This window comes from Phoca vitulina, unplaced genomic scaffold, assembly GCF_004348235.1.
Source record: "Phoca vitulina isolate PV1807 unplaced genomic scaffold, GSC_HSeal_1.0 scaffold1, whole genome shotgun sequence".
In the NCBI taxonomy this organism is placed as follows: Eukaryota; Metazoa; Chordata; class Mammalia; order Carnivora; family Phocidae; genus Phoca; species Phoca vitulina.
The window spans coordinates 77,118,820-77,190,908 of NW_022589704.1; the positions used below are offsets into that span (position 1 = coordinate 77,118,820).

A 72,089-nucleotide genomic window follows, 5' to 3' on the forward strand; every position below is an offset into this window, starting at 1 on the left:
ATGAGTTTATTAACATTTTTTCCCTAATAATCATTAGAGAATATACTTGTGTCCTATTAAAATTGTTTTATTTTAGCTGCTGTGAGAGGGTTGACAATTGAGCTGTGTATATAATGCAATGTGTTACCTTTGAAATAGCTGGCACCAAGAAAATATATGTGCATACTTAAATGCAGATAATACTGTGAGATGTCTTAGGATTTATCCAAATGTCAGGAATCTCAAAACAGCCTCATGCACTGGCAAGACAGCCTTGCTCTATTATATCTCAGCAGCAAATTCCTGTTTTATGTAATTGATCACATAACTTGAAATATTAAACAAGCAGTCTGGATAAGTAAGGTTACTTTGTATTTAATATTTTCTAAACACTGCTTGCATTATTAAACATGTTCATTTGATCTTGTTTGAATAGCGTTTGTAATGCTAAGAAGGAATTTTACACTCGGTGTTGGCACATGTGAAAAAAATCTTTGGATTATAAAACTAGTAGTAATCTAAAAATGTGCCTGCATTTGTTCCTGCTTTACTTTAAGACCCATAATTATAATTGTCACTGAAAGACTGGTGATCACTGTGTCATTTTAGTTCCTCTAGGAGAATTTACAACTTGCTTAATTGGCCACTGCATCTCCAATCTGAAAAGTCAGCAAATTATACTGGCAGAGTCACACATTGCTAAGAAATTAAAGGCATCAGTCTTTAGAAAGGGAGATCTAAAAGAGTACTGAAAAAAAGCTAGCTCTCTGTAGCCAGAAAAATGAATCCTACACCCAGGGATTGTCGAAGCAAAAAGGAACCTTGAAGAGCACCCAGTGTAGTGTTTCCTGGAGTGTTCTTCCCAACATGGGCTTCATGTGATGTCAGCAGGTGCTATGGGGAAAGAGCTCTGATACCAACAATGTTTGAGAGAACACTATGTAAACAAAGCTAAACTGGTTTTTCTACTGCAGAAGACTTCATATGCTAATGAGTATTTTATACCTCCATCAGGATAGTATACGTTGGTTCCCATAAATTTTGTCTACAGAACCATTTTTCACAGAGCATCCTGTGGATTTAGTGTTTCATGGAACACTTCTGGGGAAGGACTGATCCAGTCCAACCACCTCATTTTTCAAATGAGGGAACTTAGACCAAGAGAGGTGAACTGGCTTTCCAAAGTACATAAACCTTGGCCAAAGTCAGCATAAGATAGTGAATGGCAGCAAACTGGTTACTATATATTCTGGAAAGAGAAGCATGGGTTTCATAGGTAAAGCTTCTTTTAAGAGAGGAGTCTGCAGACTTTTTCAGTAAGGGCCAGAAAGTAGATATTTTAGGTTTTTGGGCCATATGGTCTTCACAAGACTACCCAACTCCGCTTTGGTACCAGGAAAGCAGCTACTCACAATACGTAAATGAATGGGAGTGTTCGGGTCAGACTTTGTTTATAGAAGCAGCCCCCATGTAGCCAGCCCACCAAAGTTGCCACCCTTGTTCTAGGACAAGGTTTTGGTTATCTGTGACTGTGCAGTAAAGTTCCCTCAAACTTAGCGACTTCCAACATGAGCACTTGGTGGTATTCAGCTGGTGGCTGACATGGTCCCTGAGCAGGGATGCCTAGAAGGCTGGGCTTAGCCAGCTCCTCTTTCTCTCCACGTGGTCTCAGGGCCTTTCCGTGGCATCTCTCCGACAGCGATACAGGCTTCTTACAGGGCAGCTCCCAGGGCTCCAAGAGCCAAGAAGTCCAATCTCTTAAGCTTAGATAATGGCCTTAGATAATGGTACAGCGTTCTGCTAGCAAAGGAGTCACAGGAGCTGCCTGGATTCAAGGAGAGAGGACATTAAACCCTCCATCTCAGGGGACAGAGTGTCAAAGAATTTGTGGCCATATTTAATCTGCCACAGACAGTTGTATTCTGGAAGAGGGAAGACTTTGCTTCATTGCCTGCTCTGGATTCACAGAAAAAAAAAGGGTGGGATGCAGACAGAAAAGGAGCCAATGAGACTAGGACCCACTTTTTTTTTTTTAATATGACCAGCCTGAATTTTTAATTGGAATATCCGTCTCTACATTGTATTGTGAGATTTCATTTTGCTTCTACTGGGTATTAGTACCCTTTTCCTTTTCAGAGAAATTGAAAAATAGTACATTTTAAGAAGACCAAAGTTCATATCGCCCCAGTACTGTGATAATAAGAGCCTCATAATACATGGTGAAAAAAGCAGACAGGCAGACAATTGAATATATAAAGGAAATATAATCCCTTAATCCTACTTAGTTACAAGCTGGCTTGTGTTACTATAAGATGACCCTGTGGCTCTTTGAGCTGTGTAATTTTTTTGAGCGTGTAAAATGACATTGATCGCTCTCTCTGCAAGAGGGGAACTCATCTCCTCACAGAGTCTTGCAAACCTCTAACATTACAGTAACCATTGGAGTTCTCTTCTGTCACCCTTTATTTTCCATTGCCGAATAGACTCAGACTTATTCTAGTAAACACAAGAACTCTGAAGTGAATGGTAGTGCCCGGTATCCTTGACCATATTGCTATCATAGTAGTAATTTTCCACTGCCCTTTTCCAGCCATTTTATGTAAATTATTTAGAATCGTGTGGATTCACCCATCTATTTAAAGTAACTGTCCCCAGTGGCGCTTTCATTATTACAGAGCCCCTGGGCATCCACAGTTTAATTCAGAATAGTGTTTTTGAAAAAGAGAATAATCAATTTGAGAGGTTTCCTTCATGAAACAAGGCTGCACGGGATCTAGTTTCTCTCCATCCAAAGGAGACTACTCTTATTGCGGGGATTTTGGCCACCCAACTTGGATACCCCACCAACTAAGCACTCCCACCAGTGCTATGATTTAAAGCATTGGATTAATTTGAACTTAACAAAAACACTGGGTGTCTCTTCTACAGACAATAACACTGGGAGATGTAATTTTTGAAGAATAGGAATGGACAGGATGGAGGGGTGTGGTGAGGAAATGTGCATGGGTTCATGATAAACGTCACAGATTGTTAAGAGAGGAACTACAAGGGATCAAAGTCATTGATATTCTTTGCTTTTATGTTTTGCCCCTGAAATTAGTGGCAAGAATTCTGATTGTCTTTTCTCGTTCGGCTTATTAAAGTTGGAAACTGCCTGAGATGAACTGCTAGAGCCCATAATATTGGTAGGCTTTCTTTTATCCCCCGTAAGACTTCCTAAATCTTTCAAGATTCTTTTAATTTAACATCCAGTTTCCCATCACTAGCTGACCAGTGAGTTAAGTACTCAGGACTTCAAAAGCTTTAATAATATCAAGAATGCACTTGCAATATGAAAGAAACATTGGTTGGTTATTTTATAATTAGCATTACATATTTGTCATTCAGCCATTTTACTGAATTGTATCTGCCATTTTTTTTTAAATGGTAGTGGATTCAGGATCTCTATATTCTAGGATCAAAGAAATAAAAGTGTACTTACCCCTATTATTTCTTTTTTCCTCTTAGAAATAGGAAAGATGCCCCACCTGAGGTTTTATCTATGCACAATAAATAAATATAAAGTGATGCACATCCCGTGGGAGAGTTTATCTGTATTTACTCTCATGCCTAGCTAGTATTCCTAATGCACCAACTTAAAAAAAAAGTTAAAATTAAATTGCAAAATTAATTTCTAAGTTTTATAAACTTTTTATTAGGAAATGTTCAATAGCAACATCCTAGATAAAACATATTACAAATTATATGTTAGGTTTCATAAGACCCTCCCCTCTATGCTAGAAAGGATGGATTTCATAGTCATAAAGAAAGACCTGTCCACTCTGTCTCAGTATCTCCCCGTCCAAAGGAATGTAAAAGAAATAAACAGAACCTGCTCCAATTCTCAATGTAGGAACTGAAAAGTGCTCTATCTTCTGTAAAAACTAGGGTGACTGACTGTCCCACTCCCCCCGCCGAATTTTCCAGATTTGGACACTGATAGTCCGAAGTACCCAAAAACACTCAGTCCCAGGCAGATCAGGATCAGCCTTGATTTGGGTGCCTTCTCTGGGAAACTTTGCTCTGTGAATGGACAACTAGACAGATCGTTAAGTACTTAAAATTTTCTTAAAAGCTATTGCAGATCTTCTTCCTTTCCATTGAATTCAGCATCAGTCTTTGCTTTCCCTGGTCCCTTTCGTCTAGTTCTCTGAACCACTGAGTGAGCTGGAGGCCTAGTTTTCACTGTTCTTATATTTATAATGCTTTAGTATTTCATTTTGCCCAACAAGCTTATCCAGAAAAGGCACCTGCTGTGCCTGGTTTTCCAAGAGTTTGTTTTGACTCCTCTGCTCATGATGTATTTACTTTAGCAGCCGCGCTATTTCTGCCCATCTCAGCTAAAGAAAATACCCCGTCCCAGTATGTCAGAGGTGTTTGCTGTGGCAGAGCTTGGCAAACAGCTTCATGTTCCCCTATCTTCGGCATTCGCCAAGGGCATGCTATCATTGAGTGAGTCCCTCTCTACTGCCTGTGACCGTCCCATTTCCCACACCCTCTGCCGCTGATTAGATAGCTGTCTGAATCCAAACCCCATGCTGGAGGTCTCACGTATTGCACAGTAAGGAACTAATTAGACTTGAACCTTTAAATTTTTGAAAAATTGGCAAAGCTGATTTGCATAATTCATGGGGCTGCTTCTCTTTGAATTTCATGTATAATTTCTTTTAAAAATGTATGCCCTTATACTCACATTCTAACACTCTGGTCTCATCAGCTGTGTTATTTCCTAAACAGTTGAAAAGAAAAATTGTCACAGATACACAGGCTGTGAAATTCTTAGTTGAAAATGAGACGCATATGTCAGTATTCATTCAGAAGCCGAAATTTGCTTTCCTCTGTGCTTCTGAAAGCATAAAAGCAGTTTCAAATCATCTTCCATCATACAGCTGTCTTTTTAGCAGGTGCAAAAGCATCGTTTCCTAGAAATGATTGAGGCTTGAGCAAATAGCCATGTGCTGATAGGTACAAATTCTGTCCATTGGCAAAGAGGAGTACTTTATTAAAATGACTTGTAATAAAGTGTATGTTTAATTGTATCTGCAGAATGACCGTGTAACATGTGGAACAGTGAAGTGGATATAAACATTATTCAAATAATACCCTTTAGTGGGGGCTGCCTACCTGCTTTTTCCCTTTCTGGGCTTAGTTGTCCTGACTGTGATAGTCTGGACCCTAGTCCAGGGGTCCTTGGAGGGTTCTTTCACTTGGGACATTATGAAAGCAAAAAAAAAGAGGTTTTGAGACTACACGTTGTTGAGAACCCACATTATAGAATGAGACCTATGTAAGTGAAGTATACAGTTAACATAAATGAAATTATATAAACCACAGACTCCAAATCACATACAGTTTAGAATTTGTGAACAGTTTTAGGGTGCAGTGGCTGACAGAGTGGGCCTTCGTTCCTGGGCTGCCCAGTGTCATCCTTCTTCCTGGGTCATCTTTCTGAGTCTGTGCACACTCTTTCGGGGGGGGGGGGGGGGGGACTGTTCTCGTCCCACTCAGGTTAGTGCTGCAGTGCTGTCAGAGAATGCAAGTTCATATCAGAGCACGAGGGACAGTTCTCAGATCCGACGTCTGTACCTGTTGATGGGTTACGTTAACGGGGGCTGGGGGCTTTTGATGGCCAGAGGTAGAAATTCCCTTGAGTTACTTTTTTTTTTTTTTTTAAGATTTTATTTATTTATTTGACAGAGAGAGAGAGACACAGCGAGAGAGGGAACACAAGCAGCGGGCGTGGGAGAGGGAGAAGCAGGCTTCCCGCGGAGCAGGGAGCCCGATGCAGGGCTCTATCCCAGGACCCTGGGATCATGACCTGAGCCGAAGGCAGCTGCTTAACCAACTGAGCCACCGAGGCGCCCTTCCCTTGAGTTACTTTTGTGGAAAGGGGAATTATCGTAAGGATATATGTTGACTGACACTGTAGGAACCAGCTCTTTTCCCATTCTCTCATGGGCCACATGGTCTCTTTCTCGCATTGAGTCTTCTCTTTATCTGTTCTCTTCCCTCTACAGATAGAATTCTTTGACTTACTTATAATTTCCCCTCCCTCATAAGTTCGACTTTCACCTGTGTCTCTGGGCCTCCTTCTAAATTCCGAACTTAAAGCTGCAGCTCTGAACATTCACTGGCTCAGTCTCTTTAATTGTTCTGAATTAAAGTCCCAGTGTGACTTGGAGTATTAAGGATTTTAATACTTGTGTCTCCCACTAGAAGAGGGGAGTTTCTTGAGCATAGCGACAATGTCTGTATTCTTTGCCATGGTATACTTACAATGCCTAGCACAAAATAGGCACTGAGTAAATATTTTATGAATAAATAAAATATGCAAAAAAAAATCTGAAATCTACTAATAAGAGGAAAGGTTTCTTTTTCTTTTTTTTTCCTGAGGGGGTAGGGGCAGAGGGAGAAAGAGAATCTTAAGCAGGCTCCACGCCCAGCGCAGAGCCCAACGCAGGGCTCAGTCTCACGACTCTGAGATCATGACCTGAGCTGAAATCAGGAGCCAGTTGCTCAATAGGTTTCTACATGAATTGGCTGAGTCTTCTCAAATACCAATCAGTTTGGACTGAAGTCACCTTATTCTATGCCTAGTTGCTGAACATTTCTCACTATTAAACATTTCTCACTGACTTTCAAACTGCTTTGCAAATTAAGGTCAAAATGTTCAGTAGAGATCAATGTGATGAAAACATTCAAATAGTAAATGTTGGGAAAGAGATGGTTTCCATGGTGACTTCTGCTTGAGGGAAGCCTCACACCAAGGAGAGTGAGTCAGCTAACCTATCACCAACTCATAGTTGTCCAGTTGCCATGAACCCACAATCCGGCCACACTAGCAGTGCTGATGGCAGTAACCCTGTATTTGATTCATTAGTGGAAGGTTCTTATTTTGGCAGAATGAGCTTAAAAGGAGGTAGGGAGTGGCAGTGATGGTGCGAGAGGGAAGGTTTCAATCCAGCTGTTTGGAGTTGGGAGTGTGCTTTCCCTTAGCTATGGGATGGCTTTTCTCTTTGCGAGGGGCCACTGTTTTCTGACGGTCCATCCTGTCTGTGTTCCCAGCCACACTGCAGTGACACTGAAGTGCCACTTTGCTCCTTTGGGGTGGAAAAACACTTCCTGATTATAGGCCAGATGTTGGACAAAATCCTTACTGACAGAAACACGGATACCAGACACTTGTTGTATGACACCCCTTCCTTCCACGATTAAATACTCCTGGTCCTTGTTTTAACTGTTTCACACAATGATCTTTTGGTAGCAGAAATCACCTTAATGTGGTTTTCTAGTATTAATCCTAAATCTTCTTTCCATATTATTTTATCATGAGACAGGTAACATTTTCACAGGCATTCTGAAAATTATCTTAGTAAATGTTATTCCCTTCAACATAGTTACTTTGGAAGATGAAATATTTGTTCCAATGATATGGTCATTGCCCAAAATGTTTTTAGAACTCCTCTTTCAATGCTATTAACTTGCTTCCCTTGTATTCTGAAGTAAGTGTAATTGAGCTGTATGGATAAATCTGTGGATAAATATGAATGTTTTTGCTATATTCTGCATATAATACTTGTACACTCACCTCATCTTTTTCTTCTAAATAATGAAAGATCTAAGCATTGAATGAGCACTCCCATTTTCGTGTCAATGTCCAAATTTGCACTTGGTTAACTGTGCAGCACCTCACTTGACTTTAATTTTAGAAACTGCCAGTCCAGCCCCTCAAAAGTGGTATTTGGTACTAGATATTAGAAATGCTATTATCTGCATTAAGTGGAATTTTAGGTTTCGTTGCCTAAAACCTGAAGTGTAAGTAAAATGGATTTTTTTCTTGTCATCTGCAGGAAATGTTTGATGTTATACTGGATGAAAACCAGCTGGAAGATGCATGCGAACATCTGGGAGAATACCTTGAAGCCTACTGGCGTGCTGCCCACACAACCGGCAGCACCCCCATGACCCCTCTGCTCGGGAGGAATTTGGGCTCAACTGCGCTCTCACCATATCCCACAGCAATTTCCGGATTACAGGTATTGTCACTTTCCACCCATGTTTTTACAGCCTTACGTTGAAGATTCTACAGAGAACTTGATTGGGATGAAACTGGATTATCCTTAATCTGAAGAGGGAAACATGGGCGGGCATTATATTAAAAAAAAAAAAATCCAAAATATTACCTCACCGTGGTCTACCCTAGGCAAAGTTACCCACATATGCCCTTGCCATAGAACTTTGCTCTCTGTTAATGTATAATGACTTTTACTTAGACAAATTAATCCCTCCTGTGTTGTGTCTAAACTCTACCAGGATACTTACTCCCTACTCAGTGCAACTGTCCATTATCTCTCCAGGTCACTTAAAGATTATCCATTGGTGGCAGTGTAAGACACCATGGCAAGCTAAGTAAGATGTTTTGGGGCAGATGGACCTTTTGACTGCCCTTAACTAATCCTGTCCCACAGGCTGCCAGGCCTGTCCCCTAGCTTGCTCAGTACAGAACGTGGACATGAGTCGAGCCCACTGTGTTGGGAAACAGTGACAGATCCTTGAGTTTTCTTGTGTGGGCGTCCATCTTGGTCAGTGGCTTTGGCAGGTGTCCTTTAGGGAGGCTGGGGACAAGTGCAGGAGGAAGAGGCTTTCTCTTCTGCTCTTCTAGTGCTTCACTCAGGGCTAGGTGTGATGAGCCAGAGACATTATGATACAAAGTGAATTTTGCCTTTCTAAATCAATTATTGTTTACCATCTATCAAGAGCCTGCTGGAATGTAGTCCAACCCACAGCTAGCTAAGGAACACATAGTCAATTGAGGCCTCTTGTATCATGACTAGTTTTATATTCATGGGTTATAATGATAATCGTAATTGTAGATCACGTAGAGTTAACTCTGAGAGAAAGGGCACTCTCTGAAACGCTATTCTAACTGTATTACTTTGCTGCAAAATTTCATCTTTGTAAACAAAAAACTGCCCTATAAACGAATAGCTTTGAGGCTGGAAATGAACATGGGAAATGTGCTTGTGTAATATATGGTATATTTGTATGCACCAGGACCATCTCTTGCCTGATTTCACTGCCTATGTGCTAATCCAAGTGTAGTATCTCCACTGACTAGTTTGGATTGGCTCTAAATTGTACATGGTGGGATGAGAAATGGATGCACGAAGCAATATGCTTCTCTAATGTAGGTAGAAGCGAAATGCACTTTGTTTATGAATAGACTCATCACCTCTAAGACATCCACCTAGGGGGGTTCTCCCAGTTTCACGTGAGTTAACATGATGCCCTTTATCCTGGGTATTTAATTGTTAGACTCCTGGCTGGGGTTAAAGGCACCGGCTGTGGCCGTTGAATGATTTTCCTGCTGTGTGAAGGTGAGTGTCCCTTAGAGGAGATGTATATGGGTCCTTGGTTTCATCAGGATCCTGTTTCTTAACTGAGGTGACCTACCTAAGTAGAGAGACATAGCTATGATACATGTTTTCCCATGATTTGAAGGAAAATGTTGAATAACAGTTTCTGAGCCATCAAATAAGTGTTTGACGGTATTAATTTCAATTAATGGTATTAAAGGAATTCAGTTTATATCTGAAGGTAATTTTTGCAGGACATTTCAGTTGAGGAAGCAAGAATTGTAAATATCAGTTAGCCAGCTCTAGAATTATTGCATACTCCATTGGAAAGAATATTGCTGAGAGCCTTAACATTTATGTATGATGAAGAAACAAACACATTATTTTATGGGCAGCACAAATCATAATTGCATGAAAATATTTTCAAAAGGTATAAGAAACATTCAGCTAGATAAAGGTGAAGTGTGTGACTTCAGGGGAAGAAAGATTTTATCAGTTCAAGAGAGAAATAAAATAGCAGATGCTATTCTGAACTTTAACTTATTTCCCAATAGTAAAATGATCCTCATTTTTGCAGTAGAAGTGGAGTTATTAGGTCTTCATAGATACATTAAGTTCCATTCAGCAGTTAACTTTCAAATTTCTATTTTTAATAGGAAGCATAATCGTGTAGCATCATGTAATTAAATTCACAAACTATCAGCATTTTCGTATCTTTGCATGTTGTGCCCCAAATAAAATAGACCAGATCTTTTGAGTAGACCATTTGTGCATCAAAATGCTTTATTAAGTCAGATATTTAGCATTTTATTGTACAGACCCTACTGTTTTACGTGCATTTACATCTTCTAGATGAATGAAACTGACATGATGTAACCAATGAACTATCTGATATTTTTAGAGTCAGCGTATGAGGCACAGCAACCACTCCACGGAGAACTCTCCAATTGAAAGACGAAGTCTGATGACCTCTGATGAAAATTATCACAATGAAAGGGCTCGGAAGAGTAGGAACCGCTTGTCTTCCAGTTCCCAGCATAGCCGAGATCATTACCCTCTTGTGGAAGAAGATTACCCTGACGCATACCAGGACACATACAAACCCCATAGGAACCGAGGATCGCCTGGGGGATATAGCCATGACTCCCGACATAGGCTTTGAGTCTGCAGAAGCAAACAAAAAATTCATCTGTTGACAATTTGCCATAGCACTGCTAGGATAAACCAATCATCTTAACTTGGCTAGTACAGCACAGTATTTACTGTGCTTATGGGCTGTTGTCATTTGATGCTAAATAAGGGGCAAAAAAAAAAAAAGTACATTATGCCCTTAAGTCTAGGTGGTTATTAGATGCCCAGTCATATAGATATTTTTAAGCTCAGCATTTACATAACAGTACCTTTTGTTTTCTTCATTAGATTTAGACACATCGATTTGTAATTTAGGGTATTTATCAAGGCACATATAAAATAATTTCCCATGCTGGAAATTCCAAATGACCAGTTCCAGTTGGAACCAATTTATAAACCAATTCCTGTTGGAATTTGGGCGAATCGACTAGAAAGTCTACTTGAGCATGTTGCAGTCAATTTAAAAATCTGAAAAAAAAAAAAACACAAAAAAACCAAAAACCTAATAATAAGAAAATCAAAATACCAAAAGAAGCCAAAACCAGGTATGGTATTTATTTGCTGGAATTTAAATTTACACTTAAAGTTGGAATGTATAAACATTTTAACATATGTTAATGTTGACAGAATGGCTTTTCAAACTTACCAAATGTATTGATAGTGCCAAAAAAACCCACCTCAAATTAATGCAGAAATTATACGCTCTCCTCAGATTTTAATATTTTTGTTTCTTTCCTGGCACAGCTGTTGTATTCAAAGTGTTTTGCTTTTTGTTTAGTCCCTACTGTTAGCTTGTTTGAAGTTGGCAAAAAAAAAAAAAAAACAACCTCAAAATTTCTTTAGCAGTGAGAGAGAATAATATAGAGAAGCCCAATCATAGCTGATCACGGGACATGGAAAACGGGGTGTTGTTTCCCCTTTCCTCTCTCTGAGCACAACTACATACATCCAGGAGTCTGAAGTCAGACAGTAAGGATGGGCACAGATCCTCCTGAGTGCGAAGCTAAACATCTCCAGGTGGGAATTCATCTCTCCAACTTCCCACAAACATGGGCCTGTATTTCCTGCCAGCACAATTGCATATCTTTCCATTGCTTCATTCAGTCTCTGTCTTTGAATATATGAATGTTCTAGCCCTTCCCCAAATTCTTTATAGTCATGCTAAGGACTTTTGTTTTACATGGAAACATTCAATTTTGATATTGAAAGCTGCGTTTATACAAAATGATTAAATGAAAAATGTGAAAACAAATGATGAATTTAAAAGCTTGCAATAAAAAGCAAACTCACAGATTCAGAGTATATTTGTTCACTAAAATTACAGCATTTTTATTGTCGAGAATTACAAAGAATTTGGAGATTGAGCTGCCTTATTTCTAATGAACACTCCTCTTCACCTGTTAAGTCTTGACAGTTTTTCCAGTGGCTAAAATTACAGAATTGGTGACCTTCTGTCTTATATTATCAAGGAAGCCTTAGATGCACTATGATTCAAGGAATTATTGAAATTGACCCTTTTATACAATACACAAATATCTTTCAGAAAAGACTCTTGTTTCTAAAAGTCCACAATGCATGAATTTTTCTAAAGCCCCAGTAGGACGAGGCATAAAAATCCCTTTCTACTGGTACATGTCATGAAGCCTATATTTGGAAAACAATAATAATTCATTTCTATTACCTTATTTTCCTCCCACGCCTTTCAATATTTACACTCTCAAAGCATGCATCCATTAAATAATTTTCCTGACTATAAAAATAAATTCCATATTCTTGATTAGTTATACATATCTTGAACCCCATCATGACCTCCCACATTCCCTCCCCTCCTGTTCACTGTGCATACTCCATTATGAACCTGTTTAGCTATGATGAGGATGCCTATAATTATGTAAGTTATCTCACATATTTGATACAATTGAAAATATGGGCTCAGTAAATTCTAAAATTTAACATGTGATATTGGCTTGTGAGGTTCTTTTGTCATCTAGTGAAGCTTACAGAACTTTCAGTTAAGACATGTGAAAGAGCTGTATCCATTAGACACCTTAATAAACATTGAACCTGCCATTACTGAATACTTTGTTAGAGCACAGAAGAGCATTTTCCAGCAAACGAAAATATATTTATTACATGTACAGCACATATTTGCATGAAAAAGAAAACATTAGCCAAAACATTTTTCTATATGCTTTACTGGTTTCTTGTTTGTGCGCATTAAAGTATTTAATTGCAAAGAGTGCACCAAGGTGATAAATTTAGACTAGACAGCTGTTCAGCTTTTTCTGTAGTAGCATTAGCAATCTGGTCATTTAACTACTTTAAGATATTTACATTTTATGGCAGGTAGCTGCAACAGCATTTACTTATATTTCCTAGTCAGCAAGATTACCATATTCTTTCAATTTTTAAAAAGCACTTGTTTTTAAAAGCTTCTTGAAGCCTTGTTTCTAAGTCTTCCATGTCATGCTGATAAAGAGAGAGGTCTATTCAATATCTGTGCACAAAACCAATCTGTCGTTTACCATCAAGTGTCTGTATGTGTTTTGCTTTGCATTCTTATTCAAAAGCTAACAATCTTGGAAAGGGTATAATGTATATTTTCTTGATGGACATATTTGAAATTTTACTTTGATTTGGCATATTCTTTTCCATTCCTTTTGTAATAAGTTTATCTTCTCCAAATAAATAAGAGATATACAGTTTCCTTTTTTTAAGTGTTAGAGTTTACTGTGTAAATGATACTAAAATACAGATATATACTAAATGAAAGTTTTATTTTTGCCAAGCATATCAAGCAACTTTAAAAAATACGTATTCCACAAATACTTTGTTTTTAACTTATTTTATTTCAAAATAGCAAATGATAAGCAGGAGAAACAAGTCTTACAATGTTTTGAGGCGTTTTACCTTGTATAAATCACATATTCTGTAACTTCAGTATATGTAATATCAGAATATGTAAGTTACATATTCTGTAATTTTAGTCTGCGAACATGTAACACTGTAGACTCATGTGACAATGTGAAAATGTAGTTCTGGGAAAAAAGAGAATGCAATTTGTCAATCCTGATGTTAATACTCAAGGCTATAATGTGACTCCAGTATTATAATGAACAATGTTATCTTGTTTACTCCAATATTTAAAGCAACACTTGGAAATGTTTATAAATGACTGATGATTCTCTCTTATCTTTATACAGTTCTATTGGAGAGCAAATTGAAATTAACAATTTAGACTGATAGTCTTTCCTAATAAGAGAGTCTTAATTATGTGACGATATGTCATTGCACTTATCCTTAATGAAATGAATTTTTTAAATATAAAACAAATTCTAAGAAAATTATTTGTTCCCTTTGAATAATTTGTTAATTACTTTAATTATTATTGTTGTTGTCTGCAAAATGTATTTTTGGAATGTTAACCACTTTTCATACCTGCATACTTGAACTTGTCTTTTGTGTGGGGGCCTTAAAATTCATAATAGGAAGCTAGGGCAGTGAAAGGGAGGGAGAGAAGGAAATTATGCCAAAAGATAGTTTGCAAATTTAAACCTTTGAATGAACATATCATAAAATGTTATGGAGACCCAGGATGTCAGTCAAGAATGTTTCTAGGCAACCTTAATTTGCATGCTAGTGTATTTTTTTAGTTATACAATTTTATTTTGGTATTTGCTAAAAAATAAAAATGATATAATGCCACTGTAGAAATTGCCCTATATATTAATATTTATACTACCTCTTCTCTAGAGAAGACAATCTGTCTTTAAAGAGAAAAACACTTTTCAATAAGTAGTGATCAGATTTATTACTCTTACTGCTAACCTAGCTGCAAAACTAAATGCATAAATTCTTAAAATATACTTTCCCTTTAAATTTTAAACTGTTTCCAAAATACTCTTGTCACCCTTCTTTTCTTCCGTGTTAGTGGAGTTTTCTTTGAATTGGTTCACAGTTTATCAGGACACAAGGTTAATTTAAGAAATCAGTCATCATAGGGAACAAAACAAACTGCAAGGGGATTGCCTTTGTGTGCAGTTTGTTACAATATCTAGCTCTAAGCCTAAAGAGTAGATCCAAAAACTTGATATTTAAGTGCAGCTGGTTTGGAAATTCAACTTTTGTTGATCCTTAATGTCTTCTGTGAACAGTTAGCCATTTCCTACATAAGGGTATGCATTATCTTGGACTCCCATGTCATTGGAGCAAACTTCATATAAATGTTTTAAATAAATGGGACTGTACCCCTTATTTCTTTTCTATTTCTGCCTTTGTGTTGCGTGACAATGTTGCATGTTGTTTTCTTTTTAATTATATAAAACTCATCTTTGAATGACTATATGAATGAAAACATTATAGCAAATTGTGTAATAAAATTTGTTTTATTCGTTCCTCTTATCTTTAAATATTGTTAATACTCTGTTACTAAGTTACTTACTCAAACTGTGTCTATAGGACAGAGAACAGGCCACCTCTTTTACATAATTATGATCAAACTAGTCAATGCAGTAGCTGTCAGCAGACAACAAGGATAACTTTTTTGTTGTTGACTTAAACAGCCAAGTTAGTCAAATAGTTAAATTGGTTTATATGGGCAAAGAGCTACAACATTCAAAAATTACTTTTTAAAGATTTCTTCTTTTATTAAAATGAAACTTCTCAAATGAAATACCCCCTCTTATAGCAACTATTTTTATCTACTTGTGGATGGTTTAATCCCAAATGCTTCCTATAATTGAGGGACAGTATGAGAAGACTAGAAAATTTATCTCATCAGATAAACTTGAACAAGGGCTGTAACTCCCACTTACCATGAGAAACTTACAAGTAAGAGTGAATAGCAAGAGTGTTGGAGAGTCAGGGATACATATGAAACTTTCCTTTGTTTCTTTTGAAGTAGGTAAAATGTTTGCAGAGAGATGGTAGAAAATGTTGCTAATGAATTTAGAGTGGTCTGGGGAGTATACTGATGCATCCTCTTGGAAAATTATAAGTTAAAAGGAGAACTACGTAAGAACCCAAAGTGGCTGGCCTCTAGCTTTTCAATATTTTGTAAGTGTTCCTGATTATGTTTTGAACACTCAAATTTCTCAACAAATGGCTATATTTATGTAGGGGCCACTCTTGCCCTACTTGCATGCCATTTTTCACACACTTTTAACTGAAATCAGTGTGAATTCTGTATGCATAAGGGATGTATTGAAGATGCAGGATCATTAATGCTATATTGTTGCATACTATTTTTCATATGCCTTACAATATTTTCTGGGACGTTATTAAAATGAAAACATTTTATTGCCAAAATAAATCTATGTTGTTACTTCTTATCTGCATTAACAGTAGAAAAATAAATAATGTAGCAAAACATATATTGTATAGTACAAATTATAAAAGATATATATTTTGCCAATAATATGAAAATAGATTGAGGAGAAAGAAGCACATTTGTTATAGCACAAACTTATAACAAAATCCACTGTTAAATTTGGCAGTCGTATTTTTTAAAAGTATATAGATTTAGTTCTAAGTTTTATCAGATTTATTTCATCTACCATCTTTTTAACTTGCTGCTTGATACTTTTCCAGCAATTTACTTCATAGCCTTGCAATCTGTGGATGTAATTTATTTTATTTTATTCCCTTGCATAAAATTTATTAAATGTTATTTTGTGATAAGACTCATACTATATTTACTGTTCTTATTTCTGCTCCTTCAGTAACAGCTACAAAAAGTAATGGCAAATGAGCTCATAGGGCTCCTCTAAATTTTGGACATGTTTGAAATGTTTTATATTTTTCACAGCCTAAAGTCAGAATGATAAATAAAGATGTCCCAACAACAACAAAAAAGTAAAGTATTTAGGGATTCTTTAATTTGTTTTTTATTGAATACTATTTTGAAACATAAGTTAAAGCCATTAGCTGTTTTGTTTTTGTTTTTTTGAAGGGGTGGCGGGAGGGAAAAACATAATTTTATTAAAACTAAAAATAAATAAGGCAAGTTGATGTAAAAAGATTTTACCAATTATTCTCAGGCTGTTGATATCCCAAGCTATTGCTATATCTCCAGGTACAAAGTGGAAAAAAAATATTGCCTTTGTCAAATAATTTTTTCCTTTCTTTAAATTTTAGTTATATATTTTAATAATTTACCCCCTTTTATTTTTCTTATATAGGTAAATGTGTAGCATTCTACAAGGCATGCTGGGTAAAATATACTATGCAAATGTATACAGTGCTGCATGTTTTGTTCTCCCTCTGCTTTAGTGGCTTTAAAAAGAAAAAAAATGTGTTGTTATTTTTGTGAACAAAAACATTTAACAAAGAAAATGCAGAGTGCATGCATAGAGCATCCTAATTTCTATGGATTTGTTTTATGGAATTTAAATGTGTACAAACCAACTGCATTAATTTTTTCTTTTATATAATAAATGAGAAAACACTGAAACCAGCGTTATACCTCTCTTTATATTATTGTAGAGGTATGTTCCTATACCTCTTGCAGGAAAAAAAAGTCTAAACATTTACTCTCACAACACAGATTCAATTAAATGACGATTTCCTGAATACTCTGCTAGGTGCTATGAGTTATTACAAAAGAGTATTATATTTGGAAGAGTGTGTAAATTAAATACACACACCCAAAATAGACTATATTAAAATATATGTGCAAATAGGATCAAATAAAATATAAAAAAAGAAACTAGATAAACTAGAAATCCCTAAATGATTAATGTAGGAGTTATCAGAAGTTTCCAAAGGTATCCTGTACCCATAAGCATTCCATGGATCGCATATAACTTATGACTTGATATTTCATGTGCTCAGTGTCAGGTGACCATGCTATGACTTGATTGGCATTTGACTTTTCTCTCATTGCAGTGCACAAGAAGTTCAAAAGAAATGTGTACTATGTTGATTATTATCATTGCATTAACATTACACAGTGATTTACTGCAGCCAAGTTATTTCACAAACATTATCTCATTTAATCCATTTGACCATCCTGGAACATAGACAAGGCATAGATTATTAGACCCAACTACAAATGAGGAAACCAAAGATCATTGTAACTTTTCTCTGCAAAGTACTTTTATCATAAATACATGTATCAAATGCTTTTAAGCTGGCATACAAAACAATGCCAGGAATACAGTAAATGTTGACTGAATGTATGATACTTCAGTTATTGGAAAAATATTATATAGGGCTGTCCTATCTTTTAAGGCATTTCAACCAACAACCTGAAACTCCCAAATAGAAGAATTGCAGCTCAATGCAATGACTCTGTCAACCTGGCCATATGCCTGAAGCCACCTCTCTGGTCATCAACACATCTCTTCTACTAGGATGGGTTGTGGAGAAACATCCTGTTGTCCTGTCATACAACATGCAGATTAGTACAGTGGTTAGACTGTAGGCTATAACTCTTGCCTGTCTTCAAAGCCTAGAGCCAGCAGAAACCAGCTATGAGTTTGGAGCAATCACTTGACTTGCCTGTACTTCAATCTGTTTTTGTAGAGCAATTTTCCTTGTGGTTACAGGTCACAGTCTCTTGTTTCTTTGCATGTCCAGTAATTTTGTTATTGGATTTGAGATATTGTAAACTTTCCATTGTGGATGACTTGATCTTGTATTCCTCTGAAGAATGCTGGACTGGTTTTGACAGGCAGTCGTAGATGAGTTTGAGCTGTCAAGATTTGTTTTGAAGCTCCTTTAGGACTGGTCTAGAGTAGGACTTTTTTCTTAGGCTAATATAGCTCCTCTTCTAAGGTATCTGGGGTATCTGCTGAATGTCCCATATATGTAGTGAGTACTCTTCACTCTGACTGAAGGGAACTCCAAATGATTCCTGGCCCTTCGTGAGCTCTAGGAATTATGATGTTTCACAGCTCTCTGGTATTTGTTTTTTTCTTAGAAATTGTTATTGGCCAGCCCCGAGGGGTTTCTCTACAGGTACAGGTTGATATGCAAAGACTCACTGGCTCAACCTAAGTGGGTTTCTGGAGCTTTTCTCTGTATAGCTCCCTCCTTTCAGCTGCTCTGCTTCACAAATTCTAGTTACCTTGATCTCTTCAAACACTGATCTACATCTTCGACTCAAGGAGGCTGCTATGCTAGACTCAATTTGAGTTCCCAGCCCCTGTCACTGGCTAGGAATTGCCTCCAGGCAGAAAATCCAGGTAATGGTTAGATTCATCTCACTTGTGTCTCTTATCAGGGATCACAATCCTGTGCTGTGTGTTGTCCAACATCTGAAAACAGTTGTTTTCTATATTTCGTCCAGTTTCCTATTTGTTAATGATAGGAGGGTAAGTCTAGACCATCTACTCTCTCATACCTGGAAGTAGAAGTCTCTTTAATGACATTTTGCACACTACTATAATCATGGATAAATTAGTCTTTAAAAAATTTTATAAGAAGTCTGTTTTCACAAATAGCTTCATACCACTCAACAAACATTTCCAATTACTTCTATAGTAGTTCCAAATTTGTATTCCATCCCTAGATCCTATACTTGGACAATATTGCATTAGGCAAATTCCCCTTTTATGGCACTTAGAAAATAATCTGGGAGACCAAGCCCTTACTTCGCAAGTTAATATGGATACAACAACTATTTAATAAGTGGACAGAGATATGTGGGGAGTTTGCAAAATGTCTTAGAGCTGCTAAAAGCACTACCTGCAGTGTGCAAGAATGGAAATATTATAGAGTTGATGTAAATTAGTTATGCAAACAATACTGTTGTTTTTCTAAACAGCCTAGAGGGTACTTTATTATGTAAATATAAACATAACATAAAATGGATTAATATAGTAATTTTCTTTCCCTTCATATGTCTCCTCTAATTTTGGCTTTTCAGCCATAAGCCCCGAAAAAAATCAAAGGACTTTTTTCTTGCACAGTTGTTCAGAAAGAGACAGGTTTTAGTCATCAATATTGCCCTCTGCTTTACAGGTACAAATTTTCTACCTCAGTTAAGAATTGTAGATTCTCAGGGTCTTACTTGTATTTTTCTATATATGGAGATAAGATATTTTATGGCTAGTAGATGTGGGGTGAAAATATGTAGTTTATTGTTGATTTCGTTTAATTCCATTCAGCTTTTGAGGATGGAGTGTCAGAAGAGTCCAAAATGCCTTTTATTGCTTCCCCACTTCTTTCTTTCTCTTCCTTTTTTTTTACCAAGGTTCAGGAGAATAGAAGGGGATGGAGCTGTTTCTGATTGATTTCTTTGTGAAAGAGAAGTGACCTTAGTTTCTTTTTTCCCATTTCTTGCCTTTAACAAGACTAGAGACTAATTATCAGATTATCTGATGAATCAAAGAAAGACCTTAGAGACAAACCCATTGCTTTTCCATATGTGAAAATAGAGGCCTAGCCAAAAAATAATACATGGAAGTAGAACTCTGTCTGGTATCACCTGACCTAATGATTCACTTCTAGTTTTCAACTAGATATCCCATAGCAGAGGGTTGATTAAATACACTGTGACACTTGCATAGCATGGGACATAGCTATTCTAGGTGTACAGGCAAGAAGACTGAAAGGGCAGAGAAAATATTTGACCAGCTGTTTAACCAGTTTGGAATAATAGAAATTGCAGCTGGAAAGGCTAGTTGGGGCCATATTCTGGAGAAAAAGGAGTATCTAAGGTATTTGGACTCTCCTGCTCAGTTTTATTGGCCACCACAGATTTTTTAATATAGGAGGAACTTGATCAAAAGCGTTGCTTGGGGCAAGATTGACTTGAAAGTGGAGGGAGATTGGAGAGGGAAGAGCCCTGAGGTACAAAGACTTCATAAGGCGACCGCTGTTAAGTGATTGTGTAGATAATGCCACTGGCTTCAGCTGGATGTCAGGGGCAAGCGGTTTGAGAGAAACGTAAAGCTTCCCTCATAGAACCCCAGGTCTTTGCGGGGCAAGACGTGGAACTTTCGGTGTAGTGTGTATGAAAGATGGGGGAATGGGCACTAGGCACTCATTTAACATATTTCCATTATCGAGGAAATGCAGGGAAAAACAGAAAACTGGCGAGGACGTTAAAGCAAGCAGGCAAGAGCGATCTGTCACAATCGCAGCCCGTACTACCTCGAGCCCGGGCTCAGTCCCGCAGCCTGCAGGTCACCTAGCTATACACACGAGAGAGCCAAGCGGGCGCCCTTCCCCAGGCTCCGCCCCTCCGGCCGCGCGCCTGCGCCCTCGCGTACCATCCGTCTCGCCTTTCTCCTGCCCCGCCCGCGTGCTCGCCACCACCGCAGCCGCCCGAGAGGAGCTGGGGGAGGACGGTGGCCCGCGAGGCTCGTCGCAGACAACGCGGCGGCGATGTCCGCGAGCCAGGCGAGTGCCGCGGCGGCAGCGGCGGGGCCTCGCACGCGGCAGGGCGCCCTGGCCTTCGGCCTCCCTCCGGTTCCCAGGAAGCGAACTGGCGGCCAGCGCGGGAGCAGCAGCAGCAGAGGCGGAGGCTCCGGCGCGTCTCTCGCCTCCCCTTCAGCCTGAGCCGGGGGAGGCCGGGCGGCCCGGGTGGCTGGAGGGGGGTCCGCTGCCCAAGAATGGGAATTCTCTTCACCAGGATATGGAGACTATTCAATCACCAGGGTGAGGGGCGCGGGCCGAGGACGTACGGGTGGGGGAGAGGGTCAGCCCTGGCTGGCTGGGTGTGTTGGGGGGTAGGGGGGTGGTCTCCGAATACTTCCGGATTGTGGGCGGTACGGTCGCGCGGCGTCTCCGCGCTGGATCGGGGCTGCGTGGATGCGGGCCCGGGGTCCGTTCAGTTCCCACTCCCGAGTTCGGGAATGGTTTTTTTGTCTTAAGGGACCTTCTTGAAAAATCCATTCTGCAAATGCACCCATTGCTCGGATTTCGATTTGGAGTCGAAAAGGTTTCTTGCCCCACGTCGGAAGTCCCTGAGTGGCACGGCCTGGCCTATCCTGTAGCCCCTTTTCCTCCAGCAACTGGGTTTGGACAGCACGGAGAAATGCTGGCTCTCGGGTGAAGGTTATAGGTCATGACCCGAGCCGCAACACTGAGCGACGGAGGGTTGCAGAATGCGGAAAACAGGAGGAATCGCTCTTGTTGAATACACCTCAGGTTTATGAGCCCTCCCTGCACCTCCACCCCCCACTTTGGGGAGACTAATGCATCCTGATTGGTGATAGACCGCTCTCCTTTTCCCATATTTATATTTGTGTGTAAGGTTAAGCTTAAGATCATATTTGTATTGATTATTTAAGTAGAAGGTGTTTTGGGGGGGCTGGATTAAAAATGTGTTTCACTGAAAGCATTTGAAAACTTGCCATATGAAACATTTGTTAATATAGGTAACTAGCAAGTTACCTATATTACCATATAGGGATGCTTAAGTTCATCTGAATTCAAACACTGCCTGGAAATGCATATCAGGTTTATTAAAATTTGTTACAAAATGAGTGTCTAAAACTGAGGAAAGAGGATACAACTTTAACAGAAAGACTCCATAGTCATTGAGATACAGTATAGTTAGTGGTGTTCATTTGTTTCTTTTTTAAGTCAAGTTGGGTGATTTATCATTTTTTGCTGTCAGTAACTTGGTTTGCTGTTCTCTCTTGGGTAAGCTGGGTGTTGGTGTCACATCCCAAAGTTTTCCAATAAAGACTTAAACGAGTGATGGCATCTATTATATACAGCGTATCCCCACTTCTCCTTCATGACCCAGCTGCTCCTGTAAGATGATGGGAAGGGAGCAGAACTAAACTTGTGATTGCTTGTGTATCTAAAAAGAAAAAAAAAAAAAAAAAGATGGTAGTGTAGATCACATGATGCTCTGCGGAAGAGTAGTATTTCAAATGATTTTTCTGATACGGGGATTTTTCATAAAGTGCAGAAAACCAGTTCTAAACTGCACTGTCTCTGGCGAGCTTTTCTGTTGGAAGAGGAGAAGTGAGACCCAGTCATTTATTTGGGTCTAGATGTTCTCAATGTAGAACACCAGGGATCTTAACTAAGTGACTGTGGAGCCTACAAATCTTGAAAAGGTAATCTCTAGGTCTCAAGAATGAAAACTTACATTGCTGTAAAATTGGTGGTGTTAGTAGTAGATAGGATCTATTCTAGTTTTAAGCTCCATAATTTTTGTATTATTTTTAGTGAAGCTCTGCTATTATTATTAGTATTTCAGCTCTGCTATGAGATTTATATTGCTTGTTGATTGAGTTCTAGTCTTGCAAGAAAAATGAGGTATCTCCACTTTCTGTTTCAAGTCAATGATAAAATTATTTGTGTCTGTAACTTAAGAGGGAATTAGAGCTTTGCCAACAGCTCCTTGCAGGTAGTAAATAATGAGAGTGCTATTGCATCGTTACTACTAAAAATTGCTAATAGGGTGTTCATGTTGCCTGTATTTTGTGGTTATTTTTGACTGGACACCTATTTCAGTGTTGGGAACTAATGGAGTTAAGTTTTAGAAATTTAGATGTCAAAATATTGTGAAAATGTGCGTAAACTATTCTGCTAGATGATGTGGTTGTCATCAGTAGGGTCACTTTTCAAAATATTCACTATTAAATCTAGTGTCAGATACTCGGTGGTCTTTTGGTTCTTTTAAATTGGAAATACAAGTATCTTATATATATTTTATATATGTCAGATATATCTTGGGTGCTTTATTTTCCCTTCAGAAGATATATAACACAATCCTATGTCCTTTTCACATAAACTCTTGGAAGGAAGAATTTAGGGGATTGCAGAATTGGCCATCCTGATGAAACTTAAACCATACCATATCTCTTTTTTCTGAAACACCTTTAGAATAATTTCAGTTTAAGCATAGCTTGGTCGAGTGCGGTGCAAGCTAATTGTATACTGCTCAAACTTGAAAAACCAGAGGTTGCCTTTAGGTGATATTTGAATTCAGTAGATTATAAACTTTGTTCTAGATGCTGTTGTATACATTATTTAAAGAAAAAAAAAATGTTTCAACAGTTCTTAGTAGCTATTCTTGCCCTCTCAAAAGAGGAAAATGAGGTTCCAGTGGAGGGATTTTCCTAGGCCATGTGACTAGTAAATGCCAAATTAAAACACTGAAGAAATATGTTGCAGATATTGGTCTTATTAAAGAAGAGACTGGTGGGGCGTCTGGGTGGCTCAGTTGATTAAGCGTCCGATTCTTGATTTCAGCTCAGTTCATGATCTCAGGGTTGTGAGATGAAGCCCGATGTAGGGCTCTGTGCCAGCTCTGTGCTGGACGTGGAGCCTGCCTAAGAGTCTCTCTCCCTCTGCCTCCTCCCCTGAAAAAAAAAAAAAATACATAAAATAAAGAAGAGATTGACATAATTTTTTTCTTTGATTTTCACCCACCCTGTGGTTTCTCAGTTACTAAACTATAAGTCCTTATTACATTAGGACTTTGAAGAGTTCCCACTTGTGTCTTTTATTTTATTTATTTATTTTAAAGATTTTATTTATTTATTTGACAGAGCACAAGTAGGCAGAGCAGTAGGCAGAGGGAGAGGGAGAAGCAGGCTCCCCGCCGAGCAGGGAGCCTGATGTGGGACTCCATCCCAGGACCCTGAGATCACCACTTGAGCCGAAGGCAGACGCTTAACCGACTGAGCCACCCAGGCACCCCACCACTCATGTCTTTTAATATAGAAGGGCTGTGATCAGCAGTTTATTAAATATTTTTGAGCACCTGTTCGTGCCAGGAATTGTAGGTGGTGAGGATAAAGCAGGGAACAAAACACACAAATCGTCCCTGCCTTTATGGAGTGTTCATTCTAGTGTGGGGAGACAGAAAATAAGCTAACTCCATCTCTATAGAAAATAACAGCAGTTAACATTTGCTGACTTATGCAAGGTTAGGGTCTAAGTGTTTTACACAGTTTAGTTGATTTAGTCTTCACAACAACCCTATGAGGAAGATTTCTCCCCATTTTACAGGGACAAAGAAACATTAGGTAACTTGTTTAAGGCTCTGCAGTTAAAAGAGATAGACCTGGGATTTTAACCAAGATCATCTAGTGCCATGGTTAGTGTTCTTTAAAAACAAACAAACAAACAAACAAAAACTGTCTTTGTATAAGAAGGATTCACGTTAGCTCAACTTAGGTAAACTATGAATAAGTTGTGAAATTTCCTTATTGATAAGCCTGTATTGTTCTTCTGATTGGTTTTTAGGAAAAGAGTAAGTTAAGAATGAATGTTTGAAGCTGCCTGTGCTGCTGGAGCCTGGTGCTGGGAAAGCCACCTCTGCTGCTGATTTTTGTTTTTTTTTTTTAAATTTTATTTATTTATTTGACAGAGAGAGAGACAGCGAGAGCAGGAACACAAGCAGGGGGAGTGGGAGAGGGAGAAGCAGGCTTCCCGCGGAGCAGGAGCCCGATGTGGGGCTTGATCCCAGGACCCTGGGACCATGACCTGAGCCGAAGGCAGACGCTTAATGACTGAGCCACCCAGGCGCCCCTGCTGCTGTTGTTTTTTATTGTATGGGAGTTCAGATATGTAGAAGAGTACATACTGAAGCTCAGTAGCCAAAGGGTTGGACTATGACGATAAAATTTAGCTCCAAAATCATCCTTCTTGCAAGCTCTGTGGGTATGGAACTGGATCCTTTAAATATTTTTCTGTTGCCAGCTGGCACAATATTCAGCTTTATCAGTAGACAGCATTGGAGGGACATTGCAGGAGGAAAGTTTCTCTTCCTGGGTACAGTGTGCTTTCAGCAGGTTCTGCCCTGCTTTAGGAGTGTGAACACCTTCTCTAGTGGCTGGCTCCTGCACTGAATAGTGGTTAGCAGCTGCCTGCAATTTCTAGCACCCACTTCAGTTGATTTCAGCGTGGAGGCCCTCCGGCAAAATACCTCTCAATGACGTTTTCCCCAATACCCTAGAGGGAGAATTTGCAGCAAGATCCACTGGCCAAGTCCCCACGAGCTACTTCTTGCGCCATTCAGTGAGCCACAACCAGGCCCCAACAAGGTCCGCATCTCAGTCCTGGGAGGTGGGAAGAAGCTCTAGCTCAGCCCCTAATTGTAGTGGATTCTCCTTACATTTGTCAGTCCCATACTCTTTAGAGTTATTTTTTTTAGCCAATCCCTCATTACTTTGATCCTCTTTAATAGTTATTTTCTTTATATTAAACTTTGCAGATTCAGATTATTGTGTGGTTTCTCTTTCCTGATTGCATCTCTAATTTTGTCGTGTCATTGCTTTTCATTCAGCAACCTCTTAGTGCGAAAGAGAAGTTGTTTTTTTCCTGAAACTTCACTACCATTGTTATAAATAGCAAGTTAGTTTTCCAACTTTTTTGTTGATGATACTTTTAGATTTTGAAAATTGAATTTTTAATACAAAGTGACTCGATCAGATATTGCCTTTCCAATCTTTCTATCTTCCAGATCTGATTTATTTCTTCATACTCTATTAAGCACATGTTTTATTCCAAGCTCTGTGCTAGGAACTGGGAGAATGATAGAGAACATGACAAATGGATTTTTTGCTCTATGTAAGATAAAATTAGGGTTTCATATAGTTTGGATATGAGGTGAGGATGAAGAATCAGGATGACTCTCAATTTATCTGCCTTAGTATTTGTGGTTTTTGACTTTGGTGTGATTCACAGAGATAAAAGTCCTCCAGGATGACAGTGACATCTTTTCTTTTAATTTACTGACTGGTAGTTGGAGGAATATATATATTGACTTTTAGAACCTGGCAATGAATGGAACTGGTAGGCTGCCTGGATGAGTCGAAAAGAAATGAAGCGGGGAAACAAGGAACATTTTCATGACAAAACAGTAAAGTATTGATTGGGAAACTGAAGCCTAAATGATAATTCAGAATTCATTCCAAGCATTGTAACAGTGGGTAGTTGTTTGGGCTTCTCTGAATATAATTGTAAGAATGCTGTGGCATAGATACTCTAAAAGAAAAATCATACTAAACACTAAACCTGTAATGAATCACATGCATCAAAGAATTGGAATAGCTAAAAGTTTTATTACATTTGCCCATAATAACATTATCTCTTAGTATGCATGTTATATTTTAGGTTTTGTGGAGTATTTGTTTTGAAGTGCCTTATAATACTTTTTGGCTACAAATTTAGGTTTTGTATAGAATTCTGTTCCATCTTGGTAATGGGAGGAATAGGCTGGGCTGGTGAAGGAGCCTAAGGACTTCCAAAGGAAGTTGATACAGTATTAGAAAGTCTGAAAAATCTAACCCTGTTTTTGGTAGTAAACTGGCTTTTTACCATGAGGTTGGCACCTTTATCTTTGAGCCTATTACACACCGTAACTGACTGAGCCACCCAGGCTCCCCTCTTTCTTTTCAGTTAAAAATACTTTAACCTCGTATGTTCAATTTATATTAGTTTGCATTCCTTTGATGGACTTTAGAAACCTATTTATGTCTTAAGAGTTTGGTGAAATGTTTGCATATTTATGCATTTTTGGTGACAAAAGAATTTAATGAGTTTGTAAAATGAAATTGAAGGGGGGGGGAGGTTTCCAGTTTGGAGAATGGTATGACCTACTTTATTACTTCCCCTATCACCATCTTTGATGCTCTTTTTTCCTGTTTTCCAACATGCCAGACAATTCTCATCTTGTACCATCCACCATACCTTCTCTCCCCAGTGTGCTTTCTTAATTTCTAGGACTACTGAAGAAAGACTTTTAATAACAGTTTAAATCTTTATCCCTCACAGGTTATGTTATCTAATTTCAGCTTATTGATTCTCTAGTTCATCCTATACAGTGGCTGTAAAAACCCTGTCCTATCCTCAGCAGGCAACTAACTTGTGTTAGGAGAAGATAGAATCCTCTGGTATGAGCCTCTTCTGCCATGTGCTTTTTTTCTCAGGCTACGTCTGTGTTATTGTATAGTGGTTGTGTTCACAGCCGTTTTATCTTGCTTATCATATTCATCTTATGGTCAGTTATGATAAAGAATCTTTCTGGGGATGCCTGGGTCGCTCAGTCAGTTAAGCGTCTGCCTTCTGCTCAGGTCATGATCTCAGGGTCCTGGGATCGAGCCCCGCATGGGGCTCTGTGCTCAATGAGGAGTCTGCTGCTCCCTCTCCCTCTGCCCCTCCCTCCCTCTGCCGCTCACATATGTGCACTCTCTCTCTCCCTCTCTCTCAAATAAATAAATAAAATAAAATTTAAAAATCTTTCTGTAGAATTTTTTTGTCTAGTTAGTCCTTCGTTATACAAGAGGTAGAAAAGTACTGTATTTGGGATCAGGAAATAAGTCCTATGGTGTATGGCTAAAATAAGGAGACTGCTTTAAAAAACAAAGCCAGGTAAGTTTTCACCCTAAGAACTATCATTTTAGAAGGCCAGAGAGTTTTTCCACTGCTATGTCTGCTATTACTCAAAATACATATTGAAACTCCTTTTAGAATTTCCTTCGAGACAAATCTTTAAATCATTATCATTTAGGGATCATACCTCATTTAACAGCAAAAAGATAGCACTCATTTTAGCTATCTTTTACTTCGTTATGGCTGAGATAATATCAAGTGGCTCTTGTCTCCCTTTAAAATCAAAATCATCTTCAGCAGTTAAAGGGTTCTGCCACCATTAGGAATGCTCCAAAACAGTGTACCTCAGGCTCTGAAAGCAGTTACAAAAGAAGAGTAGCAGAATACTTTGAAAAATGGTCGCATGGTTAGAATAAAAGTTTAACCTCTTTAAGTGATTAAGGACTTTGTAAGAGACAATGCTTTTGTTTGTATTTGGGGTCTCTGTATGTATTAATTTGTACACACACACTTTTTTTTAGTCATTCTTTATAATTATTTATCATAGATTCTTGCCTATATTTGTATCGTTTGTTTTTGCTCCTATTAATTTTGTACTGTTTTTAGAAAGGTATTTTTTTTTTTAAGATTTTACTTATTTGTTTGTCAGAGAGAGCACAAGTGGGGGGGGGGGGCGGCAGGCAGAGGGAGAAGCGGGGCTTGATCCCAGGACTCTGGGATCACGACCTGAGCTGAAGGCAGAAGCTTAACTGACTGAGCCACCCAGGCGTCCCTAGAATGGTATTTCTCACATTGGTCAGAGTAATTGTATTTTCTTTCTCAGTGTTGGCAAGTCTGTCTAAATTTAGTCCTATAGCTAATACAATACAAAGGGGGTTACAAAATGGTATTCCTGAAACTAAAAATAGCTGACATTTTGAGAATGATATATTTTTTAAAGATTTATTTATTTGAGAGAGAGAGAGAGAGCGAGCGAGCACGGGGGAGGGGCAGAGGGAGAGAATCCCAAACAGACTCCTACTGAGTGCCCCTGAGAATGATATTATCAAAAATTAGTATTCAAGTAGGAAGCAAAAAACTTTTATCCAAGTCAGAGATCAGGGTATAGCATGTGAATTCTGCCTAATTAAAATGTCTATAGGTGCTTGTATTAATAGAACTGAAGAAGAGATATGCCATCAAAAGAAGAATGCTTAACGTGGGGACATAGAAAAATAGAGTTAAAGAGGCAAAACTGCCATGCCATTGGAAAACTGCAGGTGCGGGGCACCTGGGTGGCTCCGTCTGTTAAGCATCCAGCTCTTGATTTCAGCACAGGTCATGATTTCAGGGTTGTGAGAACGTGAGATCGAGCTCTGCATTGGGCTTTGTGTTCGGCAGGGACTCTGCTTGAGGATTCTTTCTCTCCCTCTGCCCCCACCCCCCTGTGCACTTGCTCGCTTGCTCGCTCTGTCTAAAATAAATAAATCTTTAAAAAAAAAAAAAAAACTTTCCAGGTGAAAAGATGCCTTGCTTAAAGAATTCAATAGTCTGGCCCTAATGCAGGTATGGCCCTAATGTGAAGATGGACTTATCCAGTCACTACAGCCTATAAAATAACTGCCTTTGATGGGATTCTGTGTTCTCCAAGTAAACCAATTTTAATTCAGCCACCCTATTACTCTTCCTTAGACTGCACTGTCAGGTAGTTGTGAACATTTGGTCTCATTGTATGTTACTCATTTTGGCATTCTTGTTTACATATTAGTCACTTCTGTGAATTGCCTTCTGTGAGTCCTGTCTACTCTGAGTAGCAGGATTGAGTTTGTGGACCTAGGAGATGAAGGGCCATACACTAGGCAAATTCACCAGAGAAATGTCACCCAGTGAGGCCTTTTGGTGGTCATTCAACTGAACTTACCTTAGCATGCCCTCTATATGTTATTAACCCTTTATTTAAAATAAGTATCATCTTTGTATTTGATCATTTTCTCAGTTCCTTTACCCTAGTCATCCCTAAAGATTAAAGAGTGGGCCCTGCATCTTTAAAATTATTTTTAAGAACCTATATGGGGGAAATGTGGTCATGTCTCTTTAGAACCCTAGTGGTTCTAAGCTGCTTGCCCTTTCTTCAAAGAGATGAGTGATTGGATAAAATGGATTGTATTAAAATTTCCTATTTACTTGATCTTCCTATTTTTGTATAATAGGAGGTATTCCCCTCCAGGGTAAATGACAACTATTTGGAAAACCTCTACCATCCGATTGAAAAGGCTTTTCTTAAAGATATCCTTACTGTGACATGTTATAATCCTCTATTTATTTATTATTTATATTTATAATCCTCATTTATTATTTATAGGGTAAATATGAATTATTTCAACATTTATTGAGTACCTTGTGCCAGGAAAAGTTGTAGTTACTGGGATTATGAAGATGATTAGCATGTGATCTATACGCTGGAAGGGTGCCTCATTAAGCTTTGAAGATTAGTGTATGTGTAAATAATTATGATAAGTGCTATGTTAGAGGTATTGTGGAAAAGCATGAGAAAGTGATTTTGGGGGGAAAACTAAATTTAAAAGATTAGTAGAAATTCCCTAAATGGAGAATTGGAGAAGATAATTCCAGCTCAAGGAAAAACTGAGTAGAGGTAGAAAAATGTTTGCTGTGAAGATATGTGGCTTATGTGGGGAGAATGGCTTGAATTTCAGCTTAGACACCTGCTGGTAGTGGTGAGAGATAAAGCTGAAGCCTGGTCAGTTATGGCTGTCTTTATTTACTAGGCTGAAAACGTGTGTCTTGTCTTCCTGTCAAAATGGAGACCTGTCATTTATTTTTTATTTATTTATTTTTTAGAGAGAAGAAGAGAAGGCATGCCCAAGTTTGGGGGGGGGGTGGCAGAGGGAGAGAGAGAATCTTAAGCATGAAGCAGGCTCCACATGGGGCTCAGTCTCACGACCCTGAGATCATGACCTGAGCTGAAATCAAGAGTCAGGCACTTCAACTGACTGAGCCACCCACGCGTCCCCGCAGAGCCATCATTTAACTAAGAGTGGTGTTAACCAGCTTTGTAGTGTAGAACAATTACTGTAGAAACAGTAGAAAGGTGGATTGGAGACAGTCCACCTAGGGAAGGTTTTACAGTAAGAAATGAGAAGGGACTACAACTAGGACAGTCAGAAGGAGGCAGGTTCAGGATATATTTTTGAGGGGGAATACATAGAACTTGGTGACAAATTAGATGTTGGGGTTGAGGGAAAAACTGAATAAATTCCAGGGGCATCTGAATTCGTGGTAATGTCATTAAGCAAATTAGTTAGGTATGATAGATTTAGAAAAAGATTTGAATGTTGGGTTTTGGATATGTTGAGTGGCACTGTGTCTGTCCACTAGATAGATTGGAGTTTAGGAGAGATTTGGAAACATGGATTAGGAACTCTCTCTCTTGGTGGTTGGCACTACTCATGTGCTATCTTAATCATTGTACAACCCTGAAAGATAGGTATTGTTATCCCTCCCTGTTTTATAGTGAGGAAACTTAGGGTTAGAGAAATAAGTTATCTGCCCAAGGTCACATAATTATAGATATTTTTTCCATAGTGCTTGTGTTATCTACTGCTGTGTAACAAACCACTCCTAAATGTTGTAACTTAAAGCAATAATTTTTAATTATTTCTCATGGTTCTGTGATTTGACTGAGCTCAGCTAGGAAGTTCTAGCTTGGGATTCTCATTTGGTTGCAGTTGGCAGCTAGAACTAGAGTCATCTATAGCTTGACTTGGCTGCATATCCAAGATGGCTGCTTTATTTGTGTGTCTGATGTCTCAGCTGGGATGGCTGGAAAAGCTAGGGGCAACCATGGGGTGATCTCTCCCCACAACGTCAGACCACACAATTAGTCTAGGCTTTCTCACTCATCTATATAGTGGTTTTGGGATAGTAGGACTTGTTACATGGTGTCTGGTTTACTCCAAGGAGAGTTGTCCAAAAGAGCCAGGCAGCAGCTGCAAGGTTTGTAATGATCTAGGCTTGGAAGTCATGCAGCATCACTTCAGTTATATTCTGTTGGTTAAAAGTGAGTCATAGGTAGGGGGGTGGGAGGGATGGGTTAGCGTGGTGATGGGTGTTAAAGAGGGCACGTACTGAATGGAGCACTGAGTGTTCTTTGCAAACAATGAATCATGGAACACTACATCAAAAACTAATGATGTAATGTATGGTGATTAACATATAATTAAAAAAAAGAACAATTAATATATCCACAAAAAAAAAAAAGTCATAGGACCCATTAGGTTCACAGGGGGTCAGGAGCAAGGGAAGACTATAGGGGGACATGAGTATCCAGAGGCCATCTTTGGAAATGAGCTTCTTCCACACACTGCTATCTTTGGAATAGTTTTTGGATAGCATAGAAATAGATGGGTCCTAAGAATGCCTTGATAAAATGTGAAGAGAATGCAAGAAGACAGCTCTGGGAAACAGATGTTTTTGAAGGAAGACCCAAGGAAGAGGAGTCAGTAGGAAAAAAAATATCAAGAGATGGAGGAAGAGAACTTAGAGAAAGTGGTGCCATAGAGGCCAAGGTGGGGGCGGCGGGTCACTGCCACCATAACCATACATCCTTAGATTTGGTTGTTAGGTTAGAACAGGTGTATTAAATGTACTCAGATAGTTTCGATCACCTATGATGGGACCTGGCCTTCTGCTACCAGATTTAAAGGCTGACCTTTTTTTCCTTCTCATTTTATTCCACTTTACCCAGTTGATGCCTAAATTTCACAGTTAGAACTTAAATGGCCTAGTCTAGTGTGAAACATTTACGCTTTAAGTCATTTTTAAATTGTGGTTACATTTGGGATACTTTAGTGAGAGTAGACTTCCATAGACTAGAAAGAATATAGTGTTTCTGACTTCCTAAAAAGGTGAGAGTTCTCTGTGTAGAATGAGAGGGTGGGAAGGTGAAATTAATGGCACACTTCTGCTGGTCTTGCTAGGATATTCTTTTGAGTTCCAAAAAAGTAAGAAGTGCCATGCACTGAACTATAACATAGCTGGAAAGAATGGATAAAATAGAAAATTTAAAAATTTTTGTTTTTAATTAAATGCTGGTGTTTTTTTTATTTCAGAGCACAAAGTTATCATTGTTGGGCTGGATAATGCAGGGAAAACTACCATCCTTTACCAATTGTAAGTATTAACTACTTTAAATTTTTTTTTTTAACTGTTCACAGTTATTTTTTCTGCCTGGGTGATACTTGATTAAAGCAATAAAAAAATTATATGGAACCTAAATTATTCTGTAAGAAGACAGGTTGACTATAAACCAGGAGCCAGATTTAAGCAACTGTTTCAAGAGAACTAGGAATTTATATGACATAGAGCATGCTCACTTTTTTTTGCTTGTAGAAAGTAGAGAAATACTGTTTATTTGGTTCTGGGAATGAATCTAGAGTATTTAAGATAGTTCACTACCTAGTCCCAGCTCTCTTTAAACCCTTAACTCACTCTTACGAGCTAGCAGAAAGGGCCATTTGGGTATGAATATAAAAACTCATGCTGATTTATCCCTTAATTGAAAAATGCTCAAACAATCTTGCTTCCTTGCTAATTGTAATATATTTGAACTTTTTTCCCCCCAGTTCTATGAATGAAGTTGTACATACATCACCTACAATAGGAAGTAATGTAGAAGAAATCGTGATTAATAATACACGTTTTCTAATGTGGGATATTGGTGGCCAAGAATCTCTTCGTTCTTCTTGGAACACTTACTATACTAACACAGAGGTAATGTTTCTTAATATACTAAAACTTCTATGAACAGAATGCTTGGGAAACATCTTCTAGATGTGAACTCTTATAGTTAATCTTTTTGAAATAGCCCAGTATGTTAATAAAAGTAGAGTTTAAACATAGTGGAATCTTTGATTCCCTCTTTCAGTGTCATTGTGTAACTACTGTCATTGAACCTCTGTAGGGAGAATTGGAATGAGGGAGTAATTGATTAGTCTGATTATGTATTGATCCCACAACTTGTCTTAAGTAGTTGTTTTTATAGTGAGTTCCATCTCATAGTTTGTCATTTCATTTCTCTCTTACTATTTATTTTTGTAGGCATAGAGAAAATCCTAGTTAAATGAGAGGGTCCTGGAGGATTGAATCCTGGCCAAACTTTTACTATGTATGTTCTTTAATGCAGCACAATTGCACATAAAAGAATTCTTTTTCTTTTTGGTTATAAAGCAATTTAGACATAATCATATGTTTTTATTTACATGTTATTTCCCAAGAGGAAATTTCAGACCTATGACGTTTGAGAGCTTCATTGTACCGATTTTATAAATTGAAAGGCTGTGACAATCATTTTTGTAGTGCTGATTATAAGGTAATAAAACTCCAAATGTGTATAAACATGAATATTATGTTATTAAGACACTATTAAGTGTCTCTAATGAGTTGATCCCCTAAAACTTCACTAAGCATTTGATCATGTTTTTTGGAAAAGGGAAGGTGTATATGGCTAGTACGTCTATGTATAATGCTGCAGGTATCAAACTTATGACAACATCTTAAAAATTAACAGTTTTATTAAAATGCCTTGGAATAGAACCGGTCTTATAGTAATAAAGCCACATATCAGTAAGTATCAAGTGAGAGTAGAGGTAAAGTAGCAGTTCTCAGCCATCTGCCGTATTGTTAATGAAATCTGAAAAATAGAAAAGACCCTGCAAATTACCAGTGGTTTATCTGGAAATGAAAAGCTAGATCTAAAAAATAAATAGTGCATGTTAATTATAAGCAGTCAAAGTTAGCCTGATGGCATTACCTGTGCCATCATAAAGTGACCACTTCTGCTCCTGTTTCCCTAGTGGTTTTTGGTGCTCGTAGAGGTGAGGAAGAGGTGCAGTGGAGCTCAGTACTGCACCGCTCCTTTACGAGTCTCATTGCATCTTCTGACGCTAGTCTCATCATCAGTTCAGGAGAGTTGTGCTTGCAGACAGCAGGTACCATTTACATAAAGAAGAGAGCATGGTTTTAGATACGGATTTATTTTTTCAATTTGTTGATTTTTAAAAATTGATTTAGCTGTCACATTATTCCCATTATCATGCCCTTTTAGAGTTTCAAATTGATATTAATAAATAATATCTGTAGAAATATCTAAAATTTAGGATCATAATGTATTTTTTTGATATTGATTTCGGTGCACATAGATGGGTATAGTCTCATTACCATTCAAGATATTAATTTAGAAAACAGACATGTTACATATTGGTTAGAATATTAATATCCTAATAGAGTGTTGGCATCATATTCTTTTTTCTTATTTTCTCTTAAAAATTAGCAAACAATATTTGAATTAGAAATGGATCAAACCTTTAGGCTTCACAATGTTTAGTAGGTATCCTTGGTTTTCCAATAATGCCATATCATGAGGTTCTAAATTCTTGATATTTGTGGTCTATAAATCAAGTAAGTACTCTATAAATTTTATAAATATCAAATTGTATAATCACTAATTTTTTTGTAATTATTTTAGTTTGTAATAGTTGTTGTGGACAGTACAGACAGAGAAAGGATTTCTGTAACTAGAGAAGAACTCTATAAAATGTTAGCCCATGAGGTAAGTAAGATTCCGGCTTACGTGTGTGCGTGTGTGTGTGTATGTATGGTGTTGGGGGGAGGTTTTCTTTCTTTCTTTCTTTCTTTCTTTTCTTTCTTTTCTTTCTTTCTTTCTTTCTTTCTCTCTTTCATACCTCTGCACCCAATGTGGAGCTCGAACTCACAACCCCAAGATCAAAAGTTGCATGCTCTTCTGACTGAGCCAGCCAGGTGCCCCTGTATGTGGTATTTCTGTCACATTTGTTCTTTCTACTTTCACATGACAATACTAGTCCAGTTTTTATTTATTTATTAAATAAACTTTTAATTTTGAAACAATTTTTTTTAAGTAAGCTCTACACGCAACATGGGGCTTAAATTCATGACCCCAAGATTGACAGTCACATGTTCTACCAACTGAGCCAGCCAGGCACCTCTACTTCAAATTTTTTAAAAGGTTATTTTATCTGCTGGCCATTCCTGCTTTATAATTTTGACACTTGCCAAATTGGAAGTGTATCTGGAAGTAGCAGAAAGATTGTGGAATCAGTTTGTAGAATTTTATTTCTTTTATCCTAGATTAATTTGGTCTACAAGTTTTCCTGGGTGAAAAGACCTAAATTGGATTACATTTTGCATTTTGTATAGATTAATTATACAGAAGGTTATCATTGGAAATGAATTTTTTTGTAAAGATTTTATCTATTTGTCAGAGCGCGAGAGAGCGGGCAAAAGCAGGGGGAGCAGTGGGCAGATGCATGGAGATGCGCGGGAAGATGCTCCTCCCAGTGCTGTCTGCTGTAGAGAAACGCTGGGGTAACTGAACTCAGCAGAGGGAGAGGGAGGCTTCCTCCGGAGCCGGGGGGAGCAGGAGAGAGAGAAGCAGGCTTTCTGCGGAGCAGGGAGCCCGACGTGGGACTAGGTTCCAGGACCCTGGGATCATGACCTGAGCCGAAGGCAGATGCTTAAGTGACTGAGCCACCCAGGCATCCAAGGAATCTATATAGATATCTATATCTATATCTGTATCTATATATATATTTTTAAAGATTTTTTTATTTGAGAGAGAGAGAGCATGCGTGCACACATGATAGGAGGAGGGGCAAAGGGTGGGGAAGAGGGAGAAGCAGACTCCCTGATGAGCAGGGAGCCGACATGGGGCTTGATCCCAGGATCCTGAGATCATGACCTGAGCAGAAGGCAGACACCTAACCAACTGAACCACCCAGGCACCCTGGAAACGAGACTTTAAAGTCTCATGGGCACTTAGCAAGTCTTGATTGTATAACTCAGTTATCAGACTAATATTTAAATGTTGTTGCTCTTAGGGGTTTCTCTGATACTGTCCCTTTGACTAAACAAAACTATACGACTAGCCACATTTTCTTAGTCTTTGAGAAGTATTACTGGTAGCATAATTTAAAAATTAAATAAACTAAATAATATAGTCAGTACTGATAATAGTAACTATAAAATCATATAATACTGTAGTAGCAATTGATTTTTTTTGTATGTATGCCTTTCATTGTAGATGTTACTTTCTCAACTCATTTATAGGTGGAAATAGAAAAATTAATATTTAGATATATATTTAATTTTTAATTTTAATGGAATTTTAACAAAGCTTAAGAAAATTGGGATTTCTTTTTGGGATGCCTGGGTGGCACATTTGGTTAAGCATCTGACTCAGTTTCTGCTCAGGCTATGATCTCTGGGTTGTGAAATCGAGCCCCGCGTTGGGCTCTGCGCTTGGTGTGGAGTCTGCTTGGGATTCTCTATCCCACTGCCCCTCCCCCCTCAAATAAATAAATAAATCTAAAAAAAAAACTGGATGTCTTTGTAATGACGTTTCATATTAATTTTTTTTAATGGAGAGAGAGTGTGTGCAAGTAGGGAGGAGGGGCAGAGGGAGAGGGAGAAAGAGAATCCCAAGCAGGCTCCAACTGTCAGCATGGAGCCTGATGCGGAGCTTGATCTCATGACTCTGAGATCATGACCTGAGCCAAAATCAAGAGTAGATCGCTTAACCAACTGAGCCACCCAGGCGCCCCAGAAGTCCTTGTTTTCTGTGTGGTGATCATGCCCACCATGATGCAGTGTCCCATTTTGGATTGATTCTGGCAGCTCTATTAAACCCCTTGGATTTTTTTTTTTTTAAATACATGTTGCTAATCATGCATTTAAAAGATTCAATTCTAGTTTGGGAAATAAATAATAAGCTATAAAATAGGTAGAAATCTAAGGATTTTCTTTTCTTTTTTATTTTCCCTTTGATTTTTACATCAAGGGGTTATTGTTGTTTTATGAAGACTTAGGAAAAAGAAAAATAAGACACATATGTATTTGTCTTTTGGCTGTTTTTCACTATCTTAACAGGTAGCCTCCTCCTTTGATTCTTATTCTAATTTGCCAGTATGTAGCAGGATCAAAGAGCCCAGTAGTAAGACTCAAACAAAGTCATTGAATTTTGCTAGCTGGGAGTATTAACTTGAGCTGGTCACTTAACTTCATCTGTTAATGGATGTTACCAATCTTTTATGGATGAGTACACTGAGGCCCAGAAAATTAGTGACTTGACCAGATTTTTAAGAGCCAGGATTTGAATTTAGGCATTCTCATCATTCAGGCCCTTTGTTAAGAAATAAGGCCTCGCTGGAAAGTAAGAGACTGAATGGGGAGATTGCCAGAAAAGAAAGGAATTACGGATGAAGTTGGGAGCTAGATTAAGCCATCTAATAGGGTCAGGAAGAGCCAAATAGGTAGTTTGGGAAGGGGCAAATGGATCAAAGAATGAGAATATGAGTGAAAAACAAATTTTGACATGGGTTTAGTCAGGTGTTTCATATGTACCATAGTAACCAACAAAATCTTATTATCACTAATAATGATGCTTTACATGTATTACTAGATACAAAACTATAAAACAATTTTAAATATTTCTGAAAGCTTTTTTTTTTTTTTCTAAGATTTTATTTATTTATTTGAGAGAGAGAGCGCGCGAGCACAAGTGTGGCATGAGGAGGGGCAGAGGGAGAAGCAGACCCCGCACTGAACAGGGAGCCCATGTAGGGCTCCATCCCAGGACCCTGAGATCATGACCTGAGCTGAATGCAGACACTTAACCCACCAAACCACCCAGGCGCCCCCTGAAAGCCTCATCTTAAATGAAGTGCAAAACTTTGAAGCTCATGAATTTTAAAATAGTTCCAAACACAAAAGGATAGATGAAAGTTTATTCAGAGTGACTCACCTTCTAGGAATTATCTTCACAAATGAAGCTTTGAGAAACAAATTGACAACTGCATATGGCATATGGAAGATGCTAAGTAAATATGTCTTGCATGTGCTGCTGTTCATCTTGACTAAATGAAAAAATATTTTTAGACTCTTCACAACAATCTGTAATAGGTAGCAGAAAGTTTTTTCACAGTTTAAAATGGCTGATGTATAAAAATCACCACTATTCACCTTGTACTTTGACCTCTTATTAAGTCAAGTTGATGAGCAGCCTTAATCCAATATCTCTCTTTTCTGTTGTTAACATAATACATAATTAGTCCTGAGGTTATTTAATAAAAAGTAAAAGAAGATTTTCTTCTCTTCCTAAATACTCAGAAATAGGGAAAGTAGTTATTATTTGTTTTTTTAAAACAAGAAGCCCAAATTTAAAAATTTGAGCCAGTGAAATCTAGAAAAATTAGATTCAGTATGGGTTTTATTTTGAGACCTACAATAAATAGCTTTATTTTTTATGTTTTCCAATTTTCAGCCTAGGGGCTTCTCCAAATTTCATCACCAGGAGTGATGAGTATAGATTACATGCAAATAAAATAGCATAAATGATGTGTTCTAACTTGTACCAGGTATTTCTAATGTCAGAAATGTGCTCTTTGAACATGCCAGCTTTAGCAGTCCTGACCTATATAAGATTTCAGCATACTCTAGCAAGAGATATTGAAACCTGGAAGATAGGAAGATAGGAATTCCATTCCATGGAAAGTCCACCTACTCAGGGATTCAGCAACATATCAACTATTGATACGTGTTCTGTTTTCCATTTAGGGTAGGAGAAAAAGTATTTGATCCTTGATAATGAATATAGTTAGATATACTGGCTATAGTCCATCTCTTCAACTTTTTGCATTTTATATAGACAGGTAAACTGAACATAGGTAAAATAAATTGTGAAATCTTAAAACTTAACATTTTTAGAGTATCCCTTTCTGACCATGCTTTTCAGGTAACTCTGTCATTAACTGTGGTAGCATAGCTGCCATCCTGCAGAGGGCGCTGTAACTAAAAGTCTATCTTGACTGTTATATAAAACATTTTGCATAACTCCTTTTAACCAAATAAGAAATTTATTACTTATATTTTTTATTGACACCAGAAAAAAAAAAGAGATTATTGAAACTCTGTTCTCACAGAGTAAAATAATGTGGAGCAATGTCAGTTTGTATATACTAAAGACTTTCTTGTTTCAAACACATATACACAGGATTGAAATCAAAATATCCTATAAAAATACCTAAGAAGAATGATATCATTCAACACAGTTGAGAAAATTTGCAAGCACAGCACTAAAACCTTAGTTTTCTCAGAATCACTTTATATGTGTGTATATATATATATATATACATATATATATATGCCGAATCTACCAGTTGAGTGCATCCATCATGGGTTCTTAATTCAGGATCCATGAATGGACTTCAGGGTATCTTTTAACACCCTAACATCATATGAAAATCTTTTTTTGCATATATACATATGTACATTTTTATGAGCCAAAGGTCCATAACTTTCAATAGATTATCAAGGAAGTATCTGGCTTTAAAAATGGGAAAAGGAAGGGTAGGATAGAGCAAAAGGAGATGAATAACCATTTGCCTGCTTTGTGAGTAAAACATTAAACCAGTCACTTTGGGGTATGCAGAAAGGTAAAGATGACCCTCATTTTCAGGGCAATAAGTGAACTAATATTTACTGGACTGTTACCCAAAGCCAGGTACTGAACTGGGGTGTTTTTCATGTAGTAGTTCATTCATTCAAACTACATCCCCAGGAGGTAGGTGGTAGTCTCAGGATTTTATAAATGAGGGGCAGCAGCTATAGCGGGAAGATCTCAGTTCAAACCTGGTTTTGAACAAATTCAGAAAAATTAAAGAATTTGCCTCAGAGGCAAAGCCTAGAAGTGATAGAACTTACTAATTGGGAAATACGATAAACTTAATGCTAACAAAAATGGCCCTATTGAATATTCAAATCTAAGAAATCTTCATGAACAAAGATAGAGGACCTAGGTCTCAGAAGAATAGGATTGGTTTAGGATAGCACCTTCCAACTGAGAATTAAACTCTAAGGCCCTAAGGCATACATTGTATATGATGAATTAGTTTGTTTCCTATGCACCTGGAAGATACTAGCTTTAGGTATGGGTACCTAAAGAATAGATTGGGGTAGAATTTTGAAAATCTCTTGCCATGCTAAAGAGTAGCTCTTAGCCATGGAAACCTAGTTTTGGGTTAGGGGGAGGGGTAAATATGTATTTGAAGATATGACTGTTAACTATAGCACTTAGGATCATAAAAAAATGTTATTTAGGGCTATAAGAAATATGTAAATCCATACAAATATAGAAGTGTTTATTTAAAATATGTTTAGTTTTAAGTTTACTGTCCATCAGCATAAGAGCTGTAAGATGCTTTTATGTCAAGTGGTTGAGGAATTCTAGGTTAAAAGATCAAAAGTATTCGGTTAATTGAGTTGGAAAATCTCTGAGTAAAATGCACTGGCCTTTACAGTTTTGTTTGCTTCTGTAGGACCTACGGAAAGCTGGATTGCTGATTTTTGCTAATAAACAAGATGTTAAAGAATGCATGACTGTAGCAGAAATCTCCCAGTTTTTGAAACTAACTTCTATTAAAGATCACCAGTGGCATATCCAGGCATGCTGTGCTCTTACTGGCGAGGGGTAAGAGTTCCTTTCGGAAAACACGTCTTTATTTTAGAAACATGTATTCTTAAAATCAATAAATATTTAAGGCTACCATGTATAAAACAATGTAAGGGAGAGATGTGAGACATAGTCCTTATGTGTAATTAGAGAGTTTTTAGCTTGGTTCTGTAAAGAATAAAACATAAAACATGTGTGTAATACGTGTAAACATACTGAACTAATCCACATGAACAAATAGATGATAGAATTGCTCTAGGAATTCAGAGAAATGGGAGTGTCACGGAGTGCTGGACAAGTCAGGAAACAGTTCTTGCACTGGTGGTGGGTCTTAACACTGTAATGTCCTGTGCCTTGAGTGCTTTCCATACAGTGTATCATTTAGTTGTGATAACAATCCTGTGGACTTTTTGGTTTTAATTTACATTTTATCCATGAAGAAGCTGAACTAGGAAAGGATTCAAGTGTGAGACTAATTTGGGGATACTCATTTTGCCACTAGTGTGGTCAAGAGGGGGTTGTTGCACTTTAAAAAAGGGGTGGGAAATTGGAGAGAGTTTGGCACGAAGGTTCCTGGTTTGGAAAAGAAAGGTAGATGCCTGCAGTAGAATTTTGCCCTAGTCTAATGCCCAGAGATGAAAGGATTTCAAGAAAGAAGTGGTTGTCAGCATTGTTAAATATAAGGTCAAGGATGAGGAAGAAGGAGAGAGCACTATTAGGAGAGATGGAATAAAGGAGGTTAGAAATAGGTTTAAAAGCTGAAAGAGATGAGCAAGTTAAGGTTTTCGTTGTAGTTGTTTTTCCAAAATACGGTGGATCTGTGTATTTAAGAGGATTGAAAAATAATTAAATTGGAGATGAAGATTCTAATTAGAGGTCTTAAATTTGAGGTATAGGATAGGGTAGAAGCTCAGGGCAGAGATAGATAGCTTTAGTAACTCATTGTATTAGTTCACCTTCACCATGGTCTTGAGAATTTCTCCCACTTCAGCTACCTCATCTGTTTCTGCCCCAAGCTTCTGGTCTTGCCTAATATCAGAAGAACCTCAACCCCAAATTTAAGACCTCTATTTAGAATCCCTCATGTATGTATTTAAAAGCAGAGAAAAAAGAAGTAAATTGGAGATGAAGCTGAATCTTAGTGAAATAGAAGGCCCTATTACCTGATTACAGACGATTGATAGAACATAATTAGAACCTCAAAAAAGTAAATATGTTTATAGTTTAAAAAAAAAAAGTCACAGATAATACCCATTGTCCACATACTCATTTAGGTAAAAATACCTTATCCATTACATATTTCTTTGTCAAATAGTTGAATACTTGTTGATACAGGTATATCTTTATACGTTATATTTGTCTACCAAAGGTCTTTAAGCAAAAGCACTGATTTTAATACTAAATTTGACAACAAAGATCATGGAGGATTGGCAGAAGATTTGACTTAAATACTTGGAGTAATTATGTGGAAATATATCATTAGTTAGGATAGATACGAACCATGGCAGTTTCATTTTTAAAAGAGGAAATCAATGGATGATGTTATATCTTTCTAATTTTTGGTTTATGTGGGCTTCCCTCTGCAGTAGTTATCAAGTGGAAATGTTTGGTTTTGGAGAAAATGTTTCCCTTCTGCAGTCCGGCCACCTTGATCTAAGCTCTAGGTTTTAGTATTGGTTGGTTGGCATTTTGACTCCCACCTCTGCCATTTGCTAGCGTCTTTTAAGCCTTGGGTTCCCTCTTGTAGTATGGGAAGGGTTCTGGTCCTTTAATCTGTAAAGATTAAGATAATGGGTATTAAGTGCTTAGCACAGTTTCTAGTTTGCAGTTAGGTAACTACTGTTCATTTAACAGTTTGGACTTACTTTATTTGCCTATTATTTTTATTATTTTGCACCATTTCCTATCAGTAGTTTAAAAGTAAGGAATCTACTAACAGTAGGGAAAGTATGAGCCAACACCAAGATAACCATTTATTTACCTCATTGTCTTTTCTTCTTTTTCTTCTTCTTTTACATTATTAGGTTCATACTTCCACAAAAATCTGAGTTCTGGTGTTTTTTAATTAAACATGGTAGTATATTTTGTCATATCTATAAAAGCTCCTCATAGATAATAGTTAATATTTTATAACATTCTTTCATTTTGTTATATGTACAACCATTTTCCTCTCGCTAATCATTTAGTTTTATTATCACAGTGAACATCTCTTTCTATATTTTGTGCTGTTCTCAATTACACATTGTTCACTAGTAACTGGTATTAATGATTAAGAGATTTTATTCCCTTCAAATTTTTAAAATATATAGATGTAACATACATGTGTATACTTTGTTTTACCACCTCAACTATATATTTAGTTTAATATCCTGCCACTTTTATTTCATTTATATCATGAGCATTTTATCATACTATAAAATTGTCTTTGAAAGGAAGTTTTTACTATTTCATGATATCAGTGTTCTATATTAAATTTTTTCTCTATTTCTAGGTATTTAAATTTTACTTTTACCTATTAAAAATGCTTTGATGAACAGTCTTATATATCAACCTGTCCTTGTCTCTTATTATTTTAGAATACATTTCTAGAAGTAGAAAAAAGGTATTGATATTTTAAATATTTTTGATACATATTGCCAAATTACTTTCCGTGGATATTCATTGTATAATTATTGAGCTCCTTTTATGTGTCAGGCAGTGGTCTAGGCACTAAAGACATAACAAAACCAGAAAAGCATGGATTACTACTGTGTATGAGAGTATGGCTTCACCACAATAACACCAGCATTGAATATTACTGACTTTTTAATCTTTGTTGTTTAGGAAAATGAAAAATGATATCTTTCAGTTTGTTGTTCATAGCTTTTTAGTTGAGAATTTAATCAAATGATTTTATATTCTTTATAGATTATGCCAAGGACTTGAATGGATGATGTCACGACTTAAGATTAGATGATCTCTACTGACCTCTTCTCACAGACTTTGTATAAACGAAGTGCTGGACTTTACCTGAAAGCTGCAAAAATTAATGGTTTAGATATATTTATAATAAACGGATTTAAACTTTTTTCTATAAGAAGAAAAATTAAGACCACTTGTTTGAAAACAAAGATGAAGTCTCACTTTCCAATCTGCTTTCTCATTAGTTCCTTCCAAAGCAAGGTCTTTAAAGCTGTGATTGCTATTTTTTTCATAATGAATCCTCTCAGGACACTGTATAGCCTGTGGTAAGTACAAAGGGAGAGGAAGACATTTTTCACTTTAAGAGCTTTATTGTCAGTATAACCCTCCCTAGTTGAATGTTATTCTCTTCGTGCTCCATTAAGTCAAAATACAAATCAGCACAGATACTCAGTTTCCAATTAATGTTAATTATGAAAAGTATTTTGCATAAGGTTGTGTATGTATTGTGTATATACCTCAAATTCAAGTTTATGGCTTTGATTATGTTCTAAAGAAAAGCAAATAACACAAAAAATAATAATATCCTTTGTTAATAACCATAATGAGATGAGTACTGGCATTGGTGTTAAGTGCCATTTTGTGCTTTGCCCCTGTGTTTTCTGTATTGTACTGACCAATCCCCAAAATCATTGAGCTGCTCTTAAAAAAAAAAGAAAGAAAAAAAGAAGAAAGCTCAACAGCGTGTACCTATTTTTTGTTGATCAAATTACATACATGAAAACATGTAATCCAACGGAGTGGAGTCTCTGCAGATTTTTGGCTTAGTATTATGAATGGACAGAATTTCATGTTGAGCAATTACCAGATTGTTTCCTTTATTGGATCTGTGCCATCTAATTTCTAAATTCTCTAAATGAGAAAATTGTTAATCCATTAATCAATCATTAATTGTGATTAAAATTATCAAGTTATTTTTTTTCCAACATTAATGGGAAGCTGTTGTGTAAAATATGTCTACCCAGAGAAGTATCACCCTATAAATATTAATCAAATAATATACCTAGAGTCTTCTTAGGTATTGAATTATATGTCAATCATTTAAAGGGAGTTTGAGATGAAAAGCTTATTTTTTAAACAACAAAGGTTATTTCTTAATTTGAAAATTTCTCATTTTAAGAATTGGGATAGTTTGAGATTTTTTGTTTCTATATGTTTTCTTTTATCTTCCTAACACCACATGAATGCATTAACGATTATAAAATACAAACTTTTTTTAATGCTTTTAAGAATTTGATTTAAAAGTTGATCAACATGATATATTATTTTTACAAAGAAGTAACTTGGCCCCAAATATCTTATGTTTGCTTAGGATATTTTTTTTTCACTGAAAATGGAAAGATATGAAGGTTGAAGGTATTTCTGTTGTAATTGTAAACAAACTTATCCTAAATGTGTTCAAACATATTTTTGGGTACTCTCTTTGTATATGTTTCATGCCCTGAAAATCTGAAGGCTGATCCAAACTGGCATGTTTTAGAATATTGAAGAAAAAAAATAACTACTTTAATACCAGCCTTTTAGATTTCATGCAGATTTTGATGAGGAATAATAGTATATACCGCAAGCATTGACAAAACTTTGGAAGTTTCTTTCTGTAAAATATACTCAATATCTAAATCCAACTCCTAAATGGGAGATCAGTGTTTAACAGTGGATGTTTTGTGTTTTATATTTATATTACAATGTTCATAATGCAAGTATAACATTTTAATATTTGTCAACTTGCTTTTACAAAAGTAAATTCTAAATTACTAAGTTTTATTTGTTCATATGTTCTCATACTTTTTCAAATCACTATTAGGAATTACTTGTTTTATATTAAAAACTCCCTTAAAAACCCAAATCTATTTTGCAGATGTTGCATTTTCATCAGAGATAAATATTCTGTAAAGTAGTCCAGCAAATTCACATCTTTTACCCTTTTTATCTTTTCGCTTGAATAGTCATGGCTTAGTCCTGTGGGTTGCTGCCGCGTCAGTTCAGTGCTATCCCAGCACCTGCCCTTCTCGTCAGGGTGTTGGCTAAAATTTGTCCTTAGCTGGATGTTTAAAGCATGCACTACATTGTTACAGTTGGTTTAGTGTGGTAGGTGACTGACATGGCATCATGAGAATGCATGAAATCTTATACCACATTTACAAAACATGATTTTTTGTTACATTCTACCATTCTAGGCTAAACATTAGAAATAAGGTTGTACCTATACACTTGTACATAAAACCAAAATTACAATGACAAAAAAATTTTAATTCATGTATGAATGTACATCAAGATAATTTTAACAGTATTATTTCCAAATATGTTGGAGAGCCTCATGAGTAGTCATACTGGCAATTTATATGCAGTTTAAATAGAAGTAAGTGAAGGGCAGTGCTTTTGGTTTTTAATATGCTACTTTTGGGTGTAAACAACCATCTTGTTTAGAGTCATTGTGCTCACCTTTGAAAAGAAGAAAGCTTCATACCTCTGTACATGTGGCTGGATTTGAATATCCCTGTTTGATATTAATTTTGAAAGTCATATAATTATTCTTGATATCTTGGTAAAAGTAACCATATGCTATAAGCATTTAAATATGTTTAATTTTGTGATAATAGCATTTATAGAGTATATCTTACACATTATATTGAGGAGTCTAGTTAGAAAGTTTTCAGTTCTATCTTCTTTGGCTCTTATAATGGGCAAAGAATACAGTGAAGGCAGGTGGTTTGGGGGGCAGGGGGAAGTGGGTATGGGATATGACGTTTTGCCTTAAGAATAAAAAAAAGTGCTTTAGCACTGCTGGCTGGCACTTTTAATGCAGATAGTTAAAGTGATTTTAGAAGTGTGGCGTGAAATAGAAGAGTTTGTTTTCTGGCCTTTAAGAAGTGCCTAGTAGGTAGTTACAGAAAAGTACAGGGAGCTTGAGGAAAGGCAGGAAGTCCCTGAGATACTCTTTTCTTTTTTGTCTCAGTGTATAGAATTAAGATGCCAAGAAATGGGATTCTGTTGTCCTCTCTCTTGTAGGCACTTTACATTTCTTGCTATGACCACAGCAACCACATACAGTACAGACAACCTCAAAATCTGTTTATATTAGTGTAAATAGAAAAACTGTAAACAACTAGATTTCTAGTTTTCTCTGCAGGCATTTTTGGGAATGTATCTGTAGTGTGTTCTACTTCGTATCTAGAGGATAACAGCACATCCCAGATTTTTCTGTGGACTTTGGGGTCATCTTCTCTGTTACCCAGTTGTATCCTGTCATCAGTCCCTCTTTCAAAGCTGGGTAGAGACAAGGTTTCTTTGCATGACTTATCTTTGACCCCTCCCAACTGTCCAAATATCTAGAACTTCTTGCTGCAGATCAGCTTTCCCATAGCTCAGCCATCCCTTGCTCCCCTGTATCTTCATTCACCATCAGTGAAGGTATGTTACTCAATCCTGGAGGTATTCTAAACTTTGCCTTAAAGCCATCATTCCCCAAACCACCAGTTTCTAAGTAGGTTCTCTAGTTCTTTGCTATCTCCCCACCACTGGCTTGATTTATCAATTTGTACTTTGCTCATTAGAGAGTATTGTCAGGGTTGTTGAGTACATCAGAAGACTGGCTTGCTGTATGTACAGCATGTAAATGCCAGTAGTAAGATCCTTTATACTATATTTAACATATTAATGTTTCTTAGTTTTAGCTTCCTATGCTGAAAAGTAGATTCAGAAAGATAACAGAACTACCTAGACTTTGCCAGCTCCTTAAGCTGCTAGTTAGGCATGGAAGGGATGAAGTTACGTGTATTTTATCTTCCCATTACCAACAATGGATTGCGTTTTGGAGGATACCTGTGCAAACAACTTGAGTTAGAAGAAGATGCCAAACCAAATTTATATGTAGTGTTTACCCCAAAGACATCCTTAAAACCATTGCCCACATTCTATTTTTTTCCTCATAGTTACGTAAAGAACACAAATAAACATTAGATGTCTAAAGGAATTAGTAATGAGAAGCCTATCTTTGCAAAATAAACCTGTTGAAATAGGCTTTAAAAGACATCAAAGTCAGCCATCATGTGTTGATTCTGTACAGATGTAGATACAATATAGAAAGTACCAATTTAAAGTTCACCCTATACAAAAATAGAACTTCTATCTCATGCTCCCTCAAAGAATGTGTGATAGTTTTAAGACCATATTGGTGAAATAAAGGAAAAAAAATTTTTAAACTTTGGATGCTAAAAAAGAATTACTGTTTCTATTAAACCCTAAAGTGATGTGTGGAATTGTGAAGAAATTGTGACAGGATACAGTTGGGTTAATTATGCAATTTTTTAAATCAATTGTCTAGTCGTTATGTATTGTTCTTAAAACTAAACTCTGTGGTCTTGCCTGCTAGATATGTTGTTCTTTGAAAGAAGATTCCCATAGTCTATACCCAAGAAGTGCCTAAAATTAATTTGTGTGGGATTTTAAGTCCATCTAATAAAGTATCTGTGTTTTCTATGGTATTATATGTGCTTGGTGTACTGGTGACAAAGCCCTGAGAATTTCTAAGTCACAGTTTGTGCTTTATTTGAGTAAAAAAAAAAAAAAAAACAACAAAAACAGAAGAAACCTAGATAACAAACCATAGTTTAGGAAACATGAGCAAAACCATTTTTTCTCTTTTCCTAATAAAAATACTCTGTTGCCCTTTTGCTAAGTTAGAGGCTAGAAAACTGAACCCTGTTTCTGTTTTTTAAAAAATAGTTTTCACGAACAGAAAATTATATTGTGTGTTTTAAAACCTTAGTGAAACTTTATCGCTTATTTAAGAGTAGCCTCTTAACTCTTCTCATACTTAGTGGTTAGTAATTCTGATCATATTGTTTAGATCTTGATCCATTTTGTGTGTGTGCATGCCCAAATCCTTCCTCTTTGTTTAGATTCTACTTACAAACTAAAATATTTGATAGACTCCTATTATGTTTCTCATATTTCCCTTCTTCCCTCCCTCCCTCCCTTCCTTTTTTTCTGACCATAGAGTGTGACTCTAAATTCTGGGGGCAGAGACTTGACTGTATTTTCAGTGATTTACAGTTACATTATGTTTATATTTTAGATCATCTTGCATGCAAAGTGAAATGTGTACATGATTTTAAATAATTGTATACTGTTCTCTTCTCCAAAACCTCTTACGTTGGTGATACACAGAACTCCTCTAATTATTTTTGCTTGAACTAGTCATTGAGATTGGATAGCCTTTTCTTAGATTATGTCCCTCTGTGGTTTTTTTGAGAGGAGGTGATACCTGCAGAGCACTTTTAAAAATCTTTTCTGGGTTAATTAAGTTCAAGATAACACATTGAGGAGGAAGCTCTAATTATGTCTAAGCAGGGCTCTTTTGGTTGCTAGAGATGAGAAAAATGTATACTAATTTTAATTTGTGCTTAAAATACATCTTACTAACAGTATTGATTCTAAATATGACAAATTCTTGAAGATAGTCTTCCTTCTTTATCGTATTTTCCTAGAGAAACCTACATGAAAATGTGTTCCAAGTAGTCTGTTTGTATAACTGCCCCTCGCAAATTGAGCTCTATGTATATTGACATAGTTGAAGCCACATTTAATACAAGAAGGAATTAGGAAAAACCTCTGAAAGTTTTTAGGTTTGTTGTATTGGAATTTCTAATATGATAAAAGGTTTTGAGTCAAGCTTTGTATGCACGAAGAGGCAGAAAAATCTGTCTTCTCTCTTTATCTTTTTTTGAACTTGTGTTTCTCTGTATCATAAGAAAATTTTACCCTCAAGGAATATTCCAAAAAGTAAGGATCTTAGAGCACTTGGGTGCTTTTATAGTTCATCGCTGCTGATGTGTTAGACACCTAGGGAAATAATGTTTCAGGTCTTTCTTGACAAGACAACTTCATGGATGGCTGGAGAATATTTCTGTTTTTGCAGAGGTTGGGAGGGAATGGGCAGATTGGAATAGGGACCTCTCCATTGGTAAAGCAGTCTTATCAGCTGCTTTGCAGATGTGTTACTTCATTATACTTATAACAGTGTTTTTATATCCATAACTCACTAAACTGTCAAGCTTCAGAAATGTAAGATATTGGTCAGGTGACCAGTGGTAGGGCCTTGTTTATTAAGAAATAAAGGAATTATGTCAAGATATGTTTGGGGGGAAATGAAAAATAAGTAAGGTTTTACTGGTGAATTTCCATGTTTAATATGTATATTAACTTTTTTTTTTTTAAGTTGCATGTTAACCTGGGATAAAGTGTTGTCTCTGCTTTATGCTTTGAGTAAAAAAAAAAAAAAAATGGGTTAAATTGTTACTATTATGTACTATTACATATACCTTTTCTTTTAGAAGGGGTTAATTATAATTATTATTCACACGTCTGTGTTGTCAGTGTTTTTATTCTGATTTATTCCCTGAATGTGTTTAGACTTAGTGATAGTAGCTTTATTCACTGGCCAGGGCTGGGATCTGCCAGGGCAGTTGAAAAGATATGATAGCTGCATTATGCAAATGACAAAAAGATTGTCCTGACCTTCTCTAGGAACCTTTTTATGGAACTTAGATAATAAATAGAAAGCTTTCTATCTTTTTCTTCTGGATATTTGAATTGGACATGAACCAGATAAATAGTGACCAATTTATGTAATTAATTTGTCTTAAAATGTGAGAAAAGTCCAGTCATTTAAAATGAGTATTATTAAAGTGAACATTCATGAGAATGGTTGATAGTAAACAAGAAAAATGAAGGAAAAAAGTTGGGGAAGAGGCATCACCCCCATGCATATGCTTATTTGAATAATGTGTGTCTCCCCTCCACTGGAATGTAAGCTCCAGGACAGCCAGTGACTGTTGTGTTTACCAATTTATATCTCTCGGTGCTGAGCACGGTGCTGAGTGTGTAATAGGTGTTCCATTTATATGTGTTGATAAATGAATGAATGAGAACTAATAATATTTCTGTGGATTTTTTCCCCATGGATAGGTTTTTCTTACGTAGTTATAGCATGCTGACATTTAATTTTCTTATTTAATTCTGCCTTAGTTGAAAAAGGATTCAAGGTGACTATGTTTTTCTCATTAGTTCTCATGGTAGAAATCAGATTTATTTCCTTAAAAATGGCCTAAAAACATCATGCAGTGCAATAAGTGGTGTATACAAATTTTATTTATTTGAAATTTGTGTGGATCTGCATCTAGGAATGTCAGGAACATAACAGAGTTTATTGTAAGCATCTGCAGACATTGAAATGGTAAATGGTACAAAGCTCTTTTGGAAAAGAATCTGAATCATCATCTTGATCTTTATGCCCTTTTTTTCATTTTCACATCTGGAATATCCCTCTTTTGCTACTAAATTCACCTTTGTCCCATGAAAAGAATGAGATTTTCACAACATAAAATAGCCTCTGACATTCCTTTTGTGTCCCTTATGACTGGTACCAACCTTTTGTAATTCTTTGACCTGCCTAAGTGACCAGTTATTCACATCACTACATGCCTTGCATTTTAGCAAATCATTCTGTATCAGCATGGATGAGATCTTTTTGAAGCAGTCTCAATGTTTGGATGCTTCTTGGTTTTGGATTCCCAAATAATATTCTGCTGTATTTTCATTATTTTCTTGTACAAGGAACATTGTGAAGGACATATTCTACTGAAAGCTTTTTTTTCATAGGAGTATTTTTTTCATAGTTAGCAATATTTCTTTTGGCCAGAATTTCAGAAGTGCAACTACTGGATTAAAAGGTATGATGGGGTTTGAGAGAGTACCTATTCATATTTAATTAATATTGTGGGTTTTTTAAAACCCTTTCCACTTTAATAAGAGGATAAGTATGTTGTCTTATTTGCACTTGTTTATTGATACTATTTAGTTTCTTCTTTCGCTTTGTTCATTTATTATTAGAATCTTAGTGTTTTTCTTTTTTTTTTTTTTTTTAATATTTTATTTATTTATTTGACAGAGAGAGAGCAGGAACACAAGCAGGGGGAGTGGGAGAAGGAGAAGAAGGCTTCCCGCTGAGCAGGGAGCCCGATGCGGGGCTCCATCCCAGGACCCTGGGGTCATGACCTGAGCTGAAAGCAGATGCTTAACGACTATGGGAGCCACCCAGGCGTCCCATAGAATCTTACTGTTTTTCATATAAATCAGTTAAATCCTTTAAATTGTAAATACATTAGCGCTTAATCATGATTTTACAGACTTCCTGGTTTGCCCCCTTTAATTTTTATAACTCTTTTTAGCATGTGTTTATTAATGTAAAAAAATTACATAAAAAATACACATTTCTTTGAAAACCCCAAAAAAGATATAATAAACAAAAAGAAAATTAAAATCATCCACTGTCCCACCATTCTAAGAAAACCAGTATTGATACTTTGGGATGGGTATGTATGTATATATTTGAGTGTATGTATTCAATATAGAATTCTAAATGCCCTGTAGTTTTCCCACACTATATTATAGACATTTTTCACATATAAAAAATTATTTTAATGATGTATTTGCTGTTTGGGTTGTCCCAATTTATTTAAAAGTCTTCTGTTGATGTACATTAACCTGTTACTTACTTCTCACCATTAAAAACAATACTGCAATTAATACTTGAATTTAGTTTTCATTCAATCTACAAATTGAATTTTTGTGTCAAAGTGTATGGACTTTTAAAAGCCAATTGTCTTCCCCAAAGTTTCCCCACATCCTGGTCATTTCTTCACTCAAACACATGGCCATCTTTATAATTAAAACAGTTTACACTACATTAACCTGCTCTCACTATTCACAGGCCACCACCACTCTACCTAGGCATTTCCAGGTTGTGCATGTATATTCACCAGTTTTCCCCAATCAGCAAAATGCAGGTTTCTCTGATCATTAGCTTTTAACCTGTTGTGCAAAGCTTACTTGTTAACCTCCTTGTAATGTGTCCAACATGTGCTAATCATTGATTCCTTTTTGAAAGAATAGAAGGGAAAAACCTATGAAAATATATACTTCTAGCTCACCTTTTTTAATACTGGAGAAGGATACTCTCCAACAGTTTTTATCATCTAGCAGTAGACGACCTGTTTTCCTCCTTGGTGATGCTTTCCCGAAAGCATGTCAGTCTACAACTGTCAGCCTTCAATGCTAGTCCTTTTACTTTTCTGTTAAAGGTTCTTTGTCTTACAGAAAGTTTATATTCATTTTAATAATATAGACTGTACTCTTTCCCAAGTCTGACTGAATTCCCATTTCATCATTATCTTTGTAAGAAAATTGCTTTTGATGAACAAGGTTTTAAGTTTCAGGAATACATCTTTGTTTATTTCAAGTAATACTGTTTCATTTTTTTAAGTCTCAGCTGATCCCTGTGTGAAAAGTGTTATCTCACCTGTATAATTACATTTCTTTGGTTTACAACTGAGTTTGAACATCTTCATAAATTTTTGGTCGTTTTATTTTATATAAAATTTTCAGTGTCCTTTGTACATTTTGCTACTGGCTTTGTGCAAGTTTAAAGAATATTAATCTTTTGCCATATATCATTAAACTTTTTACCTTGTTGGTTGTATCTCAAGTTGGTCTCATGAGAATTCAAAACTTCAGTTGAATATGTTAGCCTTTCTTTAGGGTCTATGCCTCTTGTTCAAAATTTTTGTGTGAAGAAAGATGGTTAATGGTTGTAGGATAGTTTTATCTGTCCTCTGAGTGGGTGATAGTGACTTTTCCTTATTTCCCCTTAATAAACAGTTTATGGTTAATGTGATAGGATCCATAAAGAGAACTGATTGGCTATTTGACCTGTTGAAATACATATCCTACATTTTCTTTAGGTATTTATGAGGTTTTGCCTTTTTTTCAGGCCCTGCCTAAGCCCTACATTGAATACAGTTCAGATGTAAAAATAAGTGTTGGAAGTCCTGTGTTAATTCATTCAAAAAACACATTCAGTGTGTCCATCTGTTAATGACCGACATATTAAGGAATTTGTTAAATTATATGATGAAACGTCCATTAAAATTTTTTTACAAGGAGCCTTTAATAACATGGAGAAATGATTGTGACATGTGAAATGGGGGAAAAAAGGATACAAACTTACATCTAATATGATCTCAACTATGTTTGAAAAGTAAATATAGAAAAAAGGAAGAAAATAACATTATTACAGGTTGTAAGGCAATAGCATTATGATTGATATTTTTCTGATTCTTCATGCTTTTGTGTATCCTAAATATTCTCTATCAAGCATATTACATTAATAATTAGAAAACAGTGTTGGATCAGTTTTGTTTGTTTTTAGAATCATTTTAATTGGGATGGGAAGGAATACAAAAATAGTTTTTAATTTATGAGTAAATGAGATGCTCTTGGGTTTTGTTTCTTGTTCTTCATCTAACACTACATTTGGGGGCATGATGAAGAGAGATCAAGATGATTAATAAAAATTAATTAACTAATGCAATACCAATTGCAAACTCCAGTGCAAGCTTGAATGATTTTGATGGAATTCTCATCAATCATTGTGGATATAAAAAGATTAACCACTCTTTTAGTTTATTAGAAAAGCAAAATGCAGTGAGAATTAGAAGAAAGCGGTATTCTTTCCAGTGGGGGATTCAAGGAGGCTTCGTGTAAGCAGGATGGTATCGTAAACTAGATCTTGGACTGGACCACAGCCTGGGTTGTAAGCGCTGTCACTGTATGCATGACTATGCATATTGCCAGTGCTTTAAGACCTCAACTTCACCGCTTTTCAAAACCTTTTTAGCAATGAAACCCCTTTTTTACAAGTGCTGTTCTATGGAACCCTTGTGTAAAAAACAAGTAAGGGTGATGTTTTATTTCTATGCGGTTTCTGTTAGACACCATGATATTTACTGGGTGAAAACAAGAGCAGCTTAATTAAATTTTACACTTATTTTTCAATTTTTGAAAGTCGGAAAATAATTGACAAAAAATGGAAAAGATTGATTTACTGAAGATAGAAATGATAAATTTCAAGTTAATGGTCTTACTGTGCATATAAATGGTGCTAACATTTTGGATTTATGTTAATAAAATTAAACGACGTTTTTTAGGGAGAATGGTAGTCATTTTTTTAAGAAAATGTAAAATCTTTTTTTAGATTATAAAATCACCTGCCTATTTTTGTACTTAAAAAGTTATTTACAGTTTAATGGACTGCTTTACTAATATTTGTCAGATGAGAACCTTTAATAAAAGATGTGAGTTGAATTTCTACAACATGTTTTTCGTGGTGAATATGGCTCTCAAATATTTTGTTCTTTTCTATTATTATTTGATTAAGTAATTTGGTTAGACAAAATCACTTGCTACCCCTTGAAATGAATGTAAGAGCCCATCCATGAAAAAGCAAAATTGATATATGAATAAAGGTCAGAAGGGGATGACACCAAATGGTTAACAGTGGCTTTTTCTAAGGAATGCGGTTATGGGAACACAATCTAAGTTTTATACCAGGTATAAAAATGACTTAGTTATAACTATTAAATTGAATAATTATTAGATTGAATAGTTATAATTAGTATCAAATTAATTACAATAAATAGTATGTTAATTATATTACTGATAGAACACAGAAGTATAAGAAATATAAATATATTTAATGAATAATGAATATAAGCAAATAATAAATTATTTCTTATAATTTTCTACTCTTACTCCCAAAATTAATTAATACACTAAAAATTAGAAAACAAGCTAGTGCTTTAAACATTAATTGTAAATGTATTAAAATTAAAACTACTTTTACTTTAAAAGGGGATTCAAGTAATTCAAGATAAACTTTCTTTTAATTTTAAGCTGCCAACTGATAGAGTGCAGAAGTGATAACTTTCTGAATACTGTTGCTATAAACAAACATCTCTTGGGTTCCTGCCATGTGAAAAGGAGCCAAATGTAATGATTGTGGTCTTATTCAAGGACAGAGTGCTGATGATATCATTTCCATAGACAGTATAATGCTGCAGCTGGCTCTGTCAGTCTAGGAAGAGAGCTCACTTAAAAAAAGACCATGAAGTAATTTGCAATTCAGGGGCAATATTTTAAAGGAAGTGAGCTGGAAGTCTACCTGTTAAAATCAAAGGAAACCTTGTGGGGTTTTTTCCTTTAATATTTTTGTCTCTTTAAAGTGTAACCATACCAGCTTGCATAGCCCATCTTAGGAATTCAGGAAAAGGGGACAGTGTTCAGAATTTTGCTTTTTGGAAAAGTTCTTTAGAGTGAGACCTTGGGGGGTGGGAATTATATAGGTGTCTGGAATTTAAACCTACATTGCTAATTTCATTAAAGACATTTAAGAAATATGTTTCAGAGATACTCATTAGTTATCTGTCCCCTCACAGTGTCAGGCTGACAAGCATACAAGTGCATGAGTCCCAGTGACTTGAAAGCAGAGTCAGAATTCTCACCTTCCTTGGCTCAAGGGAAACACAAATGAAGTGAGTAGCACTCAGTGGACCTGGTCAAAAATCCGTTAAGTACATAGCTAATTTTCTTAGGACAATATTTTAGCTACAAATGGTTTTTTGATACTGTATTGATTTCCTCACCCCCTTTCCTAGTGCCCCAAAATGTGTCCTTTGGCTTCTTATATACAATAGCAAAATAAAATTAAACAGATACCTATACCTACCATGTCTAAGGGTCACGGATGTAGAATATGAAACAATGTATGTTCGAAGGTTGTTTAATCTGGGCGGGGGGGCGGGGAGGATCTATGAACAAATGGCTTGGGCGGTATTAGAGACTTAACAGATACAAGTATTTCTGCTTCTAGTCATAAAATTTCCAACCTATGTACTCTTGGAATGGCCCGAAGACCTATAAGATGCAAATCTGTTCCAGAGCATCTCTCCCTTATATTAGCTGCCAAGCTAACAAGCTTGGTTCTTCCTGGGATATTTTTTCATACTTTGCCTACTGCCTTTTTCATCCCCGTATGGTGGGCATTTCTCAAGACATGCCACCACTCCTCTACTTGAAGTTATCCAAGGTTTTATCAAACCTCCTTCTCCATCCTTGACCTTTTGTTCTTTATTTAGACTTATGTCACCTACTGACTCATGTTCCCTATGTGATTGTTCAGATGCTGTCTGAAATGTGATGTGTGCATCAGAAAGAATTCATCTTCCCTTACCACCCACCTACTGCTTCCTTCTTCCCAATTTCCCCAAATTTGAGTACCATTGATCTTCTCGTGATCCTGCAAAGTAACAACCTCCTTAAATAGAATGGCCTCTCCTTTTTTTCTTCCTCCCTCTCTTCCTTCTACCTTTGTTGCCACTAAGTTTCTTCCCCTCTTTCAAAATCCCATGATTTGAACTCATGAAACTCTACTGTTTTAAGTTTGCTCTTTCAAAATACCACTCAAGTTATTTGATCAGTTACAGTGCTATAAAACTGCTAGTATACCACATACTTTTAAATGACAGATTTAGTAGAACACAGCAACATTATTTCAAATGGATAATTTCTGGTAATTACACATTTAAATTAATAATGTTCTGAATGCATATGTGTCTTGAATTCCCTGACCACTCAACCATAATGGGATTAAAACAATTCTAAGGTGTTGTTTGAAAGTAAATGGATAGGGAACAGCTCTGAGTTAAATTTTTAACATACATTTAGAGATTTTCTAGTCATCCAAACCTTTATTCTTTCCTTCTTCAAATATTGGAACAACCTAGGGGCGCCTGGGTGGCTCAGTTGTTTATGTTAAGTATCTCACTTCGGCTCAGGTCATGATCTCAGGGTCCCAGGATTGCCCTGCATCAGGCTCTGTGCTCAGTGGGGAGTTTGCTTACCCCTCTCCCTCTGCCCCTCTGCCCTGCTCATGCTTGCTCTCTCAAATAAATAAGATCTTTTAAAAAAAATTTTGGAACAACCTAAGTAAGCTTATTGAATCTTTTCATATATGAGAACCAGAAATCCCGTAACAGGATCAGATGCTATTGAATTCAACTGGCTAATTTTCCACAGATTTACCTATAAGCCAATTCTTTTATTTTTGGTATTGCATTCTTCTTAACAACTTTCCTTTACAACAAAATAAGCTGGAGATTCCTTGAAGTTGTTTATTTCTCCCATAATTGTCCAGGGCAGGTGTTCCAGTTTGAAGGCCAGGTCCTTCCATCTGTGGCCCCACCGTCGTCTGCGTCAAGCCTGAAGAAAACCAGAGACCATGGAGGAGGTATGCCTGCTTCTTAAAGGCCTTAGCCTTTCACATTCCATCGACAAGAGCTAGCCGCGTAGCCACCCCAAGATGCGAGGGAGGCCGGGAAGTGGGGCATCCACTTCTTTGTTACCCCCGTGTCACAATCAATGGGAAGCATGTGGTTTGGTTCGCTCTCTCATCTAGGACATTTGAACAAGTTAGCATGATTATAATACCACAGAGAATACATTTATTTAACTCGGTTAAATAAACTCCCCCTCAGAGCAGGGGACAGATCAAGAGAGGCTTTTGGGAGGAGATGGCATTTGAGCTGTCTTGAAAGAAGCATGTAAACTAACCAGGTGAAGAAAAGGTAAAAGATTTTAGGCAGAGAAAATACATGCAAAAGGTAAGGAGGTATGAAGGAATATGGCCTAATAGGGGGACAAAAGTAGTACAATCATGGAACCATGATAAAAATGTGAGCCAAGAGATGTGGCAAAGACTCTTTTTGGTCCAAAGGCAAAATTATGTATTCAAGAGATTTTTTTTGGATGTAGAGTCCACAAGGTTTGGAATGAGATGTGACCTCCAAGAGGAGAAATAGGCAGGTCCCTGAGCGTCTAGACTGCCATGTGGCAGGCAGAGGGAGTAGCAAGTGCAAAGGCTGCAGGTGGCATGGGGTTGGTGTGTTGGAGGAGAACAAAGGCTATGGCCGGAGCATATGTGGGAGGAACTGAGGTCTGAGAGGGAGAGGCCACATCACCGAGGGCCTTGTAAACCATGAGGAAATTTCGGATTTTCTTCTAAATCTGGTGGAGAGTTACTGAAAGATTTTAGGTAGGGGAGTGACATCTTTGTACAATAAGACACACGTATTTATTCAGTCATAACAAATATATTCTCCCCAAAATAGTGTTTTCTAAATGATACATGTCAATGTGGTGTACTAGTGTGGAATTCATAATTTTAGAATGCCATCGATACGTTTATTTGAATGAATATCCTCAGCTATCTCCTGGTGAGAAAAAGAAGTTCACATACAACAGGAATAGGGAAAGACAACAGGTATAGGGAGAAGAGGGAATGAGAAAATAATACTGAATGTTGCTAATCTTAATTTTTTTTTTAATGAAGCATTTTGGGTATGGTTTTGCAAAAGCCAAGCCAAGATTCAGTGTTGGGGGAGGTCCCCAGAGGAAAGTTTCCATCGTGTAAGATAATGGCATCATTTCTCCCAAAGGATGTGCCCTGATTTTCTTGGAGTCCGTGGAAGGCACTGGCCCCGCAACTCCATGCAGAGGATTCTGGAAGAGTTCAAGAGAAATGAAAGAGAATTGTAAATTAGAAAACTCTTGCTTCTAAGTAGGAATCTGGGACATGATAATCAGAAAATGCACTTTTCACAAGTGCCTTCATTAGGCCCAAGGAATAGTTTTAGAAAAGGGGAAAGTATCAAAATTCTAGAGCAAACTTTGACACAGTCACCTACAGGATGCGATGCAAGGGGCATTTCCGCAAGGATTCCCTATTTAACATGCCTCCCTGCAACCCCTCACTAACCCCAAGAACTTTCCAAAGGGCTTGGTATTAAAATGTTATTCTGTTGGTTGGAGTGAGATTTTTATCTCTTGGAGTACAGGGGAAATATTCTTACCTGACATGGTAGATACATTAATAACTGAATAATAGACAGAAATCCCATCTTACACAGTGTCTGCACCTAACTCAGCACATAGTGCTCCTCCTCATCCATGTGAGGGTATTGCAGCACTTCAGTGGACAAGTCAGGTCGTCTCCCTCTCTCCATCCCCAGCAGATAAAACCTTGCCTCATAATTAAAAGAAAAAAAACAATCAAGGCTATGGGGTGTGAACGTCTTGATTTTCCTGCCCTCTTATCTACATATTTATCTTCCTCTGCCTATTTTTGAGAATTTGTTCCCTCTACTCACTGAGACTGATTCAAGGCTCCTTAAATGACTGTACTCTTGGTTCCATATCCTCTTGCATTAATTCTTTAATTGTTTCCTTCATTCCAAAACATCTTCTTGAACACCTGCTGTGTGCATGCCACTGTGCTTGATACTGGGAATATATATGTGATAAGATGGTCATGGTCAATTTTAACAAGATGAAACTTTATTGGATTTTAGATCTCTTTCTCTTAAACGGCTCCATTTCTATAATCTAAAACCACATCTAATTCTCCTCCTATTACAAACAAATAGAAAAAATTTCAATGTCTCTTGACTTTATGCCCTCTTGTTACTACTTATCACTTTATCACTTCCCTCCCTTATAGCCATGCTTCTCGAGAAAATATCCTACCATAGTGTTTCTAAAACTTAAGTTCACATGAACTGTTTTTAAAGAAACTTGATCCATACTTGTACCCTATAAAAAACTCAAAATGGAATATAGACCTAACTATTAAAACTGGGTGCCTAGGTGGCTCAGTTGATTAAGTGTCCGACTGTTGGTTTCGGCTCAGGTCATGATCTCAGGGTCGTGAGATCAAGCCCCTCATTAGGCTCTGCACTCAGCATGGAGTCTGCTTGAGAGAGTCTCCCTCTCCTTCTGCCCCTCTCCCCACTCTTGCACTCTAGGTCTGAAATAAATAAATTAATTAAATCTGTTTAAGAAAAGGAAAAAAAACCCTTAAAACTATTACACTTCATAAGGAAACCTAGAAGACTTGGCCTTGGGATAGGCAAAGATTTGTTAGATATATTAACAAAATACAAGCCATAAAAGAAAAACATTGACGGGTTGGGCTTCATCAAAATGAGGAACTGTTCTTTGAAAGACACCGATAAGGAAAAGAAAAGATAAGCCACATACTGGGACACGATATTTGTAAATCACATATCTTATAAAGAACCTGTATCCTGAATACATAAAGAACTCAAAACTCAACAACAAGAAAATAAACAACTCAATTAACAAATAGGCAAAAGATCTGAACATGTATTTCACTAATGTAGACATACAGATGACAAACACATGAAAAGATGTTCAACAGCATTAGTTATTAGGAAAACACAAGTTAAAACCACAAGGAGTTACCATTACATACACACTAGAATTGCTAAAATTAAAAGGACTGATTAAACCAAGTGTTGGTAAGGATGAGGAAGAACTGGAACTCTCATACATTGCTGGTGGGAATGTAAAATAGCACAACCACTTTGGAAAATAGTTTATCCATTTCTCAAAAAGTTAACACTACACTTTATTATATGACTCAGCCATTTCACTACTAGGCATTTTACCCAAGTGAAAACAAAACGAAATAAAACATATGCCCATACAAAGACTTGGACACAAATGTTCAGAGCAGCTTTACTTGTAAGAGTCCAAAACTGGAAACAACCCAAATGTCCCTCCACAGATGCATGGATAAACAAGTTGTGCTATAGCCATAGAGTGGAATACTACTCAGCAAGAAAAAGGAATAAACTATTGATACATAAAACAACAAGCATGGATCTCAAAACTATTATGCTTGGAGTATGCCAGATAAAAAAAAGATTCCATGCTCCATGATTCCATTTCTATTAACTTCCAGAAAATACAAGGAAGGTAATCTATAGAAATTGCAGGTCAGCGATGGCTGGGTGGCTTAGTCAGTTAAGTGTCTGCCTCAGCTCAGGTCATGATCCCAGGATCCTGGGATCGAGTCCCGCATCAGGCTCCCTGAAAGCAGGGAGGCTGCTTCTCCCTCTGCCTCTGCCTCTCTGTCTCTCTGTCTCTCACGAATAAATAAATAAAATATTTAAAAAAAAAAAAAAAGAAAAGAAAAAGAAACTGCAGGTCAGTAGCTGCCTAGGCCCCGGGGGGTGAGGCGGGGGGTAGTATGAGGTGGGATTATAAAGTGGCATGAGGGACCATCATGGGATGATGGATATATTCATTTTATTTTATTTTATTTTATTTTTATTTTATTATGTTAGTCACCATACAATACATCAGTTTTTGATGTAGTGATCCACGATTCACTGTTTTCATATAACACACAGTGCTCCATGCAGTACGTTCCCTCCTTAATACCCATCACCAGGCTAACCCATCCCCCCACCCCCCTCCCCTCTAACACCCTCAGTTTGTTTCTCAGAGTCCAGAGTCTCTCATGGTTCATCTCTCTCTCCGATTTCCCCCCCTTCATTTTTCCCTTCCTTCTCCTAATGTCCTCCATGCTATTCCTTATGTTGCACAAATAAGTGAAACCATATGATAATTGACTTTCTCTGCTTGACTTATTTCACTTAGCATAATCTCCTCCAGTCCCATCCATGTTGATGTAAAAGTTGGGTATTCATCCTTTCCGAAGGCTGACTAATATTCCATTGTATATATGGACCACATCTTCTTTATCCATTCATCTGTTGAAGGGCATCTTGGCTCTTTCCACAGTTTGGCTATTGCGGACATTGCTGCTATGAACATTGGGGTGCATATGGCCCTTCTTTTCACTACATCTGGGTCTTTGGGGTAAATACCCAGGAGTGCAATTGCTGGGTCATAGGGTAGCTCTATTTTTAATTTTCTGAGACACCTCTACACTGTTTTCCAAAGTGGCTGTACCACCTTGCATTCCCACCAACAGTGTAAGAGGGCTCCCCTTTCTCCACAACCTCTCCAACATTTGTTGTTTCTTGCGTTGTCAATTTTTGCCATTCTAACTGGTATAAGTTGGTATCTCAATGTGGTTTTGATTTGAATTTCCCTGATGGCTAATGATGATGAACATTTTTTCATGTGTCTGTTAGCCATTTGTATGTCTTCTTTGGAGAAGTGTCTGTTCATGTCTTCTGCCCATTTTTTGACTTGATTATTTGTTTTTTGGGTGTTGAGTTTGAGAAGTTCTTTATAGATCTTGGATACCAGCCCTTTATCTGTACTGTCAATTGCAAATATATTCTCCCATTCTGTGGGTTGCCTCTTTGTTTTGTTGACTGTTTCCTTTGCTGTGCAGAAGCTTTTTATCTTGATGAAGTCCCAAAAGTTCATTTTTGCTTTTGTTTCACTAGCCTTTGGAGATGTATTTTGAAAGAAGTTGCTGTGGCCGATGTCAAAGAGGTTACTGCCTATGTTCTCCTCTAGGATTTGGATGTATTCCTGTCTCACATTGAGGTCTTTCATCCATTTTGAATTTATCTTTTTGTATGGTGTTAGAGAATGGTCGAGTTTCATTCTTCTGCATGTAGCTGTCCAATTTTCCCAACACCATTTATTGAAGAGACTTTTTTCCATTGCATATTTTTCCTGCTTTGTCAAAGATTAGTTGACCATAGAGTTGAGGGTCCATATCTGGGCTCTCTATTCTTTTCCATTAGTCTGTATGCCTGTTTTTGTGTCAGTACCATGCTGTCTTGGTGATCACGGCTTTGTAATATAGCTTGAAATCGGGCAACATGATGCCCCCAGCTTTGTTTTTCTTTTTCAACATTTCCTTGGCAATTCAGGGTCTTTTCTGATTCCATACAAATTTTAGGATTGTTTGTTCCAGCACTTTGAAAAATGTCATTGGAATTTTGATCGGGATGGTATTGAAGGTATAGATTGCTCTGGGTAACATAGACATTTTAACAATATTTATTCTTCCAATCCATGAGCACGGAATGTTTTTCCATCTTTTTGTGTCTTCTTCAATTTCTTTCATGAGTGTTCTGTAGTTCCTAGAGTGTAGATCCTTTACCTCTTTGGTTAGGTTTATTCTGAGGTATCTTATGGTTTTTGGTGCTATTGTAAATGGAATCGTTTCTCTAATTTCTCTTTCTACAGTTGCATTGTTAGTGTATAAGAAAGCAACTGATTTCTGTGCATTGATTTTGTATCCTGCCACATTACTGAATTGCTGAATGAGTTCTAGTAATTTGGGGGTGGAGTCTTTTTGGTTTTCCACATGAAGTATCATGTCATCTGCAAAAAGAGAGAGTTTGACTTCTTTTTTGCCAATTTGAATACCTTTTATTTCTTTTTGTTGTCTGATTGCTGTTGCTAGGACTTCTAGTAGTATGTTGAACAATAGTGGCGAGAGTGGGCATCCTTGACGTGTTCCTGATCTTAAGGGAAAGGCTCTCAGCTTTTCCCCATTGAGGATGATAATTCGCTGTGGGTTTTTCATAGGTGGATTTTATGAACTTGAGGAATGTTCCCTCTATCCCTATACTCTGAAGAGTTTTAATCAGGAAAGAATGCTGTATTTTGTCAAGTGCTTTTTCTGCATCAATTGAGAGGACCATATGGTTCTTCTCTCTCCTCTTATTAATGTGTTCTATCGCATTGATTGATTTGTGAATTTTGAACAACCTTGCATCCCAGGGATAAATCCCACTTGGTCATGGTGGATGATCCTTTTAATGTATTGTTGGATCCTATTAGCTAGGATTTTGTTGAGGATTTTCATCAGGGATATCAGTCTGAAATTATCCTTTTTGATGGGGTCTTTGCCTGGTTTGGGGATTAAGGTAATGCTGGCCTCGTAGAATGAGTCTGGAAGCTTTCCTTCTGTTTCTATTTTTTTAAACAGCTTCAGGATAATAGGTATTATTTCTTCTTTGAATGTTTGGTAGAATTCCCCAGAGAATCCATCAGGCCCTGGACTCTTTTGGGAGGTTTTTGATCACTGCTTCAATCTCGTTACTGGTTATTGGCCTATTCAGGTTGTCAGTTTCTTCCTGTTTCAGTCTTGGGAGTTTATAGGTTTCCAGGAAGGCATCCATTTCAACCAGGTTGCTCAGCTTATTGGCATATAGTTGTTGATAATAATTTCTAATAATTGTTTCTATTTCCTTGGTGTTAGTCGTGATCTCTCCCCTTTCATTCATAATTTTATTAATTTGGGTCCTTTCTCTTTTCTTTTGGATAAGTCTGGCCAGTGGTTTATTGATCTTATCAATTCTTTCAAAGAACCAGCTTCTAGTTTCATTGATCTGATCTACACTGTTTCTGGTTTCTAATTCATTGATCTCTGCTCTGATCTTAATTATTCCTCTTCTAATGCATGGCTTAGGCAGCGTTGCTTTTTCTCTAGTTCTTTAAGGTGTAGAGTTAGTTGGTGAATTCGGAATTTTTCTATTTTTTTTAGTGAGGCTTGGATGGCTATGTATTTCCCCCTTAGGACCGCCTTTGCAGTATCCCATAGGTTTTGGACTGATGTGTTTTCGTTCTCATTAGTTTCTATGAATTGTTTAAGTTCTTCTTTGATTTCCTGGTTGACCCAAACATTCTTGAGCAGAGTGATCTTTAGCTTCCAAGTTTTTGAATTTCTTCCAAATTTTTTCTTGTGATTGAGTTCCAGTTTTTTTTTTTAGCTGTTTCTAATCTTTTTTAAAAAATTTTTTATTGTTATGTTAATCCCATACATTACATCATTAGTTTTAAATGTAGTGTTCCATGATTCATTGTTTGTGCATAACACCCAGTGCTCCATGCAGAACGTGCCCTCCTCAATACCCATCACCAGGCTAACCCATCCTCCCACCCCCCTCCCCTCTAGAACCCTCAGTTTGTTTTTCAGAGTCCATCGTCTCTCATGGTTCTTCTCCCCCTCCGATTTCCCCCCCTTTGTTCTTCCCCTCCTGCTTCATTCTTCTTCTTTTTTTCTTTCTTAACATATATTGCATTATTTGTTTCAGAGGTACAGATCTGAGATTCAACAGTCTTGCACAATTCACAGCGCTTACCAGAACACATACCCTCCCCAGTGTCCATCACCCAGTCACCCCATCCCTCCCACCCCACCCCCCACTCCAGCAACCCTCAGTTTGTTTCCTGAGATTAAGAATTCCTCATATCAGTGAGGTCATATGATACATGTCTTTCTCTATTTGACTTATTTCGCTCAGCATAATACCCTCCAGTTCCATCCACGTCGTTGCAAATGGCAAGATCTCATTCCTTTTGATGGCTGCATAATATTCCATTATATATATATACCACATCTTCTTTATCCATTCATCTGTCGATGGACATCTTGGCTCTTTCCACAGTTTGGCTATTGTGGACATTGCTGCTATAAACATCGGGGTGCATGTACCCTTTCGGATCCCTACTTTTGTATCTTTGGGGTAAATACCCAGTAGTGCAATTGCTGGATCATATGGTAGCTCTATTTTCAACTTTTTGAGGAACCTCCATACTGTTTTCCAGAGTGGCTGCACCAGCTTGCATTCCCACCAACAGTGTAGGAGGGTTCCCCTTTCTCCGCATCCCCGCCAACATCTGTCATTTCCTGACTTGTTAATTTTAGCCATTCTGACTGGTGTGAGGTGGTATCTCATTGAGGTTTTGATTTGGATTTCCCTGATGCTGAGCGATATTGAGCACTTTTTCATATGTCTGTTGGCCATTTGGATGTCTTCTTTGGAAAAATGTCTGTTCGTGTCTTCTGCCCATTTCTTGATTGGATTCTTCGTTCTTTGGGTGTTGAGTTTGATAAATTCTTTATAGATTTTGGATACTAGCCATTTATCTGATATGTCATTTGCAAATATCTTCTCCCGTTCTGTCGGTTGTCTTTTGGTTTTGTTGACTGTTTCCTTTGCTTTGCAAAAGCTTTTTATCTTGATGCAGTCCCAATAGTTCATTTTTGCCCTTGCTTCCCTTGCCTTTGGCGATGTTTCTAGGAAGAAGTTGCTGTGGCTGAGGTCGAAGAGGTTGCTGCCTGTGTTCTCCTTTAGGATTTTGATGGACTCCTGTCTCACATTGAGGTCTTTCAACCATTTGGAGTCTATTTTGTGTGTGGTGTAAGGAAATGGTCCAGTTTCATTCTTCTGCATGTGGCTATCCAATTTTCCCAACACCATTTATTGAAGAGACTGTCTTTTTTCCATTGGACATTCTTTCCTGCTTTGTCAAAGATTAGTTGACCATAGAGTTGAGGGTCCATTTCTGGGCTCTCTATTCTGTTCCATTGATCTATGTGTCTGTTTTTGTGCCAGGACCATACTGTCTTGATGATGACAGCTTTGTAATAGAGCTGGAAGTCCGGAATTGTGATGCCGCCAGCTTTGCTTTTCTTTTTCAACATTCCTCTGGCTATTCGGGGTCTTTTCTGGTTCCATACAAATTTTAGGATTATTTGTTCCATTTCTTTGAAAAAAGTGGATGGTATTTTGATAGGGATTGCATTGAATGTGTAGATTGCTCTAGGTAGCATTGACATCTTCACAATATTTGTTCTTCCAATCCATGAGCATGGAACCTTTTTCCATTTCTTTGTGTCTTCCTCAATTTCTTTCATGAGTATTTTATAGTTTTCTCAGTACAGATCCTTTGCCTCTTTGGTTAGATTTATTCCTAGGTATCTTATGATTTTGGGTGCAATTGTAAATGGGATCGACTCCTTAATTTCTCTTTCTTCTGTCTTGTTGTTGGTGTATAGGAATGCCACTGACTTCTGTGCATTGATTTTATATCCTGCCACTTTACTGAATTCCTGTATGAGTTCTAGCAGTTTTGGGGTGGAGTCTTTGGGGTTTTCCACATAAAGTATCATATCATCTGCAAAGAGTGAGAGTTTGACTTCTTCTTTGCCAATTTGGATGCCTTTGATTTCTTTTTGTTTTCTGATTGCTGTGGCTAGGACTTCTAATACCATGTTAAATAGCAGTGGTGATAGTGGACATCCCTGCCGTGTTCCTGACCTTAGGGGAAAAGCTCTCAGTTTTTCCCCATTGAGAATGATATTCGCTGTAGGTTTTTCATAGATGGCTTTTATGATATTGAGGTATGTACCCTCTATCCCTATACTCTGAAGAGTTTTGATCAAGAAAGGATGCTGTACTTTGTCAAATGCTTTTTCTGCATCTATTGAGAGGATCATATGATTCTTGTTCTTTCTTTTGTTAATGTATTGTATCACGTTGATTGATTTGCGGATGTTGAACCAACCTTGCAGCCCAGGGATAAATCCCACTTGGTCATGGTGAATAATCCTTTTAATGGACTGTTGGATCCTATTGGCTAGTATTTTGGTGAGAATTTTTGCATCTATGTTCATCAGGGATGTTGGTCTGTAGTTCTCCTTTTTGATGGGGTCTTTGTCTCGTTTTGGGATCAAGGTAATGGTGGCCTCATAAAATGAGTTTGGAAGTTTTCCTTCCATTTCTATTTTTTGGAACAGTTTCAGAAGAATAGGTATTAATTCTTCTTTAAATGTTTGGTAGAATTCCCCTGGGAAGCCATCTGGCCCTGGGCTTTTGTTTGTTGGGAGATTTTTGATGACTGCTTCAATTTCCTTAGTGGTTATAGGCCTGTTCAGGTTTTCTATTTCTTCCTGGTTCAGTTTGATACATCTCTAGGAATGTATCCATTTCTTCCAGGTTATCTAATTTGCTGGCATAGAGTTGCTCATAATATGTTCTTATAATTGTTTGTATTTCTTTGGTGTTGGTTGTGATCTCTCCTCTTTCATTCATGGTTTTGTTGATTTGGGTCATTTCTCTTTTCTTTTTGATAAGTTCTGGCCAGGGGTTTATCAATCTTGTTAATTCTTTCAAAGAACCAGCTCCTAGTTTCATTGATCTGTTCTACTATTCTTTTAGTTTCTATTTCATTGATTTCTGCTCTGATCTTTATTATTTCTCTTCTCCTGCTGGGTTTAGGCTTTATTTGCTGTTTTTTCTCTAGCTCCTTTAGGTGTAGGGTTAGGTTGTGTACTTGAGACCTTTCTTGTTTCTTGAGAAAGGCTTATATTGCTATATACTTTCCTCTTAGGACTGCCTTTGCTGCATCCCAAAGATTTTGAATAGTTGTGTTTTCATTTTCATTGGTTTCCATGAATTTTTTTTTTTAAAGATTTTATTTATTTATTTGAGAGAGAGAATGAGAGAGAGAGAGCACATGAGAGGGGGGAGGGTCAGAGGGAGAAACAGACTCCCTGCTGAGCAAGGAGCCCGATGCGGGAGTCGATCCTGGGTCTCCAGGATCATGACCTGAGCCGAAGGCAGTCGCTTAACCAACTGAGCCACCCAGGTGCCCTCCATGAATTTTTTTAATTCTTCTTTAATTTCCTGGTTGACCCATTCATTCTTTAGTAGGATGCTCTTTAGCCTCCATGTATTTGAGCTCTTTCCGACTTTCCTCTTGTGATTGAGTTCTAGTTTCAAAGCATTGTGGTCTGAAAATAGGCAGGAAATGATCCCAATCTTTTGGTACCGGTTGAGGCCTGATTTATGACCTAGGATGTGATCGATTCTGGAGAATGTTCCATGGGTACTAGAGAAGAACGTGTATTCCGTTGCTTTGGGATGGAATGTTCTGAACACGTCTGTGAAGTCCATTTGGTCCAGTGTGTCATTTAAAGTCTTTATTTCCTTGTTGATCTTTTGCTTAGACGATCTGTCCATTTCAGTGAGGGGGTTGTTAAAGTCCCCCACTATTATTGTATTGTTGTCGATGTGTTTCTTTGCTTTTGTTATTAATTGCCTTATATAATTGGCTGCTCCCATGTTAGGGGCATAGATATTTACAATTGTTAGATCTTCTTGTTGGATAGACCCTTTAAGTAGGATATAGTGTCCTTCCTCATCTCTTATTACAGTCTTTGGTTTAAAATCTAATTTGTCTGATATAAGGATTGCCACCCCAGCTTTCTTTTGGTGTCCATTAACATGGTAAATGGTTTTCCACCCCCTCACTTTCAATCTGGGGGTGTCTTCGGGTCTAAAATGAGTCTCTTGCAGACAGCATATCGATGGGTCTTGTTTTTTAATCCAATCTGATAGCCTGTGTCTTTTGATTGGGGCATTTAGCCCATTTACATTCAGGGTAACTATTGAAAGACATGAATTTAGTGCCATTGTATTGCCTGTAAGGTGACTGTTACTGTATATTGTCTGTGTTCCTTTCTGGTCTATGTTGCTTTTAGGCTCTCTCTTTGCTTAGAGGACCCCTTTCAAGATTCCTTGTAGGGCTGGTTTTGTGTTTGCAAATTCCTTTAGTTTTTGTTTGTCCTGGAAGCTTTTTATCTCTCCTTCTATTTTCAATGACAGCCTAGCTGGATATAGTATTCTTGGCTGCATATTTTACTCATTTAGTGCTCTGAATATATCATGCCAGTCCTTTCTGGCCTGCCAGGTCTCTGTGGATAGGTCTGTTGCCAATCTAATGTTTCTACCATTGTAGGTTACATATCTCTTCTCCCGAGCTGCTTTCAGGATTTTCTCTTTGTCTCTGAGACTCGTAAGTTTTACTATTAGATGTCAGGGGTGTTGACCTATTTTTATTGATTTTGAGGGGGGTTCTCTGTGCTTCCTGGATTTTGATGCCTGTTTCCTTCCCCAAATTAGGGAAGTTCTCTGCTATAATTTGCTCCATTATACCTTCTGCCCCTCTCTCTCTTTCTTCTTCTTCTGGGATCCCAATTATTCTAATGTTGTTTCGTCTTATGGTATCACTTATCTCTTGAATTCTGCCCTCGTGATCCAGTAGTTGTTTATCTCTTTTTCTCAGCTTCTTTATTTTCCATCATTTGGTCTTCTATATCACTGATTCTCTCTTCTGCCTCATTTATCCTAGCAGTTAGCGCCCCCATATTTGATTGCACCTCATTAATAGCCTTTTTGATTTCTACTTGGTTAGATTTTAGTTCTTTTACTTCTCCAGAAAGGGTTTCTCTAATGTCTTCCATGCTTTCTTCAAGCCCAGCTAGTATCTTTAAAGTGATGATTCTGAACTCTAGATCTGACATCGTACTAATGTCCGTATTGAGTAGGTCCCTGGCAGTCGGTACTACCTCCTGTTCTTTTTGTTGAGGTGATTTTTTCTGTCTTGTCATTTTGTCCAGAGGAGAATAGATTAATGAGAGAACAAAATGCTAACAGGGTAACAACATCCCCAGAAAATATACTCTAAACAAATCAGAAAAGACCTGAAGCAGTGGGAAAAGAAAGGGAAAGAGAGAAAAAAGAAAAAGAAAAAGATAAAGATAAAAACAAACAAAAACAGAAAAAAACAAAAAAAAACAGAATGTGATCAAATATGATCAGGCTGGTATATAGATCAGTGCCACACACTAGATTTTGGGTGTATTTTGGTCTGTTAGAAGAAAGTGCCTCCCAAAATTTTAAAGAAAGAAAAACTTATATATGTACAAAAATAAGGGTTGATATGATGAAGGGATGGAATATGACTGTAAAGATGGAAATTATAAAATTTTTATAAAAGGAATTGATAAGAAGTTGTTTGAAAAAAGAAAGAAGAGGATTAAAAAAGAAAGAAAGAAAGAGAAAAAAAAAAAGGAGAGAATGTGATCAGGCAGGGGAGTAGAAAAAAACCATACACTAGAGATTTAGGGTATATTTTGATCTGTTAGAAGAAACTATCTCAAAATTTTAAAGAGAGAACAACTTATATATATACATGCCAAAAATACGGGTAACTACTATGAAGGGATAGAATATGACTCTAAAAATGAAAAATAAAAATGAAAAATAAAAATGTTTTTTTTTTAAAAAGGGATTGATAAGATGTTGGTGGAAAAAGGGAAAAAGAAAAATTAAGAAAAATTAAAAAAAAAAGTTAAAAAAAAAATTTAACTTTGAAAGACTAAAGAATCATGGTAAAAAAGCCATGAATTCTATGTGCATTATTCCCCTAGCGCTGGGGTTCTGCCGTTCTCATTGATCGGTAAACTTGGTCTTGGCTGGCTGTTCTCGCTGATCTTCTGGGGGAGG

The 72,089-nt window shown here is 37.1% G+C and overlaps 2 protein-coding genes across 7 annotated transcripts in view; both read left to right on the plus strand.

The window, feature by feature from the left end:
* The window catches only part of CACNB4 (calcium voltage-gated channel auxiliary subunit beta 4), a 242,662-nt gene extending 226,489 nt beyond the window's left edge, over positions 1-16,173 (plus strand). For all 6 annotated transcript variants that reach the window (XM_032410487.1, XM_032410495.1, XM_032410519.1 and 3 more), the window contains 2 exons: positions 7,869-8,054; positions 10,276-16,173. In XM_032410487.1, coding sequence (XP_032266378.1) covers positions 7,869-8,054; positions 10,276-10,536 — 447 coding nt within the window. In that variant the 3' untranslated portion in view covers positions 10,537-16,173. The remainder of the gene's footprint in view (positions 1-7,868; positions 8,055-10,275) is intronic.
* A 4,568-nt stretch (positions 16,174-20,741) lies between these two features.
* ARL5A (ADP ribosylation factor like GTPase 5A) lies at positions 20,742-48,839 on the plus strand. Its single transcript, XM_032410540.1, has 6 exons — positions 20,742-21,110; positions 32,864-32,924; positions 33,377-33,524; positions 35,278-35,361; positions 41,162-41,313; positions 44,203-48,839. The coding sequence occupies exons 1-6, from the start codon at positions 21,065-21,067 to the stop codon at positions 44,249-44,251; spliced, it is 540 nt and encodes a 179-aa protein (XP_032266431.1). The 5' UTR covers positions 20,742-21,064; the 3' UTR covers positions 44,252-48,839.
* The last annotated feature ends 23,250 nt before the right edge of the window (positions 48,840-72,089 follow it).

Bases quoted from the DNA above. Each gene is read 5' to 3' on its own strand.
- ARL5A (XM_032410540.1), top strand. From the start codon at position 21,065: ATGGGAATTCTCTTCACCAGGATATGGAGACTATTCAATCACCAGG. The intron at 21,111-32,863 runs GTGAGGGGCGCG...TTTTTATTTCAG, and splicing joins GAGACTATTCAATCACCAGG to AGCACAAAGTTATCATTGTT. The intron at 35,362-41,161 runs GTAAGTAAGATT...TTGCTTCTGTAG, and splicing joins ATAAAATGTTAGCCCATGAG to GACCTACGGAAAGCTGGATT.